Source organism: Pinus tabuliformis, chromosome X (genome assembly GCF_031772625.1).
Source record: "Pinus tabuliformis cultivar Carrire ecotype Pingquan chromosome X, CPIR1, whole genome shotgun sequence".
Classification (NCBI taxonomy): Eukaryota; Viridiplantae; Streptophyta; class Pinopsida; order Pinales; family Pinaceae; genus Pinus; species Pinus tabuliformis.
In genome coordinates this window covers 817,986,999-818,059,087 of record NC_142308.1, presented here as the reverse complement: position 1 = coordinate 818,059,087, position 72,089 = coordinate 817,986,999, and positions in this window count along the sequence as shown.

Genomic DNA, 72,089 nt, shown 5'->3' with positions numbered 1-72,089 from the left:
ATGCAATAGGTTTCCTCCATGTTATGTTGTGCCATCTCTTTTGACTACTAAAATTCTTCACTTACTTTTTCACTTTACTCATCTCCTTTAGTACTAAAACAAGTAATTATTAGTCAAAATTTTACAAAAAATATTCACAATAGTTTTGGGCCTTTATTAAACAATTTATTGGCCCATAATAATCCAAGGATTAAATTATCATATTTTAGTAAATAATATTAGAATTTCAGCGAAAAAATTAGAAGAATTATATGCCTCAGAACCTACTTGTCATTGTATCAATAAAAATTGAATGATGTCAACATTTTCCAAGCTCTAGGGATAATATGGGAGAAGGTAATATATTATCTTAGAAGTTTGAAATCATTTACAAGTGCCCCCTTCTTACTAACAAAATGTTATTATATAATGATTCTAATTGTATCTTAAGTAAAATTCCCCTTTCTACATGTACATGTCTCAAAAATTTAGCTCTAACTTGGGTACCCTGGTTGGTAGGGATGAACTACTACATAGGTATTTTATAGCATATAATTTTTGTCGATGTCACATAGATTTGCCTTTACAATATCACGTAGTATCATATCATATAAATATAAAACAAATCCACTTCCTATGTAAGATCATTTCTCTTTGGTTGACAAGTAGAGACATAAGTAAGATTATCTAGAACAACATTTATTCACCACCATAAATCTTGTCCTTCGTGTAAGAAGTGGGATAAAAAAAATTGTTTAAACTGTCTTCATTGTTACTCATGCTATACTATTAATGGAATTCCAATAATGAAATTCCAATAAAAGGCATATACATGCCCCGTAACCATTCACATTATCATAGTGCAGTTGAACTTATTTCAAGAATTCAAACTTTGCATTTTTTGTTCCATTAATTTATTTATTTTTGTTTTCGTGATGAAAATCACTTTCACCACAAAACACTCCAAAAGGTTTCAACATCAACCTCTTAAACTTAGATAATTTTTTCATTTAATGAAATATGACTTCACTAATTGGTTGTAATCAATATAGAGATAGCCCTTAATCTCATACATTAAGGAGAGCATACTTATTATCAATATACTTGTCATAAAATCTCTTGAGCCCATATATCTTGAGATAACCATATTCTTACACCAATATATTTAGGTTGTAAGGCATCAAATTTTCAATTCATTAATTAAATGCACAACCTAGATATTATCGAGTTCTTAAATTGGGCATAGTTATCGATAAGGCTTCTCCTCACCTCATCCTTTGCTCTCTTATTCATTGTTTTATATATATATATATATATATATATATATATATGAGAGAGAGAGAGAGAGAGAGAGAGAGAGAGATGGATTATTATAGATATAACAAGAGATGGAGGCAGTGAAACTCCCTTCTAGGCCAACTAAAGGATTTGTTTTCAAATTATTATGTGTCTAGGAATATTTATCTACATTGTGTCTAGGAAAAAATTTGGATTTGTTTTTAGATTATTATGTGTCTAGGAATAGATATATACATTATGTCTAGGAATAAATTTGTTTTTAGATTATTGTGTCTAGGAATAAATTTGGATTTGTTTTCAGATTATTATGTGTCTAGGAATAGATATATACATTGTGTCTACGAATAAATTGGTTTTTAGACTATTGTGTCTAGCAATATATATCTACAGTACTCAATGTAATAAATACATGTACACTATTATATGGTACATATTTTTCTATTCATATTATCACAACTTCCATTGAAATCCCACCAATGTGGTTGTAATATCCTCCTCACATGCTTTGATTTCCATTGTTTCTAGTATTTTTATTAATGATGCAAATTTTATAAGTTGCAACCCCCACTCACGAGGTTGTAATAGCCTCACCTGCTTTGATTTCCATTGTTGTTGGTCCAGTCTTGAATTTCAAGTGTAATGGAAGCAAAAACAAGTGTACACCATGATGACAAGATGATTGAATTGAAGAAATGAGAATTTTGGATACCTACCAAGTGAATAATTTCATAAATAAAATATAAAAAATATTTAGGTCGGGTGGTTTGGAAATAGACACCCTCTTTTTATGAAAACCGTGATTTCTACAGTATTGTTTTCACGAGAAAAACCACACTTACAACTAGAAAGAACCCGCAACTAGAATGAAAACCAACAAAACCACACTTACAATTGGAAAATGCCCATAACCAAAATGAAAACCAGAAATGGATTTGACTAGATTCCTAACATTAGCAGATATAATGAATTATATGTTTTTATCATATACCAGTGGTTTTTGGTTTTATATGGTGTTGTATTATCATATAACGCTAGTTTTGATTTTATATGGTGTTTTCTTCCTTGTTTATGGGGCTTGTGGGTAACCTACACACACAAAAATACCCAACTAAATCTCAAGTGAAATCTGGTCTGCAAATTCAAAATTGTTGTTGTTGTTATGTTATGTTTCCTATCCAAGTGCAAGTCTAAGTCCAAAGAAAGGAAGGGAAAAAAGAAAAATGAATTCTATTTTAAATAGGGCTTCTTGTATGGTGGTTGTGGGAACAATCAAGGATTTATGATCTTCACATATCAGCAGGCCTTCAATTTCAAGAATCTACAAATAATGCTAAAGTTATTTTCTATTTCTCCTAATACTTTTGGGATTGCTTCTGCCACTTGCATTGGTGCTACTACTGTTTCTCTGAGATTTGGTCTTACTTCTTTTGTTTCTGAAGTGAATATGACTCCTCATATTCAAGAAGTAGCAAGAAAATCAAACAAAGAAGAATTAAAGGATGATTCATTGAGATGTGTGATGTTTCTCAACTGTTGGACTTCAAAATGAAATTGAAATATAGTTTGGATCCAAGTTTGAGTATATAAAGGCTTCTCACTTAATTCCTTGGAGTAGCCAAAAGATATAGATACTAGGAAACCATACCCATTTTGAGTATATAAAGACCTCCCACTTAATTCCTTAGAGTGGCCAAAAGATATAGATCCTAGGACACCATACCCATTGTTTCAATAGAATTAAATATAACAAAATTTCAAAAATTTGTAACTTATGTTGTCATATTTTTAAATAAGGAAAAAAAGTTAACGATAAATGTGATTTTAAAAGGCAGTAGATCTTAGATTCAATTTCCTTAAAGAACCCTTGAATTATAACTCTCATGCAATTGAGGCATTGTTTGAAAGCATTGAAAGTTACAAATACTTGTGAATTGTGCTATAAATTAACCAAGAAAACCATACAAATAAAATTAACTATGCTTTGGTAAAGAAATAGATATGGGATTACACTTAAAAAGTCATACAAATAAAATTAAGCGTGCTTTGGTAAATAAATACATCTTGTATTAAACTTAAAAAGCCATACAAATAAAATTAAGTGTCCTTTGGTAAAGAAATACATCTCAGATTACACTTAAAAATCCATACAAATAAAATTAAGTGTGCTTTCATAAAGAAATAGATCTCATATTACACTTTCCACATTGAATTGAATAACAAATTTTTATGCTAACACAATGAATCTCTATGTTAGAAAGAAGCAAAAAGTAAGGAGTATTGTTAAAACTGAATCTCGATCAATGATCTTTAAAGAAAAAATGGGTCTCCGAGGAAAACTTCCATGAGGTGACTTCAAATTAGATTCAAATTCTTTGAGAAAAACTTTAAGTTATAACTCTCATACAATTGAGGCATTGTTTGAAAGCGTCGAAAGTTACAAATACTTGTGAATTGTGCTATAAATTAGCCAAAAAAATGCATACAAATAAAATTGAGTGTTCTTTGGTAAAGAAATAGATCTCAGATTACACTTTCCACGTTAGATTGAATAAAAAATACATATATCAACACAATGAACCTTTAAGTTACAAAGGGGAAAAAAGTAAGACGTGTTGTTAAAACTAAACACTTATATCAATGTATATTTAAAGAAAAAATGGGTCTATGAGGAAAAATTCCATGAATTCACTTCAACTTATAAGCTTTCTAGTTCTAGGACACTCTTAATTACAAATTGTGTTGCAATTCAAATAAAACCGAAAATAAAAGCAAAAATGAAAATGCATTTAAAAAAAAAAAATAGATTTTTAGCTCAATTTTCTATAAAATTACACAAACTACAAATTGTATTATACTTCATGTAAAACTGAAAAAAAACAAATAAAATAAAATAAAAAATCACTTTAAATAGAAAAAAAAATATCCAAAATCACTTTAAACAATAACTCTTAAGCATTCTACACACTTGTTTGGACCATTGAAAAAAGATTACCACCTCTACAAATTGTCATAATTCAAGAAAAATTATCATATAACTAAAATAAAATGTTCTTTTAAAACCATAAACAAGCATCACATTTAATTTTTACTAGACTCACTTCAAATCATAGTCCCAACGGTAATGGGCACACTATGTCAAAATCATTAAAAGAAAACAATACAAAATCTTGTAAAATTCACTATGTAAATAAATAAATAAAATGGTTCTACAAAGGAGGAATATGTAGCAAGTTGAAGAGGTTTGATTTGATTAGTTGAGTATCTGAGAAGTGCTAGTTGAAAACCTATATTAGGTGAAAGAGCAATAACAAAGGATAACTTCGGGAAGAACCCGGTAACTAGAGTAACAACTTCAATAAGTAGGTTGGCTAGTCGTTATCTCTAGTTTTATTGTTTCATGTCTCTTCTTGCCTCCTTCCGTTAACGTCTTTACCCACCCAACAACTACCCAACCAGTAGCAATAGATGTGTAGGTAGCTTTAAAATAGAAAGCAAGGCCAAGGATTAGAGATTCAGGACTCAGACTACCCCACCAACACAATATTGTACGGAGAAGTTAGTTGCAGAGACATGGACTCCACTGTTGAGATTGCAACAAGACGATGGAGCTTAGTGAAAAGAGTTGCCTTCACTAAGTGGGCCCGCAGGCAAATTATGGCGCAAGTTCTATTTTTTATCACAGTGTGAGTGATAACAGTGTGATTGATCACAATGTGGGTGACCAAAGTGTGGGTGACCACAGTGTGGGTGATCAAAGTCTATTTTTAGACTGGCTATCAAAAATAGAAAAGTCAGATATTATTGTCTCATAATAATATTTGGACTATAAACTTGATCTTATTCTCTTGGAGAACTTCAGTTTGAGCTACAGATGTGGCCCATGCAGCTGTCAGAAGGAAGTACGCTTTTCTTATGAGTCAGTTGAGTTGCTGCATGCATGACTTCAGTTAGAACTCAATCAGTTGAGTTTGGTGGAGTTGATTGTGGAGTTGATGGAGTTGTGTTTAGTTTGACTTGGTTAAACTAGTTGTAGTTAGTCTAACTGCAAATAGACTAATGATGAGTTGTTAAACTAATTATTAACTCATAATACAACTATAGAATACATCAGTTAACTCAGTTGCATGTCAGTGCACGTTCAGTTCAACAGGGACAGGTGTTATAGAATCAGATTGCTATCAGTTGTGACTATAGTTGTGCATCAGATTTTGCACAATCAAGGGATTGAGTATGCCAATGAGTTTTCTCATGTATTTGCCCAGTTTGTAGCTTCTGCTCACGTCTTACACATTGTGAGTGATTCTTTGGAGGTGAAATACGAGTTTGGTAGACCATTCTCATTCATTCTTGAGCAGGTATTGAGCAGTGGAGGCAGACAAGCAGTGGAATAGATTTGGAGATCAGATCTTAGCTGTATTGTGTGTAACAGGTGGATCTGGTACTGGATTGCTTGTGATAAGCATTGTACTTTGTAATGTTACATGGTCTCAATCATTAATATACAGATAGTGTGGGGTTTTTAGCGAGACGCTTTCCCTGGGTTACATACTGTGTTAATGTGTGAATGTTGTTGATGTTTTATTGTTATTGATGCTGCTATATTGATGATCAACGTAGAGGAGCTTATGTATTGTGTATGTATTCCGCAATAGTACATGATCAGGATAATCTCTGTTGAATGTGTGTTAAATTATTCAAAATTTCTACATGGTATCATAGCTGCTTGATTTGTAGAAGAGATTTTTACAAGATATCAAGCGAGGATTGATCATCAGATCTACTATTCAGGAAGTGTTTACATTCTATTTCTTTAGGCAGAGTCTGTAATCGGGCCAGGTAGCCTCTGGATTCATCCTTCCTTTGGAAGGTGAGATATCTGGTGAATGCCCATACAGTCAATCTCTGTACGAGAAATATTGTGTTCTCACGAATCTTAGATCGGAAGAAGTTGAGTTTGAGCTGGTGGAAATCGAATTTGCAGCAGTGTTGTTGAAATTTCTTTCAACGGATTGCAAATGTTATTCCAAAGCAAGAGTGACCTGGCGCTCAAGGATAAACTCAGAAACAATAAAGGTGAGAATGGATCTTCATCAAAGGTATCTGATGAAGAGAATTGCGGTTTGGCTACCAAAGCAAAGAATGGGAAGAACAAGAAAGCTTCTCATTCCGGTGCGAAAGGCAAGAAGCAGGACATGTCCAAGGTGAAGTGTTTTCACTGTCACCAGCACGGAAACTATGCCACTAATTGTCCGCAGAAGAAGAAGAACAACCAGGCTGCTGGATCTTCAACAGGAGAGGCTCTAGCCTCACAGTTTGAGCTTGATTTTTCATTGATCGCATGCTTGGTTTCAAGTGTGATGGGATCAGTGTGGTTCTTGGACAGTGGTGCGTCTTTTCACATGACGGGAGATAGAGATTTGTTCTCTGATCTGGAGGACAAAGATCTTGGAGTGCACATCGAGATGGGCGATGATGGTAGATACAGTGCGACTGGTATCGGTACCATTTCCTTTGAGAGGGAGTCTGGTAAACCCTTTGTATTGAAGGAAGTCATGCATGTTCCAGGATTGACGAAGAATCTCATCTCAGTGGCGATGTTAGAAGACAAGGGGTATGATGTTGTTTTCAGCGAGGGAAAGGTTTTCCTGTGCATCAAGACAACTGGTGAGACCCGGAAGATAGGGGTTCGAGTGAGGAACCTTTATCAGTTGCATGTAGATGGATGCGCAACAATGGCAGGCAAGGCAGAAGGATTGGTGAGCCGGGATGATGGCGAGTTGTGGCACAGGAGATTGGGTCACCTTCACCATGGAGCCTTGAAGATACTGCAGCAGATCACTACAGGGCTTCCTAAAGGCACACTTGCGCAGTCAGATCAGCGCAAGGGGTGTACTTTGGGGAAGTTTGTGAAAGCCATTTTTCACAAGAAGGATAGTCGTGCCACGACGATCCTTGAGAGAATTCACATAGATGTGTGTGGACCTTTCTCAGTTGCTTCGATAGCAAAACATAGGTATTATGTGATTTTTGTTGATGATTTCTCTCGTAAGTGTTGGATCTTCTTCATGCAGAAGAAGAGCGAGACATATTCAAAGTTCTGTGAATCCAAAGCACTAGTCGAGAAGGAGTCGGGGAAGAAGGTGAAGGCTCCTAGGAGCGATAATGGTGGTGAATACATCTCGGGCAAGTTCAAGGATTTCTGCAAGGCAGAAGGGATTCGTAAAGAGCTCATAGCTCCCCATAACCCACAGCAGAACGGGGTAGCTGAGCGGAAGAATAGAACGATTGTGGGTGCTGCACGGGCAATGTTGCATGATCAGGGCCTACCCCTTCACTTGTGGGCGGAAGCATGCAATACAACAGTTTATGTGCAGAACCATTGTCCTCATAGGATACTTGGCATGAGTACACCTGAGGAGACTTATTCTGGTAAGAAGCCTGATCTTTCTCATTTGAGGTTTTTTGGTGCTAAAGTTTACATGCATGTGATGAAGGATGCCAGGAAGAAGTTGGAGCCGACCGCAGAGGTTGGGATATTTGTGAGGTACACTGATACGCCCCACAACTATCGTGTGTATTTGCTAGAAAGTGGTAAAACTGTTGTGCGACGAGATATAAAATTTAAGGAGGAGAAAGCCATGAAGTGTTCGCTTGAGAGGGAGCTACACTTGCATGCAAATGAGGAGCTATTAGTTCCTAAGGATGAGCTTCAAGACGTGTATCAGCCACAGGACGAGGTTCATGGAGTGGAAGAGACCACTCATGCAGTGCCAACCATCAGAGGGCGAAAGCGCTTGACAGAAGCTGAGCGACTGGCTCAAGATGCAGAGAAAGTTGTAGGACCACCTACAGCCCAACACAGGCAGAGACAGTCACCTGATCGGTACACTAGATACATGGCTTTGATGAGCAAGTGTGTTGTGACTGAGCCATCCTCTTTCGAGGAAGCTGTGGAGGATCCCGGATGGGTAGACGCCATGGTGGAAGAGTATGATTCTATTGTCAGAAACAGTGAATGGGAGATTGTTCCTAGACCGAAAGGGAAATCAATGGTGGGTTTGAGATGTATCTACAAGGTCAAGCAGGCAGCTGACGGGAGTGTGGAGAAGTACAAGGCAAGATTTGTTGCCCGAGGCTTTTCACAGATAGAGGGGATCGATTATGAGGAGACCTTTGCACCTGTCGCAAGGTATTCTTCCATACGGACGATTCTTGCTCTCTCAGCGCAGATGGGATGGCACATTCATTAGTTGGATGTGAAGACTGCGTTCCCCAATGGAGTCATTGAGGAGGAGGTGTACATTGAGCAGCCCAAAGGCTTTGAGGTCTTCAGCAGTGAGTCGCATGTGTGCAGGCTCAAGAGAGCGTTGTATGGGTTGAAGCAAGCACCACATGCTTGGTACACATGGATAGACAGCTATTTCACAGGACTTGGATTCTCCAAGAGCGAGGCGGATCCTAACCTATACCAGATTGTGGTGGAGGGTAAGTTGCTTATCATTGTACTGTATGTTGATGATTTGATTCTAACGGGTGATGAGCTGTTGATACTGTCATGCAAGAAGGATCTTGCTACAGAGTTTGAGATGAAGGACTTGGGCCTCCTTCACTATTTCCTAGGATTGGAAATATGGCAGCGCAGTGGTGGACTATTTGTTTCTCAGGGCAAGTATGCTCGGGAGATACTGGAGAAGTTCAACATGCATGGCTGCAAGCCTGTTGATACTCCTCTTCCTGGAGGTTGGAGGAAGGAGGATGCCACTTCGGGAGAAGAAGTGGATGCCACTGTTTATCGACAGTTGGTGGGGTCGCTGATGTATTTGGTCAATACACGACCTGATATATGCTATGCAGTTAACCAGCTTTCACAAGCTATGGTTAAGCCTACCAAGCTCTTCCGCAAGGCGGGCAAGCATGTATTGCGCTACTTGAGAGGCACATCGAGATATGGTTTGTGGTACAGACAGGAGGATGAGGTGAAGCTATGTGGCTTCACAGATGCAGATTGGGCAGGGAGCCCAACAGACAGAAAGAGCACATCAGGAGGGGTCTTCAGTATTGGATCGATAGCAGTTTCTTGGTACAGCAGGAAGCAGAGATCCGTGGCACTCAGTTCAGCGGAGGCCGAGTATATGGCAGCAATTTTGGCTGCATGCGAGGCTATATGGATGAGGAAGATCCTGGTTGGTTTGTTCGGTTCTCATTTGGATCCTACTGTGATTTACAGTGATAACCAGAGTTGCATTAAACTCTCGGCTAATCCTGTATTTCATGATAGATCTAAGCATATTGACATCAGGTACCATCATATCAGAGATTGTGTGCAGCGGAGGATCATGTTGCTTTCATACATTCCAACGGAGGATCAGGATGCTGATATTCTGACGAGGGCTCTCACCAGGAGCAAATTCAAGTACCACCGAGGCAGGATAGGGGTTGCTGATAATCCATATCTTGTCGAGAGGGAGTGTTGAGATTGCAACAAGATGATGGAGCTTAGTGAAAAGAGTCGCCTTCACTAAGTGGGCCCGCAGGCAAATTATGGCGCAAGTTCTATTTTTTATCACAGTGTGAGTGATCACAATGTGAATGATCACAATGTGGGTGACCAAAGTGTGGGTGACCATAGTGTGGGTGATCAAAGTCTATTTTTAGACTGGCTGTCAAAAATAGAAAAGTCAGATATTATTGTCTCATAATAATATTTGGACTATAAACTTGATCTTATTCTCTTGGAGCACTTCAGTTTGAGCTACAGATGTGGCCCATGCAGCTGTCAGAAGGAAGTACGCTTTTCTTATGATTCAGTTGAGTTGTTGCATGCATGACTTCAATTAGAACTCAATCAGTTGAGTTTGGTGGAGTTGATTGTGGAGTTGATGGAGTTGTGTTCAGTTTGACTTGGTTAAACTAGTTGTAGTTAGTCTAACTGCAAGTAGACTAATGATAAGTTGTTAAACTAATTATTAACTCATAATACAACTATAGAATACATCAGTTAACTCAGTTGCATGTCAGTGCATGTTCAGTTCAGCAGGGACAAGTGTTAGAGAATCAGATTGCTATCAGTTGTGACTATAGTTGTGCATCAGATCATGCACAATCAAGGGATTGAGTATGCCAATGAGGTTGCTCATGTATTTTCCTAGTTTGTAGCTTCTGCTCACGTCTTACACATTGTGAGTGATTCTTTGGAGGTGAAATACGAGTTTGGTAGACCATTCTCATTCATTCTTGAGCAGGTATTGAGCAGTGGAGGCGGGAAAGCAGTGGAATAGATTTGGAGATCAGATCTTAGCTGTATTGTGTGTAACAGGTGGAGCTGGTACTGGATTGCTTGTGATAAGCATTGTACTTTGTAATGTTACATGGTCTCAATCATTAATATACAGATAGTGTGGGGTTTTTAGCGAGATGCTTTCCTTGGGTTACATACTGTGTTAATGTCTGAATGCTCTTGATGTTTTATTGTTATTGATGCTGCTATATTGATGATCAACGTAGAGGAGCTTATGTATTGTGTATGTATTCCGCAATAGTACATGATCAGGATAATATTTGTTGAATATGTATTAAATTATTGAAAATTTATACATCCACGGCTGAATGAATGAGGTTGAGGGTAAGGAGCGAAGAGTTTTGTGATGACCCATGGTATGTTCCATAGAATTGAATGATGAGCCACATGTCCCTCATGGTAGGTACCACATGGCGTTATGTGTCTGATGATTGCCTTGTTCTGTCCACAATGGTTACATGCAAATAAAATGATGGCAAGTTACAGTATATAAAATTTGCATGCGTTATGCGAGCCTAGTGCCTCACTAGGGAAGCAAAGGAGATGGAGAAAATTCGATGGCAAGCAATTTTATTCAGCAACTTGAGTGACCTTTGAGCTTCCAACAACTCAAAGAATGAACCATTTGGGTTTTAAGAGGTATATTTCTACCATTTTACCCCTATTTATGTATATCTGTTTGCAAATTTCGTTATGTCATCTCTATGTATGTTCTCATCTTTTTATTGATTTTTTCAAGTTGGTTTGTTGTCAAAATCAAGAGAAGTTTTTACCATTCATTTAGACTTTGTGTAGACCTTTAAGTTCTGAAGTACACCATGGAGATTTTAAAAATTGATTAGCCAAGTCATGGGGTGCTTAAGTTGTGTTTTGAGGGTTTAATGGCAGTTTGCAAGTCATAGTACAGAACGTGAAGTTAGAAACCCCTTTTTTGGTGCATTTTCAGCCATGGAGGAAGAATGTTCAATTTATAATGTTGAGCTTTTAAAGCCTAGGGTTAGTCCTTTGCCATTAACCATCGATTTATATTGTCTCTGAATGTTGAAGGCTTGGTGGGAAATGAAAAAAACGTGTTGGGATTGAGAAGAATGCATTTTGCATTTATGGGAAATAACAGAATGAGAAGAATAACACTCAAATGTTTGGCTATTTCAGCACGATGGCTTAAGTATCAAGGTGAATTCTCTAAAAATTAGAGCAGTGGTGATGGTGTGGCCTTCATTCAATGGAGAGCAATACACTTCAATTGGAGCAAAGTAAATTCAATAGAGAACAATACGCTTCAATTGGAGCAAAGTAACTAGAGTGGCATGATGGCTCTATCAAGGAGACTACGGACCACGCGGGTCAAAAGACATTGCCAAGGAAACTAAGGTCACAGGTCAGAAGGCTTGAGAGATTTCAAATGGAGCCAAGGTTAGTCAACTATACTAATAGTGATAATTGGTTAATTGATTTGTGTTGTTTCAAAGTTTCTGAAAGTCCTTTGACAAGCATCTCCATCCCATCTTGCAGATGGCCATAGAATAGAGGCCCAAATCCTCCTATGCCAATTTGCCTTCCAAAGCCACCAAATATTTCCTTGATATCTTTATAACTAAATTCTCATCGTTGGGTGATGCTAACTCATAACACATTCTCAATTCATTCAAAGGAATTTCCCCTACAATAACAATGGTAGGATGTTATTACAAAAATATCACAATCAATTACAAAATATGTAAACCATTAGAATGATCGTTTCTATTATGTAAAGAAATACCCCAAATCATATATAGACACTAGCAACCCTGCATAGTTTCAACCTTCTACCAATTATTGTTGAAGCTATTTATGATAAAAGAATGAAAACTATCCCTAAACTTCTACCAATTATTGTTGCAGCAATTTACGATAAAAGAATTAAAAATATCCCTCCACCTACTAGAAATTTGATAATAATAATTTTTTTACTGCTACCCACTTCAGATTTAGTGCAATGATTAAGTGTTGACAAAGAAGTTGATTCCCAGAAAGTCTATCAACAACGAACATAATCAGAATATCTAATCTCAAATTCTAGAAAACTCTACATTAAATTTTATGAGTTCTTAGCAAGAATGGGTAAGAACGTCCATGTTGTATAAGAAAATTAACTCGATTCATTAAGTTTTTGTTGTTTCTTAAGACACTTTGCACTATAGCAGTTAGATCATTGTCCTCCAAACTCCTGAATCGTTATCATGAGAGTACACAAGTTTATATTTTCATGTTCTACTATAAATTTAATATTATTCTAAAATGTATAGTTTTATGTAGAAGTATAACATCTATTTAAGACAAAATCTACCCACAGTTCTCTCAAGTTCACGAAATTATTCGTAAATTCTAGTATTTGTTTTGAGCATTGCTTTTCTGCAAACAACAATTGCAGCGTCTGGCCAGTTTTTTTGTGGCAGCTTTTGGTCAGCCTCTGGTCAACACATTTCCAGGTTTGCAACTTTCAACCTCTGGCCAGCGCATTTTCCAAGTTTGCCCTATCAGTCTCTGGCCAACTTTTCTGTGGCGGCTTTTGATCAACACGTTTTCCAGGTTTGCACCTCTCATTCCTGAGCTCAAATACTAATCTTTGTCTCTATCCATTTTTTTCAATTTTTCCATGTGAATGATTTTGCAGGAAGATGAAGAGGCGAGAGGAGAATGAATGAATTATTTCTGCAGAAATTGAAAGAGAGCAGTGTGATATAGGGAAAGGTAGTGTGAAAGTAAGATGCATGGATGATATCTAGCATCAACAAATTATGGGAAGTGTCTCTATCTAGATTTTTCAATTTCTCCATGTGAATGATTTTGCAGGAAGATGAAGAGGCGAGAGGAGAATGAATGAATTATTTCTGCAGAAAGAGAAAGAGAGCAGTTTGATATAGGGAAAGGTAGTGTGAAAGTAAGATGCATGGATGATATCTAGCATCAACAAATTATGGGAAGTGCATCAAGTGCCAGTCATACATGAAATATATTAAGATATTAAACTTTGGATATAAGGTAACAAACACTTACCCCAATCTTTAAACCTTTAAAAAAAATTGGATAAAAAACATGTCCCAAACTTCATCTGAAAAAACTTTGGATAAAATAACTGTTGGAAATTTTTGGTAATTTCAAACACAAATTAACTGAACACAAAGACAATGCTCTGTTCCACGGCCACGGGATCTTTAACACAGGGAAACAAATAAAATTTCTGAGCAAAGCAAGTTTCTCAACCAAAATAAACTTGTATTAATTCATAAACTGCCTGATACAAATTTCTTCCTCTCTCTCAGAGGGATTCACCAAGAAATTTCACAAAAAAAATTACTCTGCCTCGTTTACAAATAATTTTACACTGTTGTGTAAAATTTTCATTCATTGCTACGTGAAAAACTTTTACATTTACTATTGTAAACTGAGAAATTCTTACATTGGTTTACTGCCAAAAAAATCTTTCACATTCACACCTGTGTGAAATTTCTCATTACATTCAAGCTGCAGGGTTTTCACATTGCATATTCAATAATAATAAAAAATTACATTACTCATTTTCACGGTTGTGTATTTTTACATTACTGAGTAAAAATCCTCCATTCGTTTTGTGCTGCTACATATTACATTTCCCTTTTCAAAATTATCCCCTGTTTTTCTTCTTCGTTGTCGCGAGCCCTTTCTCTTTTCATCCCGTGTGCCATACAAAAAGTCACCACCCAACAAAATATAACGCATACATTTCATATGTGTTAACAAAAATATATAATATTACATGCCGTAAAAAACTTAAAAGTCTTTACCTACGACTATGACAGATTCATTAAATGCATTAATGTTAAAACCGACGGTCAAACCAAAAAGTTCAGGCAGGTTGAAAATGATCCTGGTCCGTTGATTTAATCGAACGTATATCGCTTGCTTAAGTCGCACGAACCAAACGAAGTTTACCAGCTGGGAGATGAGCAGTTTTGAAATTGTACAGTGGACGCGTGTCATTTGGTCGGGGTGTTCGGAGGCCCTCTGACAAATACAGCTTTTGCGTGAAGGCGGTGCGGGATGAGACAGACGATTTTGCTGGAACAACACTGCAATAAATGCACGCAAGTGAAATTACAGTTTCAACACTCCCCTTTAATTTCAAATGCTGGTTTATCAGTCATACCCAAACATTTCCTCAAAAATTCAAAACTTTTCTGATCCAATGGCTTGGTCAGAATGTCTGCAACCTGTTCCTGAGTCCTGCAATGTTGTAAGACAATTTCTCCATTGCTTACCAATTCTCTGATGTAGTGAAACCTTGTGTCAATGTGTTTCATTCTCTTATGAAACACCGAATCCTTGGATAATGAAATAGCTGAGCTATTGTCACAAAAGATCACTGTTGCTTTTGCCTGCTCTTGGCCTAAGCTCTTTAACATTCTTCTCATCCAAACTGCTTGACATGTTGCTACTGTAGCTGTCACATATTCAGCCTCTGCTATAGACAATGCTACAATAGGCTGTTTCTTAGAAGCCCATGAAATGGCTCCTGAACCCATGTGAAAAACATAACTGGATGTGATTTTCCGATCATCTACACTTCCAGCCCAATCACTATTAGTGTATCCAATTAAATCTGAACATTCTGAAGTAGTATATAAAATGCCAAACCTTTTAGTACCTTTAACGTAGCTCAGAATCCTTTTTACTGCCTGCCAATGTGCTTCCTTTGGCCTCTCCATGAATTTGGAAATTAAACTAACAGCAAACATTATATCCGGCCTAGTTGCAGTTAAATACATGAGGCTGCCAACTATGCTCTTGTACAAGCTAGGATCAAAATCCTTGTTGTTGTCCTCTTTGCTGAGTTTTAATCCCATTACTGTGGGAGTGATTGCTGCCTTGCACTCTTGCATGTTAAATCTGCCCAACACTTCATTTACATATTTTGCTTGTGAGATAAAAATTCCATTTTCATTTTGATCTACTTCTATTCCTAAGAAGTATCTCAGCAAACCCATGTCAGTCATTTCAAATTCCTCTTTCATGACTGCTTTGAAATTTTCAATAAGATAAACATCATTGCCTGTGAAAATAACATCATCAACATACAACACAACAATTAGAATTTTACCATCCTTTTCTTTGATGTAGACGGTGGGTTCTCCCTCACACTTTTCAAATCCATTCTCCAATAGATAGGAATCTATCCTACTGTACCATGCTCTTGGTGTTTGCTTCAGCCCATAAAGTGCTTTCTTCAATCTGCACACTTTGTGCTGTTGCCCTTTCTTTTCATAGCCTAGAGGTTGTTCTACATAAACCTCTTCCATTAACACTCCATTTAGGAATGTTGATTTCACGTCCATCTGGTAAACTTTCGACTTGTTTTGAGCTGCTATGGATAGCACTGCTCTCACGGTTTCCATTCTTGCAACCAATGCAAAAGTTTCCTCATAGTCTCTCCCATACTGCTGCTTGTATCCCTTGACAACCAGCCTTGCCTTGTGTCTTTCTATTTTGCCTTCAGCATTACTCTTGGTTTTGTAGACCCATTTAACTCCAATGACTTCTTTACCTTTTGGTAGATCGACCAAATCCCATGTTTTGTTTCTCTCTATGGCATTGATTTCCTCATCCATAGCTTCTATCCATTTCTTATCTTTAATTGCATCTTCGAAATGAATAGGGTCATCAACATGACAATACAAAGCAAACAAGGAATTCATTCCTTCATCATAAATATCACTTAAATTTCTGAATATTTTACCTCTTTCATTTGGTGTGCAAGTGCTTGAAGAAGCACTTGAATTTCCTCCTTGTGGTGTGCTTGGAGAAGCACTCTCATTTCTCCTCAAGGGTGTCTCTTGCTATCCTTGTGTTGGCACTACTGTTTGGGGATGTATTTCAGCCATCTCCTCATCATCTTCATCATGAGACAAACAATTTTTAACATTCACTGTTTTCTCTGTGCGTCTATGCCAAGCTTCCTCCTCAATGAATTGAACATCTTTGCTCACAAAAAACTTCTTGGTAAATGGGATATACAACCTGTAAGATTTGGATTCCTCACTGTATCCAATGAAAATACATTCCTCCCCTTTGTTGTCCAACTTCTTCCTTAGTTGATCTGGAATGTGTGCATAGGCCACACATTCAAAAACTTTCATGTGGGTGACTCCTTGCTTTCTCCCACTCCATGCTTCTTCTAACACTTTGTTCATCAGTGCTTTTGTTGGACACCTATTCAAAATGTATACTGCACAGTGTACAGCTTCAGCCTAATAATCATTTGGCAAATGCTTTGCCTTCAACATGCTCCTCGCCATATCCATGATGGTCCTGTTCTTCCTTTCAGCAACTCCATTTTGCTACGGGGTGTACCTAGCTGTGAATTGCTTATGTATTCCATTTTCTTTACAAAACCGTAGGAATTCCTTGGAGATATACTCACCTCCTCTATCAGTTCTTAGAACTTTGATATGCAGCCCGCTTTGGTTTTCCACAAGTGCTTTGAAATTTTGAAATTTTTCAAACACTTCACTTTTGTTCTTTAGAAAATAAACCCAAGTCTTTCTAGTAAAATCATCAATGAATGTTAGAAAATATTGGTTGTCTGCTAGTGATGGAGTTTGCATCGGTCCACATAAATCTGAGTGGACAATGTCTAAGAGTGCTTTTGCCCTTATGCCTTTCCCTGATGGAAAACTTTCTCTGTGTTGTTTCCCCAAGATACAAACTTCACAAACGCTATCCGGTTTCTCTATCAATGGTAATCCTCTTACCATTCCTTTTCTACTCAACAAGTTAAGACCTCCAAAGTTGAGATGTCCAAATCTCAAGTGCCACAACCAATTTTCATCCTTTGGTACGCCTTGTAAAGCCTCTTAGGTAACTACTGCAATTACTTCTTTGTTTTTCAAATCTGCCCTTATTCTGAGAGGGAACATCATGTTCCTTGTCATCTTCACTTCAGCAATACATCGTTTGTTGGGTGCTCTATCCATGATGGTGTATACATCATTCTCAAAGAAAACATTGTACCCCTTTTGAACAAGTTGTCCAATACTCAAGAGGTTTTTTTTTTCTCGGTAAAAAGGCTAATCTATTAAATATGTACAAAGTTCAAAATTACATCAAGTGAAACCAGTAAGCTCTTGCCCTCAAAGGGCACCAGACAGAGACAAAAATTAAGACTGACAGAAACCAAGACATAGTCCCCCATAGCAAGCCCTCGCAGGGGTAGTAAACTGAAACTCCAAGACTGCCCATAGACGGTGGCCCGCGCAGGGGCCTTAGACAAAAAGGAGCTAACCAAGTCTTCCCGCGCAGGGGATACAGTAACTGCTCTCGTCATTAACACAAAAAAAAACTCAACAGCTATAACATCCTAAAAAACATTGACTGAACAGACAACAAACCAGAAAACGGTGGTTGGACCTGGAGCGACCTGGTGAAGCATGAGCGCTGGCGCGGTTATTCATTCGGCTCATCCGGTTGCTCTTCCACAATTGGGCACCACCCATAGTAATCCGTCTCAGCTTCAATAGGAGAGGTCGTTTCCTCTTCCCCAATAACCGCGTTTGGAGCATTCTGGGAATGCTTGGATTTTTCCTCGACGGTAACCCGGCCCTTTTCTTCCTGCTCCAACTCAGCGGTCGGAGCCTGCTCTGCTTCCCCAGGGTAGTCCTGCATCCCTTGCTCCCGAGCTTCAGTGGGGTCATCCGCCTCAGGAGGATTCTCAATGAACAGAATGGAAACATGCGCACTGATTCTTGGGTTTATCGTTGAGCTGGTGAAATTGAAGATGGTGGAGCCAAAAGCTAGCAAGGTGGCCGAGCTAGAAGCCCCGACATCCATGTGTTGGCCTGAGTGTAGGGGAATGGCTCCAATGGAGCTTACTAGATTGCAGTGGCAGCAATGCCCAACATCATCCCTTACAGGTCTGCGCGAACCCCCTCCTCTGGATGAGCCTCGACGGCTCAGCATCCTCTGTCGGGGTCTCACCATAGTGGAATGAGACTTCTAGCAAACTGCCAAGTGAGCCAGACTATCAATTGCAAGAACCAGCCTCGTAATGGACCCGTCCGTCTGAGAAGGGACCGCTTCGACGACAGAGAGGCCAGCCGAATGCAACACGACCCACATTCCCTGCTCCAGTCCAGTTTTATTCTCCTCATCCTCACCTACCCTGCTCGGGATCCCATCCGCCATTACTGCTGCGTTGCTCTGGATCGAGTGCACTCTCCGGGCATTAACTGTCCCAGGTCCCTTCGTCTTAAACCTGGTATGTCCTATCCATCTGCGCGCATGGGGTGCCACGTGATGCCTGAGGGACGGCATGTGGCCAGCTCCCAACTCCCGTCCCATCGCCTTAATCACCCGCATCCGGGGGAGTTTCCTCCTTTTGGACCAGTCGAGAGCATTCTTGGGCTTCCTCATGCGGTAATATAGTATTCAGCTGTCCTGTGATTAGAGAGTGATTACCTCCCACTCCAACATTGGCCATGAAGTCCGCTATCTTATTACCCTCCCTCTTTGTATGAGTAAAGGTGATAGCTATGTTGCTGTGAAGCTTTTGTTCTATTGCCTCCAGACGAGCCTCTAACCTCCAGCTGGTTGCTATTTTTTTGGCTTGCGATCCATTTAGGATTTTTTTGGCCATATTGATGAGGATTTGGGAGTCTCCTTCAACCTCCAGAGGGTAGAGGTTGAGCTCCCCAGCAAGCTGGAGACCCTGCCATAACCCTTCCAATTCAGCTGAGTTGTTGGTGTCCCAACCAATGCTTCCATAGTAGAGTGTCATGGGAGTCCCTTCATGATTCCTGATTATTCTCCCAAAGCCTGCTAACCCAGGATTCCCCTTTGAGGCTCCATCAAAGTTGAGTTTGAAAGTGTGCTTTGGCGGAGGCTTCCATTCGACTTGTTTATCATTGTTGGCTGCAGGGGGGTTCTGCTGGTGCGTGTTGTTGGTGCATATGATCTGCCAATTGTCCATGATAGCTTTCTCATTGGCTAGGGAAGGCCAATCCTCCTCCTTCCAGGGTCTTAGCATCATAGTTTCTTGGATGTTTTTGCAAATCATGTGCCAGATATTGTCCATCGAAGAGCGTTGGTTTTTGAAAATGCGTTTGTTTCGCTCCTTCCATATACTCCATAGGATTAGCCCAGGAATCAATCCCCAAAGATGATTGAGGATGTTGCTCTTATACGGGTCCTTTTGCCACTGTCGTATGGAATTCGTAATTTCATCTTCGAGTCTGCATCTCTTTTGGCATTGAAAGCTTGCTTTCTCCCATAGCTGGTTGGCGAGAGGACAAGAGTCCAACAAATGTTGGAGCGTTTCCTCATGGGCACAGCAGTTGAAGCAGATGGAGGGTCCATGGAAATTTCTTCTTCGGAGCTTGTCCCAAGTAAGGATTCTCTGATGCCCTACCAACCAGAGAAAGTGGCAGATCTTGGGCCAAGAGCCTGAGTTCCATATTTGGCCCCAGATCGGGTCCTGAGGTGCCGAGTCATTGCAAATTATTTTATATGCTTCAGACGTGGTGAACGCTCCTTTTGGTAGATAGCCCCATCTTAGGATATCTTCCCTTTCGTCACACCTGATTTTTCTTTTGCTGAGCTCCGTTTCCAAAGCTGTGGATGTCTGGCGGTTATCATTTCTGAGGATTTGGTTGCCTGGTTTCCAGGTTCGGTATCCTTTCTCCACTTCCTGGGTCCAAAATTGCCTGATTTTGACCTGTTGTGTTTCCTCCTCCATATTATGTAGAGGCTGGTTCAGAGCATTGCTGAGGGTGGGCATTTGATTCCATGCGTCTGTCCAGAATCTAGCATTATTGCCATTTCTTACCTCCCAGAAACTGTGCTGCTGGATCATCTTATAATGTTCCTTGGCAGCATTCCATATTAACGAACCTTTGTCACTGGGTTCCAATCTAATAAGCTCTTCCTGGGGTCGCTGGTTAGCATATTTTGCTGTCCATAAAGTGACCCACGACTTGCCTGCATTGGTGAGCCATTGCCACCAGATCTTGGCTCCCATGATGGCATTGCTGTGCTCCGGATCCCTTAGTCCAATTCCTCCCTTTCCCTTTGGCTTTCATATTGTGCTCCATTTTACCAGAGCCCACTTGCGATTGGTTGCATTGCTCCCCCAAAGGAAATCTCTCTGAATTTTCCTTAGTCTTTTTAGGACCCATTTTGGCACTTCCAGGATGGAGAAAAGGTACAACGGCATAGCTTGAAGAATGGCTTTAATAAGAACCGCCCGGCTGACAAGGTTCAAGGTTCTGTGAGTCCATTGATTGAGACGAGATTCAAGTTTTTCAATTTAATTGCGCCAATAGGAGTGAGTGATGGCTGAGGTAGTGAGGGGAGCTCCAAGATACTTAGAGGGGAGGGTGGCCATGGGGAATCCCAGGATGCGGGCTATGGTCGACTTGACTACCGGGGGAGTGTTGAAGAAGAAAATCTGCGATTTGGAGCAGTTGATGCTGGTCCCTGAGGCTTCTGAAAAATCAGTGAGCACTGCTTTGAAAACAGAGGCTTCTTGAATAGATGGGTACCCAAACAGCATCGTGTCATCAACAAATTGCTGATGGGAGGTAGCTGGCAGGTGGTGAATGGAGATACCCTTAAGCTGGTGCATGTGGAGGGCATTCTTAATGTGACGTCCCAGGCCCTCAGCCATCAGAACAAAGAGGAAGGGGGAGAGTGGGTCACCTTGCCTGATACCTCGGGAGGGGGAGAAAGGGCGAGAGGGGATCCCATTTACTAGGATGGAGAAGCTAGTAGAGGAGATAAGGCTCATAACCCAGCGAACCCAAGTGGGGCTGAATCCAAAAGCAGATAACATTTGCTGGATATAATTCCAACTAAGTTTGTCGAAAGCCTTGGAAAGATCCAGTTTAAGGAGCATACCTGCCTGCTTTGAATGCTTGAGAGTGTGGGTAATTTCATGCGTGTGGATGATTCCGTCTAAAATCTGTCTTCCTTCCACATAACCTGATTGTTCCGGCGAGATGAGCATGGGCAGGAGGGGCTTTAGCCTGTTTGCGATGACTTTAGAGATGACCTTGTATATAACATTGCATAGTGCTATTGGCCGGAATTTGTCCGGTTTGAGCGCATCCTCTTCTTTTGGAATCAGGGCTATGAAGGTGGTGTTGAGCGAGGGAAGCAGCCAATGCGCAACTCTCGACTCCTCCACCACCTCCTAGACTTCCAGCTTTATCAAGTCCCAGAACCTGTGAAAGAAAGTAGTGGTAAAACCATCTGGGCCGGGAGCTTTTCCATCTTTAAGCTGAGTCATTGCATTGTCCACTTCCTGCATTTGAATTGGGCTAAGGAGGAGTTCATTATGCTCCTCTGTGATTAATTTTGGTATATTGCAGGTAATTCTTTCAATTGCCGGATGTCTGTTGATGTCAGGTTCTTGGTGGACCTGCTTAAAGTGTTCGAGGAGTGCCTTCTCAATTTCCTCATGTTGCTCCACCTTTTCTCCTCCTGGTTTTTGAATGTAAGGGATATTGTTGCCCATTCTGCGTTGCACTGTTGTTCTGTGGAAAAATTTGGTATTTCTTTCTCCCTCTTTGAGCCATCTGATTCTTGATTTCTATTTCCAGTATATCTCCTCCTACTTTCTTCTTTCTTCAAGCTGATTGTGGATGCTCTGTTCCTGTTCGAGGGTTCTCTCGGTATGCCCGCATGTACTTATTTCTCTTTGCAGATCCTCCAGGGCTTTTTTAAGATCATTTTGCGCCTTGAATATGTTTCCAAAGGTCTCTCTGTTCCATCTCTTGAGACAGAGATTTAGATGTTTGAGTTTCTATTTAAACTGAAACATTTTGGATCCTTCTTGAGGGCGGAAGGAGGTCCATGTGGAGTTGACGAAGTCTTGGAGAGAGCGATGAGTGAACCAAAACTCCTCAAAGCGGAAGGGTCTTCGCGTTTTGTTGCCTGGACGTTGCCATTGAAGGGCAACCGGCCAATGATCAGAGCCAGAGTGAGGTAGAATGGCCGCCGAGAAATCCCCCCCTAAGTGGATCGAGTTATCTGATATGAGGAAGCGATCCAGCTTGGAGGCTATTTGATGAGGGCCTGCTCTGCGATTACTCCACGTAAAAGTACCATTGCAAAACTGTAAGTCTATCAAGGATGCATTCTGAATAAAGTTTTTGAAGTAGGTGTTTTCCTGCTCCAGCTTGTTTCTGCCGCCAATCTTCTCCTCTAATTTTGTGATCATGTTAAAGTCCCCTCCCGCAATCCACAGAGGGTGCCTTCGATTGGCGTTAAGGACTTCTAAGGTGTGGAGGAGAGCAATCTTTTCCTTTGCTTCCTGAGGGAAGTAAACATTCGAGAGATTCCCATGAATATTTGTGCCGACTATGTGGAAGGTAGCCTATATGAGATTGTGTGAAGCATGGAAGTCCGACAGAGTGAGTGCTTGAGAGTTCCATGCAATGGCTAATCCCCCTGAAGCACTCGATGCATCTACAGCAACTGATTAACATCCTGGCCATGCTTTGGAGAAGATTCTTTCTAAAGTTGTGCTATTACATTTTGTTTCTTGGAAAAAACAAATTTGTGGCTTTTCCATTTTTATCATATCTTTAAGCATTTTGAGTTTTCCTGGGCCGTTGAGCCCCCTGAGGTTCCATGAAATGAGCTTCATGATTCACTATTGGGGGAGGGCTTGTAGTACTTTGTAAGCTTAGCATACTTACCGGAGTCTACCAGAATCTTCCTGAGCGCTATTGTTCTTTGGAGGTCTGTTCTTCTTCCCCTTTTTTTGGAATCTTTTGGGGTTTGGCTAAGATCCCAATGACTTCCTGGCTGGATGCCAAGCTGATTTTGATAATAGGCCCTAGAAATGACCATTTCCAGTTTGTCCAGTTGTAGTTCTGGGATGCTTTCATATGCTTTTCTCTTGCATGTTGCTTCTAGTTCGAGAATGTCTAAACCATATAGATCTATAATTTTCGGCTCTTCCTCTATTTGTTGCACCTGATTGTCTTCTTCCGTGGGAATATCTGGATCCTGGGCAGGGCCAGAGGATCCATCAACCTCCATTTCGTTATCTTTGTCCTGTTGCTTCTCTTTTCTCTCCAAGTTGAGGGTTGGGGGATCTTTAGAGGGAGGGGTTTTGGATGGATGGGCCTCGGGAGGTGGCTGTGAAGAGGAAGAGGGGTGGTCAGAACTTGGAGGAGGGGAGGTAATATGCTCGTCCGAGATATTAGCCAGGATTCCAAAGCTATTCCTGACTGCATGATCCGGGGCTGTATTCGATTTGGGTTTCTTCCCTGTGGGTGGTTTTTTATGCGCTCTCTTGCGAGTTGGGGCTTTGGTGAAGCCATCATTGGGCTGCGAATCAGAGGGTGAGGGGGCTTTATCTTGAACATTCAAGGGGCAATCTCTAAATAGATGCCCTATGGCATGGCATTTACGGCAGCGAAATAGAACATGTTCATAGTCTAAAGGCTGGATCCACTCATAATCATGGTGAAAGAGACTTACCGATTCCGGCAGGGCTTTGTCTAGGCGCATGAAGACGCATAAGCGGGCGTAGGATGTGAATCTTCGGAGTTTTGTTTCTTCAGCAGTCCTTATATATTCCCCTAAGCCATTTCCTATGTTTTTCAGAATTTTCTCATCCCAGTATTCATCTGGTAATCCATAAAGTCTTATCCAGACTGGTGCCCATGTAAGATCCTCCTGATCTGGGTTGAATCTGGGACCCCAATCCCTCAGGTATAGGCCTGCTGAGTTGAAGAAATAAGGACCCTCAACCAGGATTCTGTATTTGTCTTCCATGCAGAAAAAGATTGCTGTGAAGAATCCTTTTGGGCCTAATTGCAGAGTCACATCTCCCTTAGGTTTCCACTTCGCTGCAATCCAACTGTAGAGGGCCTTCTTCGTCGGCCAAAACCCTATGAACTTCCTAATGAGTGCATGGTCCGTCATGTATTGGATTCGTGCTTCTATTATTTCCCCTGGTAGTTCGATTCTGGGTCGATCTGTAGCTATTGGTTTGCATGTGGTTGAAGAGACCCTCTGAGTACCCTTTGTTGGGGTTGGCTTCACATTCTCTCCATTTACCTTATCTTTCAGATGCTCTTTTCCTTTGCGCTCATTCTGGCGCAAGATTTCTGGATTGATGTCCTTCTCATGGATTGATCCAAACTAGATTGATCTCTCATTGTGGTGTTGTACTTCATGTACGCTGGGGGAGGTTGCAGAAGCCCCCCCCTGGGGGTCGCCCATGTGTCCCGCGCCCTTTTCCTCCTTTGTTTTGAAAAGCCTGCACAGGAAATTAGGTCCTTGTTGGTTGTCTGCACTGAGCAGTCTGTGCCGTCTGAGCACAGAGCAGAACCCTAACCGTAATCTCCAGAGCTCCTGCCGTCCTAATGAATCAACCCACAATCCAGTGTTACACTCCAATACTCAAGAGGTTACACTTCATTCCAGAAACATAATAGACATCTGCTATGGTTTTCTTTTCACCTTTCTTTGTAAATATTTTAATTTCTCCTTTTCCCATAACAGAAATTTTACTATCAGTCCCAAGTGTGACTTGTGATTTCACATTTTGATCTAAAGCAGAAAACAGGGCTATGTTTTCTGTCATATGGTTGCTGCAACCGAAGTCTAGAAACCATATATCATCTCTGTTTGTTTCAGCCATATTACAAGCTAATAGCACATTATCTTGGCTGATATTTTCTCTAGTAATATTTGCACTGGATCTATTACTCATATCATGCTGCTTCTTCCTACATTCATTGGCATAATGCCCATATTTTTTACAGTAATAACATTGGACATTGGATTTTTCATACCTTTGTCCTTGAGTATGATGTTGTCCACTTTGTTGGCTACTGCCTTGGCCTTGGTTCTGATTTGGATTGCTGCCTCTTCCTTGAGCGTTTGCTGGACTCTTCCTTCCACCTCTGTTTTGGCTTCTGCCTCTTCCTCTCTTGTTTCCTCTGCCTTGACCTCTTCCTCTTCCAAAGGACATCTGGGTTTTGAAGGCTTGCTCTAGAGATGAATTTAGATTTCTACTCAACCTCTGCTCATGTGTTATCAGTGATGCATGAAGTTCATCAACTGAGAAGTTTGAGAGATCCTTTTTCACTTCTATGGTGGTGACATCACATCAAACTTTGAGGGTAGTACCCTCAATATTTTCTCCATAATCCTCCTTTCTTCAAGAGTCTCTCCATGAGTCCTTATCTGTGTGACCAGACCAATCACATGTGTGAAGAATGAGTCAATATTGTCTGACTCCTTCATGCATAGATTCTCAAAATCTTTCCTCAGCAACTGTAGTTTTGATGTCTTCACTTTCTCCATGCTTTGATAGGCTGTCTTGAGGGTTTGCCATGCTTCTTTGGATGTCTTAGCTGCTGCTATCCTTGGAAACACACTCTGCTCCACTGCTTGATACAAAAACACAAGGGCTTTTGAATCCTTCTTCCTATTGCTCTTCAACAGATCCTTCTCTGCCTGAATTAATCTATTAAACTCATTTTCATCTGCTGGTTCTTCAAAACCATCCTCAACTAATTCCCCTAAATCTTGTGAGGCAAACAGGGCTCTCATGGTTATTGCCCAATAGTCATAGTTTTTCCCATTAAACTGTGGGAGCTGAGTATTAAACATACCCATGCTAGTGCTTGTGCTGGCCATTCCTTGCATTCTCAATTATGCTTCAAATATTTGACTGTGTATTTAAAAACACTGACTGTTTCTTAGCAGTAACACAAAAAACTAATCTGAGAAATACCTGGATCTTTTTGCCTGAGACTTCACTCTGCTGGAGAAGCTGCTGCAACAAAAGACTCTTTCCTTCAGCTTCTTTGACACCTTCAAAGAGCCTAGATCTGCTCTGATACCATGTTGGAAATTTCTGGTAATTTCAAACACAAATTAACTGAACACAGAGACAATGCTCTGTTTTTCTCCACAGGATTTTTAACATAGGGAAGCAAATAAAATTTCTGAGAAAAATAGAGTTTCTCAACCAAAATAAACTTAAATTTCTTCCTCTCTCTCTCAGAGGGATTCACCAAGAACTTTCACAAAAAAAATTACTCTGCCTCTTTTACAAATAATTTTACACTGCTGTATAAAATTTTCATTCATTGCTATGTGAAAAACTTTTACATTTACTGTTGTAAACTGAGAAATTCTTACATTGGTTTACTGCCAAAAAAATCTTTCACATTCACTCCTGTGTGAAATTTTTCATTACATTCAAGCTGCTGGGTTTTCACATTGCATATTCAATAATAAAAAAAAATTACATTACTCTTTTTCACTGCTGTGTATTTTTACATTGCTGAGTAAAAATCCTCCATTCGTTTTGTGCTGTTGCACATTACATTTCCCTTTTCAAAATTATCCCCTGTTTTTCTTCTTCGCTGCCGTGAGCCCTTTCTCTTTTCATCCCGTGTGCAATACAAAATGTCAACACCCAACAAAATATAACGCATACATTTCATATGTGTTAACAAAAAAATATAATATTACATGCCGTAAAAAACTTAAAGTCTTTACCTACGACTATGACAGATTCATTAAATGCATTAATGTTAAAACCGGTGGTTAAACCAAAAAGTTTAGACAAGTTGAAAATGATCCTGGTCCGTTGATTTAATCGGACATATATCGTTTGCTTAAGTCGCACGAACCAAACGAAGTTTACCGGTCAAGAGATGAGCAGTTTTGAAATTGTACAGTGGACGCGTGTCATTTGGTCGAGGTGTTCGGAGGCCCTCTTACAAATACAACTTTTGCGTGAAGGCGGTGCGGGATGAAACAGACGGTTTCGCTGGGATAGCGCTGCAATAAATGCGGGCAGGTGAAATTACGATTTCAACAATAACTTGCCCCAGCTGAAATAACATTAAGGCATGTGAAGTTTGCAATAAGAAAGCAAATCGAAAACTCTGGTTAAAAAATTCGTGAATGGAAATTGCTATCCTTATACTTTGGTTAAAGAGTAAATTTTTTTAATCAAACAATGAATTAATAGCTCTTCCAACGCTCGAGCAATCATTATAGTCACTGTGATGCCGTAGGCAGGGACGAGGAACTAAAAAGATAAGAACATGCGTGTATATCTCTTCATTACTTTTTATGTATGTATAGGTATATCATCTTTATATGAAGTGTAAACACTTAAATGAGAAATTTCATCAAAGTTTTGTCGTTTGGTATCAGTCTTAACATGGAAGTCATATTATCAACCATCGGCCTTATAAATGGTCCCATACCATTATCCATCAGCAAAAGGGAATGGCATCATGCGATTGGATTTTGACAAATAGGGTTCCCACATGCCCTCCACTGTCCATATCGCTGATGCTGATTGCATCATCAGCGCTTTGGACCATACTTTAAGAGTTGTTAGCAAACTGTGGTTGGAGGTACAGCTTACCAATCATTGGGCTAATCCAATGAGATTGCACCATCTGGTGTCAGCCAACTCACCCATGTGCACTGATGTTGATGCAGAGATATGTCGAGGGCATATCTCTGGCCCTAAGGCGTGAACCGACCAACCAAGAAAGAGGAGACATCGAGAATTGGGAAACATGAGTTGACTGGCCAAAAGGAGAGGGAAAACCACGAATGGACGAGGACAATACGTCTTTATCTAGAAACCCATTTAATCTGCGGACACACTTATAATTCGTCAAGGTGTTGCTTTACATATTGATGTGGCACATCACCATCATAGATATGGTGACGTCGACATAATTTAGAGCCTCAAATCTCCCAGTCACTTGCTTTTAAAGGCTAATCCAGCTATGACACCATGAAATCTTCATTGCTTGCAGTTGAGGAGTGCTTTCTTAATTATTAATAGAGTGCATTGAAAGCAGAATTCCACTGCTGTTCAAGAACTAAATTCGATAACCATGCTAATGAGACCAAGTTTATTAGTTGGCTGATCATTTGCTTCAAATAGCTCGATGGCTGAGAATGGTAGGAATGAGAAGGATGCTATCTCGCTTGGGTTCCACCCATTCATCGCTTCATTTCATCTAGTTTCCATTGCATTCCTTTGCTGGTAGCCTGGCAACTGAAAATATTTATTTGTGCAATGAGCACAAGTAAGGATAGTTTGTGTAGAGCCATTATATTATTTCAGTAATGTTCCAATAGCCCCAAGGGTGGCTTGTACTTCACTAACTTACGTATATTATATATAAACAGTGAACTCATAAATATGCATGAATACTATATATAGAGATAACGAGATAGATAGGAATTTAGTTCATTTTTGTGGGAGTGAGAAAATTTTTGAACTGTAAGTATGATTTCCTCAACAATATGAACATCACTAAAAAAATTAGATTTGGGAGAGTGACCTATCAAGGACTAAAGTGAGACTTAAACTTTCGGTTGCCTACCTTTAGCCATTTTTCCAATTTAGGTATTCAAAAGAGACCACTTATTTCATAAGTAAATTTACTTAAGTTTCACCTCAAATGTTTCCTAAAGACTTAAGAACACCACGTATGTAGATTCCAGGGACTTTTACCAATATGAAGTTTGTAGAAATAATGACACTTGACACTCCACTAAGTTCAAGGGGAAGAAAGAGCATACCACTCCATCCCAATAAAAGAATTACAAACTAAATACCACACATATGGCAAAAAATTCCACATGTGCACACTATTGAAATTTCACACTATGTATTAATTTTTCAAATAATTATCATCTTACTTGTTAACGGCGGCATGCCATTCAAAAAATTCCAGATGTGCACACTATTTAAATTTCACTCTAAGTATTAATTTTTCAAATAATTATCATCTTACTTGCTAAGCAAGGCAGGCCATTCAAGTTGCATATACAAAAGTGGTCTCTTCCTTCAAGGGCTGCCAATGTTGACATGAAAAAATTCTTGAATGGCGAAAATATAAATTATAGCAAGAAGCATATGACAGCTCTAACTATAGCATTACCTCGAAAATTTAATATAACAAAGAACATAGATTTCATCCACAATTGCAAGCATTCTTAAAAGTAGGATCAAGAAATAACATTTGTCTAAAGTTGTTCAACATATCAACTAAGAAAGGAATGAGCTTTTTCCACCCAACCTTAGGCTTAGCTACATATCGTATCTGTAGTTGGTCACCCTTATCCAAGTCGTGATAACATAAGGTGAGAAGTGTCAATTCTTTGGTAAATGCACTAGTTGAAGGAAATTCTCCTTCATAAGCATGAGAAAGTCAAAGAACTCTTCTACCAATTAAGCCTAGGGTCTCCACAATCTTCATTTTCCTCTTAGTTGGTTAGAAAAGAAATTATGGGAATAAATTAATTTCTCTATAGTGGCTCGTTGATTCCCTTTTCTCTTGGTTATCATGCTCATCCAAGACACATCAAATGTTATCCCCTCTGCCTTGCTAGGCTCTATAGCTCTTCTATAATTGTTTTGAAATCAAAATTCATTTTTAGTGAACCTAAAACACATGAGCAAGGATTGAATCCACAATTAGCACTTCTATGGGTGTTTTTGGGCACCAAAATAAAGCATATTTTCTCAAATGCCCCATCCAACATTTCACTTGGCAATGGAAACATTTTAATCATGATTCTACTACTTTGGAAACTCACGTGCCTTTGCCCTCTGTATGTCTCTAAATGAATCCATGTGCAACTAACCCACATTATTTTTTCCCACATTATTTTTTTTTATTTCCCCACAGCACTTGTGGGGCAACTCTTCAAATTCGAGATGGATAATTTCCCATGCTATCCATTGAAGTCTAAAAGCACTCCACAACCACCACACAAGCCCCATAATTGTGGCAGTTGGTTGTTTCAATAACCCAAGGTTTCATTCAATGAGCTATCAGATGGTAGAAAAAGTAAAATAATAATTTCAAATTCAAAATTTGACATAAAACTTTAAGTCATATTTTTCTAGAAACAATAGGCAAGGCTAGTTCTTATAACTCCCTCATTGAATCCCACTCATGGTATCATAGTCTATCTTGGTGCTCACTTTCCCAATGAGTTGTCTAACACATTTATATTAATGAGAAATTACTTCATACACATTTTCTTTAATTGTCCAATTTGGTTGATCTTAGGGACCAAAAGTGGGTTTTACAAAAAAGATAATTTTATATGTTTGAATCAATATTATTCAACACCTAAAGATGATGCATTATTTTCAATGGGTATAAATTGGACATATAAATCTTTATTACTCTATAATAGATAGTTACAAAATCAAGAAGGCTTCAAATAAAAAGGTTCCATGTGAAAACATGAAAAAAAAGATTAGGAGAATATAACAAATATTTCATTATGGCAGTAATTTTTAGATCTATTTTATAAATAAATAACATTTAACAAAAAAACATTATTTACTTCGCCCAATCTTGGCATAGAAGCTAAAGAAGTGGGACCTACTAGCTCTTGTGTCATTTACTAATCTATTTTGCCAAATAAGTGAAAGGTTAAACATTATGACTTATTCATAATTTCTTCAAAATATACTTAAAAAAGAAAAATGTCATAGGACACAAACCCTTTCTTTATGTAAATTAATGTAAAATAAGTGGTTGAAAATAGAATTGGAAGATTTTTGTATTCGTTAAAAAGCCTCCTCGAGGGAAATATAGGAATTGAATTTGTTGAATAAGACAATCAACTTAAACACAAAGGAAAATTACATGAAACCCGACCATTTGTGTGGAAAATTACATCAAACCCAACCATTTGTGTTTGAATTCTTGGAATTTGGTGAATTAAAAGTGAAATTTATGTGAGGAATTTATTTAAAATATCCGTTAGTGCAAAAGAAAACTTGATAAGAAAATTAGGTTTATGTGGTCTATTCATAAATGTACAACCTGTAAACAATGTTCAATGACTTTAAGGATGAATTTCTTGAATTAAACACGACAATGGTTATTTTGGCAAGGATATTGAAGGAAACCATCTAAAAATTACATTATGAAAAAGCCCCATGATCTTTCATGGAAAATTAAAATAATATGATAGTGGGATTCTAACCAGATTTCATTAAAATACATTTAAAATTTCATATCAGCCGTACCTTTTATTGGGAAATTGTGACAATTATAACATAAGTTAATATACGCTAAAGATATAATTTTGTAGACATTTCAAACTTTTAGTTATTAATATTATTGAATTTCTTAATATGTTTGAAAAAAACAAATATATATACCTTATTTATATATTTTATTGTATATTCATTATAAATCAAGTTTTCCGTAGGTTATTGCTTCATTTTATTGATACTGTGTATTTAATATTTCCAATAATTATATATTTATTATAAATAACTTTCTTAATATATTTTATTATAAATAAATTTGTAATTATAGTTTGTATCTAATCAAAATTTTAGTTTAAAAAAATTATTAATATTAAAGTTAGAGAATTTTGTTTGTGGTTTCAAGATTTTCTCTCTCACATAAAAAAATCTATTCCATATGTCAACTTGATTTTCTCCATAATTATTACTATTATTACATGAAAATATTTTGTCTTAAATAAAATATCTTTGACAGCATCTTTCGGTGAAGATAAAGATTTTATAGTTATTTTAATTCATCAACCATATATATATACTCTGTACCATTTAACATTGTATACATATATTAATTAATTGATACTATATATTTACCCAAATGAAAAAAAATTGGAAGATGCATTTATATATTATGGACAAAAACATCAGAAATTAAATATATTATTTATAAATGAACTTCAATTTTGTTATGAGGTCATTGATAACAACAATTGTTTCAAATTTCTTCAAGTAAGATGATTCATTAAAAAAAAAAGAAATATAAATATAATTTTTTTTTATTTTTTTTTATTTTTTAATTATGTGTTCTCTTCTCTAAAGTCAAGTTGTTGGTTGCAAGAGGGTATGAGAGAAGTTTTCAAAATGAAAAAAATACTAGTCGACTCCATCTTAAACAATACAAAATTAAATAAAATAAATAACTATGTACATATATATATGTATGTTTATGACAATATTTAAAAATTCTAAATCATCCTAAATCCATATTGAATATAAATTTTTCAAGTATTTAGTGGGATCAAATTTATTAATCTGTTGTTTTAATATAAAAGAATTAATGTATAACATAAAAAATTACACATTAACAACTTTGATTTGATATTTGATAGTCTTAAGCTTACAATGGATTTAGGTTACTTATAAACTTTCAAAACTATTTTTAATCAAAAATAACAAGTGTAATTTAATTATTAATTTAATATTTTTAATAAAAAAACCAGTGTAATTTAATTATTAATTTAATATTTTTCCTTTCATCTAATAATATATTTAAAATGTCAATATTACTATAATGACCTAACAATATTTTTTTAATATAAAAATGATAATGATATTCAGTGTTTGTTTTTGAGCTTGGTTATTGAAAAACTAAAATGTAAATGAGGTTGTTGTTTTTGGAAATTTGTATATCATAGTTAACTTATATTTACTTAAATATATTTATTTAAAAATATTGTGAGGTATAGACAATAATTTTAATTAATGTGTTGCAATTTTTTTTTCCTAGTTACAACATATTTAGGAAACAAATAATTGCACTAAGGCATTTTCTCCAACCATATATAAGAGAGATGTGTAATCTTTTCTTACTCAACATGAAATTCACACATGACATTTAAAAAAATATATTAATAACAAAATTTAGTTTAAATAAAATAATATAAATATGATTTTATAAAATGGACATATTAATAAAAAAATATTATAATATGAATTATAATAAAATATGTGAATATTTATGTTAAGTAAAATATTTCAATAGCACACACAATCGTGAATTTGTAATTTCATTTTATGGTCAACATGGAGTTGACACATGGCATTAAAAAAATATTAATAATATAAAATATTTCACCCGAAACGTCAAGCATCTCAATGAGAATAACGCAAAGTTTACCAAAAAACTTTCATCATCATCAAGTAATCAAATGTAAAAGGAAATAAAAAATAAAAAACTTATTATAATAATAGGTGCTTTTTTACTTCCTAAAATAAGAGAGACATGTAATTCATTCAATTCTATATATGGAGTTGACATGTTGCATTTTAAATCAGCTTGGATCCATCTTAGCTTCAAATCTACCAAGTGTTGAGAGGGATCAAATCTCTTTTTACTCATCTCTTTTCACTCTAAAAGAGTTTTACACCTCAAGGGATTTGATCCCTCTAAGTGTTTGGGAGATCTAGAGTTAATATGGATCTAGGTTAGTTTAATTATTAATTATAATTATTATTTTTAATTTATTTTATTTTTTATGCAATTTGACCAAGTCAAAACGTTCTATTAATAATTACAACTATTATTTATTTTTTTATGTAATTTTACTAAGTCAAAATGTTTAACACGACAAGACAGGATAGGAAATGAAATTACAACATCTCTTCTATACTAAGCTGGAGAGCATCACTCAATGCAAAATTATTAATAACAAAACTCTTTGTGTGTGTGTGTGTGTGTGTGTGTGTGTGTGTGTGTGTGCACACGCGCAAGAGCGCTAATAGTAAAACAATTCAGGGCCACACGTGCCAGGGGGTTTATTTTGGGACTTATGTTTTATGGACAAATCTCATCCTGCAAATAGAACAGATCTCCCTAAGCTCAGAAATCAAGCCTAGAAACAAATAGACAAAGACTTGAAAACATTCCCTAATTTATGATTGAAACAAAAATGTAAAAAGGATTTAAAACGTGTATCTTATTCTGAAATGTTTGATGACGATTCTCATAGCTCTTTTTAACTTTCAACCTTTCTCCTTTGATGCTCCAAGAGGAGACCTACATAGATAAATCCAAGCAAGAGATCAAAGCATAAAATATATCAATGATTCAATCATAAATCATGTAAGAGATCAAGGATCCTTATAATAAACATTTAAAAATATGCATATGGGAAAGAAACAAGTATTTTTATTGATGATAAAGAGCAGGAAGATTACAAATAAGTGACTTGATGTCATAATCCTCCACTCCAAAGATCTCTAATCCTCCTTTCCATAACAAGCCTTCAATCTCAATTAGATAACATAAGGGTACTTCAAAATCCAAATCCTCCTCCTTTGATCTGCATTGTACTTATAGGAGAGGAGAAGAGGTTGGAGATCCATTTTTAATGGGATGAGATCCACAAAAATTGGGAATAGGTTCCATAATGAGTGGGACTGAATCCGTTAATCTTTGGATGAGGACTAGATAGGTAGGGGCTCGATTCAATGTTGTTGAGATGAGATTCCTCAATAATTCTTCTATAATTTACTTTTGTTTTTACCTTGTTGGAAAGGTTGTCACACTTTGTAGTGGAGAAAAATGTGACACTTTATGCAGGTGACATTGGTTGAACCTATGATGTCCTAGTTTTCTCATAGGGAAAGTGTGACACTACTTAAAATGAGGGTCTTTTAGCAATGTAATTCATGATTCGTGTGCTTGTCAGAATGTTTTTTGCTTCAGATTTGTAGGTGATTACGAATAATGAGAAATTTAGTTTTGTGGTTATTCTCCTAAGTGTGAGAAAATGATGTGTAACATATTTCCCCCTAAAGTGAAAAGTCAAAAATTGTGAATGAGGACTGAAGTTCTTTATCATGAGAAAGTTCATATCAAAGATCAAGGGGTTGGAGACTTGAAAGTAAACAATCAAGTGTTACAGTATAATATAATCATGAAATCTTATTTGAGGTAGGCATTTCCATACTCAATATTATATACTAACAACTCTATACCTGAGTATGGAAATGTGAAAAAATCCATCTAAACAAGTCATTGTCATGGCCACCAGACATACATCATGGATCCATGCTCAAATAGACTCAATATGAACATAGCCATCATCATACAGTGTGGATTTGTACATTAGTCATGAAAACTCCACACAACCTGGATGGATGAAACTAGATCCAGGGTCTTCATCACCACTACTCCATAGTGTAAGTCTAACCACGTGAATGAATGTGTCCAAGTCAAACATGGAAAACACCATCTTATTATTGTTCAATGATGAGGATTATGAACAGATGCAAGAGGAACCACCAATAATGGCAATGGACCTCAAGATACTTTAGTACAATCTATAAGGTGTGAATACATGTCTTGAAGTTGAACACCCACAAAGTCAGTTGATTGAAGACCAATGATGAGAACCTATCATCAAAAGTGAGAAACCTGCCATTGAGGCATGCAAGCTTCAAGGTACTAAAAGAGGTTTCTAGATCAACTTCCTAGATAATGAATTGAAATCAATAGGAAGTGAATTGTCATAGGAGGGACTACAACACGAAACACATGTCAATTTTTTAGAAACATATTTGGAGTGACTAATGAATGAAACAAGGATGGTCGATGCAATTGAAGGCTTTGAGGATTTCAAAGTAACTTTCTCTTGAACATATTGGTGAAACTATATGAAGTTGGCAATAATGACTCAATATGGAATCAAAAACCAATATGAATACTTTCAAGGAGGTGTGATCGAAAAATAGGTAAGTGGATTTCCCAGCCTAATTAGACACAAAAGTGAAGGGGTGTGATGTTTAAGAGTGACTTACTAGAAGATATTGACCTTATACATTATTTTCCCAATTCCCCCCCACCATTTATGGAAAGTACCTCTTGATTTTTATGCAAGCTTGAGGAGGATAATATATGCTTGTAGTATAAGCTCATCCTTTGCATAAGTCCTTCAAAGTATTTTTAACAAACCTTGGGAAGGAGTGGCTTGGCCTCATTATGCTTAACAAGTCCTACACTGTTTAGGTTTTACGAGTCTAGTCAAAGGGTAAATTGACTTCTTTTTTACATTTTGAGAGTTTGAAAAAGAAAGGAAAGGGAAACTCCATAAGGTTCTTTTTCATAAATTTATCCCTCGAGCCCGAAAAAAGTGTAAAATAATACAAGGGAGAACTCTTTTGACCATGATTGATCAAAGTATACCTTTTTCGTAAATAGTCTACGTAGTCTGTAAAAGGTGTAAACTTATACCAGGTAGACATTTTATTCATATACTTTTATGAGCACGAAAGAAATAAGTTTACTCGACATGTTATTCATATTTTGAGTGTTGAAAAAGATATTAAAGAGGACTCCAAGGGGTTCTTTTTTCTTTCAGTTTTAATAAGCCCGAAAAAGTGATAAAAGTATACTTGGTAACTTATTCTCATGTATTTACGAGCACGAGAAGGAAGAAAGACTAAGCTCAAGATAAGTTTCATTTTACATAAGCTTAAAACAAAGAAAAAATTGTGCTTGAGATAGGTTTCATTTTTACACAAGCTTGAAACAAAGTAAAAATGTGCTTGAGATAAGTTTCATGCCACTAGCATAACATAAGAGTCTAGTGGCTTAATTCTAACATTGAGATTAGCGCACATGCCCCCCAAGATTCATTTCATCGGCCCAAGTAGACTACCAGTTATGAATATGTGAATGAAATGAAGATTCATTTATGATATTAGTTGAAAGACTCGATTCAACATTTACAAGATCTAGTCAAATATTTGAATCAATTAGATGGGGATCTGTTTTATTTTTTAACGATCTTGACATGAGAAAAGAACTATGCTCATAGAACCTTGTTTCATTTTTTAATGATCTTGACACAAAAATAGTAACTATGCTCATAAAACCTTGTTTCATGTTTTAACGAGCAAGACACAAGAAAAGAAACTATGCTAATGATGACTTGACTCATTTTTTAATGAGATTGACATAAGAAAAGGAACTATGCTCATAGAACCTTGTTTCATTTTTTAATGAGCTTGACACAAGAAAAGGGAATATGTTCATGAAAATTTATCATGGATTCTAAAAGGACAATTCCTTGGAAGGAATACATGCCAAGGTAAACACCTCGATCATGGATTCAAAGAGGTCTTCATCACATGGAAGAACAATTCTTTGGGAGGAATACATGTCAAGGGACTCAATAGGGGTAAGAATATTAGGATTCAATGTCCCCATTGAAGGTTTAACCATGTCAAATACAATATCTAAGTCAAAATAAATCGAGCATACAATAAGAAGCTCATTTTTATCAGTAAGTGAAGGCATGAGATATTTTTCCACATACTTGACTATGGTGGGGGGTTATCACTTCCATAAAAGTAACATTCAAGGACGTTGGGTGGTTGGTAGTTAGATCGGGACCACCAAATGAAAATTGGTAAATAGTCACAATGTTACCATTATGAGGGGAAGACATCACACAAAAGCATGTGGACATGAAAGCTTTCATTGCATAGACATAGTCTCGCTCGAGGAGAAAATTGAAATTCAAGGGGCCTTGGACTACCATAATAGCAATACAAACAAATTTTACTTCCAAGGTAATGGAAGCTAAGGAAGGGTTATTAAAGGTTCATTGGCTCATATGTTGAAAGCCAATAGATTCTCAGTAACAAACACAAGGTTTTTGGGTGTGTGTGATATTCTTTCCACAACTAGCCCCAGTAGTGAAGCCAGGGGGCTAGAGGGGGAGCAGTAAACCCCCCCTTCATTGCACCGAGCACAACTGGGTGTCGCAAGGGGGTTGGAAACCCCCCCTATCAAGGGGTTTGAAGGGGGCCATAGCTCCCATCTGCGAGGTTTGGGGCAGCGCCCCGAGGAAAAATCTTTTGGACCCTACATTAGGTGGACGGACCTACCTATGGTTTTGTGCATGGGTTTCACATGGTTTTGGGCATGATGGTTTTCTGCCCATGGTATTTTGTAAATCCGTTCAAGGGAACTATAATTATGTTATAATCCAGAGTTAATGGATTGGGGTTTATGGATGCTTCGGCATGTATATATATGTATTGTAACATTGAAAGGAATATAATGAAAAATAAATCTAGTAGTCCCGGTTTTAGAATCCAGGGGAAAATCTCTGTGTATATATGTTTTATGTTTTATGCTCTTGCCATTGTTTATTTTCTATTTTTAAAATTTGTATGTAGGTAATTTATGTACAAGGTTAAAACCTACATTTGGTATCGAAGTTGTTTCTGCTTTAAGGGGACACCTTTTCTACTGAGGGGTTTCGCTTGGGCTTGTGGTAGACCCTATTCAGTGGGAGATCTGTGGGATCGATTCTTGCAATGAAAGAAGATGGAAAGCAATGGGAAGATAAAGATCGAGAAATTTAATGGTGAGAGTTTTGAGTCGTGGAAACTCAAGATGGAGGATCTACTAGTGGATAAAGATCAATGGATTGCAATATATCTAGGTACTAAACCGACGACAATGTTAACTTAAGATTGAGCGAAGTTGGATCAGTAGGCAAAGAGCACAATATAGTTGAGTATCTCAGATTCAATATTTCTGAATGTATCAGTGAAAGCTTCGGCGAAGCCTTTGTGGGATAAGTTAGTGATCGAAATCTAGATTAACGGAAAAAATTTGCTCAAAAATAAAAGTGTTCAAAATCTATCAAAACCTAAATGACCACGTCTATCTCGATGATACGATCCCAACACAACTTGTTTCACTCAAAACAGAGTTTGTATGAGGAATTTAGAGCCCGTTGACTGTTTCGCCAAGCAGCAAAAAACAATTGAAGGTACTACCCAATGAGCATTCAGTATCGTTGACGTGGAAGATGATAGGGCAGGTGACTATATAGGTCAATGGGGTCAATGCCCAATCTGAGCTCACCGAGTGTCACTGTTTGATTGGTTTGCAACTCGGTGATGTGGCACCTTTTGATTGGTATGTGGAGAACCAATGGGAAGGTTACACGTGGCAAGCTCAGAGGCTGCCATGTGTCCCTCCCACAGGTCGAATGGTCAACTTAGCATTTGGTCAAAATTTGTATGAGGTGCTGGGGTTCGACCCTACAACCTCCTCTACACAAGCTCCATGACTTACCACTACACTGTCACATTGATTCTTAATATATCATGGGCGCAAATTGTATTTGATGTGTTAAACTTAACCACCAACATTAACTTAACCGCTAGGCAACCATTAACTGCTAGCATTAACCATTAGAGTTAATTGCGCATGTGAGCACCACTCCTTAACCACTAGCATTAAACCTTAACCGCGCGGATTAGTTTGAGTTTAGTCTTAATTAAACTGTGATTAAATCCTAATTAAGTGGGATTAAGTTGGTGGATTTATGGTGGACCCTCCAAATTCGGTGGAAACTCTAGTTTTGGCAGAGTTAACTGGATTTCCTCCAATTTTAGTGGAGAATTCCTAGGAGAAATTGTTTTGGCCATAAATTTTGCAATTTTCGACCAAATTGTGATCAGAAAAAGGTGTTCTTAGATGATTTCGACATTATGAACACAATGGAATAGGTTTTAGAGGTAACGAATCACTTCTTTACGTTATTTTCCCACGTTGAAATTTAAGCAAGCCTAGGGCCACCAAGATAGGAGGTCAAGCCCAGAACAGTTGTAGTCCATTTGCAAAGTTTGGAGAGTCATATTTGGGGTTTTTGGATGCTATGAGTCCATTGAAGTAGGTTTCGGGAGCTATAGAGCATTGTAAACTATAATTTGTTCCATTTTGAGCAAATAAAAAGGTCCAAGCCATGGAATCTGAACCAAGGAGATGTAGCCCAGGAAGGGTGAACTCCTTTATCAAAACATTGTGTTAAGTGTTTTTCGTGATGGTTTTTTGTTCATTTACTTGTTGATGTTCAGCTCTTGTATTTCATGCTATTATGCTCATGATTCTAACATAAAACCCGACATGAATTTACCTGTTTTGATTCTGTTAGGGCCTAAATCTACCTGAGGCTGTGAAAGGCAAGATCTAGGGTAACATCAAACCATTCTTAACCTGGTAGCTAGCCCTACCAGGTCAGGAGAGGGATCTCTCCTTGTCAATCTCAAAAACGATGGTCAATAAGGCTTGAGATGACTAATATTAAGACTGATTTTAGGCTAGGTATGTGTTCATAAGAGTTTGAATGAATTTAATTTTGTTTTGCTAGCTCAAATGTGAAAGGCAGATTTGGGTCCGGGGGGTGGACACAGTCTTGCAGAGATATCCATGGGGCGAGGTAGGAAAATGGTTTATTACTTCAAATTGAGTGTGATGGAGAGCTTTTAGACTTGCCAGGAGTTGGAGAGGGCATGAAAGTCTCAAGGATCCTCTTCAAACAACTGAAAACATAAATTACTAAACAAACCCTAGGTAGAGCATTGCAACTTCAATGAATTCTACCTCTATCCTTATTTCATCTAGTTAAGATGAACAAAGAGAGATGATGGCATAGATAAAACACATGTAAACTTGCAATTACAGAAAGAAACACAATACCAAATCAAGTTTCCACAAGAATCCCATAAAGTGCTGCAAACCCTAGTCTATTCCTTTGCCAAACTGCTGAAATGAGTGTACAATAATGCTCAAACCATTCACAAGAGTCCAACCTTTACCAATGACTGAAAAACTACTAGATATAGGCAACCAACAACTCATGGTAGGATTTAGGGGTCGAATTCATGAGTTTAGGAGTTGTTCAACAAGATCTAAACTAATAACTGAAAAGTAGGCAGTCAAACAGCTTGCCTCTAAAACCTAGGAAACTGATTCATTCAGTTGCAAACTACCTTTTCATGATGAATCTACCTCCATGAGTGAAAATTTAGCATAATTACATCAAAATACATCAAGTTACATCAAATTACATCATGAGTTTGACTATTAGAAAGAGAAAAGTCAAACTGATAAGAAACTAGGCGAAAACAGAGTTTTTTGGCCAAAATGAGAAAATTTCATCTTGTGTGCTGCGCTCCTATCCCTGTGCACCATCGTACTTTGAAGCTTCTTTTGGAGGCCTTAGCTTGCACCACATTTGCTCCAAGTAGGCTTGTTGGAAAGGTCTACCTATTTGCTTTCCAGAACAAGTCAAATTTCTGAATTTGGTCTCAATTTTCCCATCCAAAAATGAGTTCTCCCAACACTGCTTCTTTTGTGGCCAAAAAGGGGCAAAAAGGTCATTTCTGAGGTGTTTTTGACATTTTTGGCAGCTCAAAACTAGTCAAAATTTCTTGGCCATGTGAGGGCATTAACATTTTTCCATGAGGAATCCAAAGATTCTGATTTTTCCTCAAAAGGAGGTCTCTAGCAAAATCACATGCTAGGTGGCGCGGCGCACCAGGCAGAAAAACTTGTTTTTTAGGCCAAAAATTCAAAATTTGCAAAAAGTTTCCCAAATTTCTTGAAATTTGGGATGAGTGTCCTCCATTAAGTGTTGTGTTGGGATAAGGAAGCCTCAGCCAAGATCTGAAGTCTATCTTGCTCTTTTCTCTTCCTCAATGCTTTCCTCAACTTGGCCTTTAAAGCCCCGATTCTTGCTTTGCAACTTTTGTTTCTCGCCAAGTAGTGATAGGCCATGTGCCTCAACATGTTTTTCTCTATTTTGGCCTTCTCCATCATCTTTTCCAAGTGTATGTTTATCCTCTCAAGCCAACATTCATGATTAGGTTCAATTTCTTGTTCAAGTGGTGTCAACTTGGCTTTCCTCCTCTTGGCAGCTTGTCGGTTTGCCCTTATGTTTTAGAGCTCCATAATGGTTTGCTAATACTCTAACTGTTTGTTTCTCTGCTCCAAATAGTTGATTATCCACTTGGATCTTTCCAGGTTGAGAGAAAAATGATGAATGTCATCTTGCTACTCCCGAATGATCTCTTTGAGCTTTGAACTCAAATCAGTGTCATCATCCTAAATAAGAATGAAATCTACCTCTTGACCTCCTGAAGGCCCCTCATCATGTAATGGTTTCTTACCCTTGTCCTGTACCTACTTTGCTGATGGAGGAAACGAGACCGCTTCCACCCTGGGTGGAGATAGTACTCGTTTTGCTACTACAAACAACCTCCTAGTGCCCGTTTGGTATGTGACAAACACTGGCACACTAGTGGTTTGTGTCTCATGCACCTCTTGCTAATGTGAAGGCTCTCCTGCCTCATGAAAAACTATTGGGGGTACTTGAGGACCTGTAAAGACCTCATGTGTAATGAAATCCTCCCATGAGATATTCAGTAAACCAAGCTGATGCAAAACCACAATTTTGATTAGTGCAAAGTGATAGATGTTGTTATACTACTGATGAGGAGGCTTCCTTCGCACTAATGTGGTCATATTCTCAATATTCCGACAAATGAAATAGGGGAGGTTCATCATCCTCACCCTAGTAAAGTGCATTGACAATCTGATATGATAGGTGTACAGACGAGAAAATCTGCCCTTATAGCTGAAATATTTAATTATGAGTTTCATCAAGGGAGCATATGTGTCTTGTAGGTACTTGAATGGGAAGAATCTACTGACATGTATCTGAAAACCAGCCTTGATATGAGGCTCATAATGATCTCTGTCGACCAACTGCCCCTTATTCCACTACTCACCTACATTTGGAATACCGGTTGCTTGAGCTATAGTCTCAGGTGTCAAGGTGAATGTCACACCTGTCAAATTGACTTGGCCATTATGAAAATGGAGCACAAACAGTCTGGAAAGCTCATGGTGGTATTTGAGTCTTTCCACCAGCTCACAAAATTGATAACAAGATTGATATTGGAAGCATGTGATAGCAAGAGGACAAGCCAACAGCTCGGCAAGTGAAGTAGGCTCCTCCCGGATATGTTTTCCACTCTTATGAGGTCTCCTTGGTGCATGAATTTCTCTAGAAGAGTCACTAACTGTTTCCTCATTCCTGTCATAGGAAGAATCTGACTCCATGTTTTCCAATGCTTAAGTTTTCTTAGATGAGTATGAAGAGATCTTTAGAGTGATAATAGGAAATTGTTGCTAAAAGATAAGAATTAATGAGGGACTTTAAGGGGACTATGTATGAGGGGTTGGAGATGTTGTTTGTAGGTTTTTTGGGGAATGAAAGGGTTTAGGGAATAATATTTAGGGTTTGGGATAAGTAAAAGTAGGGATTAGGGTTAGTAATTTAGGGATATGGGGAATAGGGAATGGGTAAATATGAATGAAAAGGGAGGGAGAAAATGAAGTGAGGGAGTGAGGGAGTTAGGCAGTGAAAATGATAGGAGTGGGATTTAGCAGCAAAAATGCAATTTGTAAACCCTAGGCATGTTGCACTAAAAATTGTCAGACATTCTGCAATCCATGTGAGTCCATTACCACTCATACTTTCCTCCTTTGCAAGTCTAAAGCCTCAGTTCTTCATATCAAGCCTTGAAAGTAATAGAAAAGCCCTAAAAGCCTTTAAAAATCTAGTTCCGCACTTTCTCTTAGCATTACCTGTGGTCCCGCACCTAAAGGTCATGTCCACCACGCACTTGACCACTCTGTCTCTGTGTTATGGGTGTGGACCCCTGTAAAAGTCAAAAAGGCGCAAGTATATTCTTAAAAACTCACTTTGAGTAATTTCTAGAAGCTTTTGGAAGGAATCTTGAGGTGGCAAGTTCGCTCCCTTAAGGTTCATGCATCCCATACCTTAAGGAGCTAACCCCTTGATGTGAGGATCTTGTCCCTTTGAAGGAGGACTCTATCCCTTCATATGTGGACCTGTAACCCCCTTCCTCTGCACTATAAAATGAAGCATTGGGCTGGCTACTAGAGAGGTTGAAAGCTGAATTTTTTTAAAGTGAAATGCTGTTGGAACTTAGTCTTCCTAATTGAGCTTTTACGAGGAGAGATTACATACCTCTTTGATCTCATTTGGAAGAGTGTAAGGCTTGTCAAAGTAAGGGAGATTCCTGTTTTGGACCCTGGGAAGAGCTTGTTCAACATCAAGGCTGAAAAGGTTGTAAGTTTCTTCTACTTCAAAGTTAATACAAAGAAGTTTGTTTTTCTCAATAAGCTATGTTTTATGGTTTATTTTATGGATTCCTTGATCACCATAATGAACATGATTTATGATATTAGCTATGCAGGCATTATTTGATGTTTGCATGTGTGTGTTTGCAGGTTCTCCAAAGGAAACTCTTTTAGACAGTTGAAGGATCGCTACTACAAACTAGAGTTGGACTTAAGGTAGGGTCTAAACACCTCTATAGTTTTTATTAATGAATCGCAATATGTTTAGAGAACGATATATTTGTTTGTCTGATTTTTTCTAGATATCTTGTGATACTAGGGAGATCGGCCTTGTCTGCAAGATCGATTTATCTAGCCAACAAATTGGCGACTCCGTTGGGGACTTGAATTTGGTTTTTGGTTTTCCTTTGTCTTTGACTTGAGAAGCTTGTTTGCGTTTCTGGTTTTTTATTGAAGTATGTTGACTTGGGTAGTTTTTATGATCTGGATTATTTTTTGTTTTTCAGAAGTTTTCAAGGACCACACATTCTATTTACAGACAGTGCGGGCATTTTCACACTTTTCCTTTAGTACACAGAGCGGTACAACATCTGTTCTTTTGGAAGCCTACGGACCCTGTCAAATTTTTTGAAAAACCTAAAATGGTTTCTTCCAGTTAAGTTTAGGTTTTATTTATGGTTTTTAGTGTCTACCCAAATTTGCATTCTTTCTGTCAAAAATCTCTTGTGAGTGAGTTCCATTGGCATTTTTGTTTTAGATGATTTTCTAGAAGTTTTGCATGCATGGAGTGGTTTTCACATGGTCTCTATAGTGACTCAAAGATCAGAAGCTTGAGAAACCTTAGATTACCCTGGTATCTTTTTGTCTTCTTTATGAGTCTGACTGAATTGTGAAATCTGTCCTTTATGAGAAATAGATTTACTTTTCTCCTTGCAAATCTTTGAACGAACTTGGTTATAAGTTTTGAATTTCTTTTTTATAAAAGAAAACATATTTGGATTTTTTTGATTGATTTGTTATTCTGAACAAATGAATCCTTAGTTTGCTAAACAACTAAGTAAAACGTCCTCAAAAAGAATTGAAGCTTTTATTCAATTAGATTTTTAAAATATTTTAGATCTCAAGATTAGTTTTTATAGGTTTGAGCATTTTCTAGAAATTGTAGAATCTCTTTTGAAAGAAATTGTTTTTTGTAGTTTTGAGTGTTAAAAAAGAAAATGATTTTATTGTGAGCATAATTAGTAGTCTCGTTTTGAGTTCTTATTGAAAAAGACAGTAAGATTTTCTGTTCATTTAAATGTTGAAAGAAAGATTTGTTTCTCAAAGAATTGCATTCTTGAACTCTTTCTTTTAGCTAGAAATTCATTAAAGAAAAAACGAATTGTTTATCATTTCAGGTGCATTTTTTAGTGTTTTTGGAGTCGAGTCTTCACACCATCAAAGTTTCATTTCCATACCTACTGACTTAAAGAAAAACCTATAAAAGCAACTCTTAATTAAAATTGATCTAGCAATCTTTTTTATTTTTTCTAAGGCTCTTATCACCAATATAGCTTAGGCTAGTATCTTGGAGTAGCCTGGAGTAATTAACTCTCCAAGATAGTTAAAACAAACAAGTAGCTATATCTTGCGGTAGGAAATAAATCCAATTGTAATTGATATAATCTGGGAAGCTTCTCTTAAAGGAGTCAATCACAAGATCATGTCCGAACCTTTGAGACAATCAAGTCTATTTCATTGGGAAAGATAGAAGATTTGTGCATATTAAAAACGGTAAACCTCAGATTAACCATTGTCGAGGAGCCTGGGGTCACTTGTTGGTAAACCTCGGATTGATCATGTCGAGGAGCCTTCAAGGGGATTGAGCTTTGTTACTCTGCCCTTGAGCGTAGATCAGATCATAGACTATTCCCCCAGTTGTATTTGTTGTTGTTGGTAACCTTAGTGTCCATAAACTTAAGATTATTTCCTAAGGTGACGGTGAAGGACAAGTCTCACTGTACCTGCAGCAGACGTCGACTAGACTCACTTGGACTCTCTAGGGGGTTCTCTTCACGCGAGATGGTTTTGTGAAGAAACTTGTGCCAGTCTGTTTCATTAAGCAAGTTGTCGGGGTAACTGTTCCAACCGCTCTTTCTGTATTAAAATTCTACGACATTGGATTTCATCACCAAATAGTGTTTTTAGTACGGGAAGTTACTGTTTGTGTGTGGTTTGAACTGTTAGATTTCTTAGGCGTGTGATTCAATTGTTTGTTTCTTTAGAGACTTTAGGTGCTATTATTGAACCTTTCTTTGTTTGCGTGTGATTATTTTCATCCTACACCCAGAGATTATTATCCTTGATCAATCATGTCAATACAGTCATCTATGTTTTCCCAATCACCAGAAACATTTTTATATGGTGGTCCTACTGTTCCTTTGGCGTACCAGTCACTTTCTGGTACTTTTTCAGGAGCAACTCCTTGATCGACTGAACATCAGTTATCACCTAGTAATAATGGAACTAAAACATTGAACGTAGAACAGATTTTTATGATGTCTGGTAGTATTCCAAACCCTCAACCTCAAGGTAGTTAGTTACCGCCTAGGGGGCAAGGTAGTCAGTTACCGCCTGGGGGGCAAGGTAGTCAGATACCGCCTGGGGGCCAACCTCAAGGTAGTTAGTTATCCCCTGGGGGGCAATCCCAAGGTAGTCAGTTTCCACTTGGAGGGCTACTTCAAGGTTTTCAACCTTCAAGACAGTACATACCCCAAGGTCAACCCCATATTCCTCAGGATGCTTATCAACCCCAGATTTAGTATGTGCCTCAGGGTTATCAACCTCAAGGTCAGTACCCAACTCAAGGTTTCCAACCGCCTTCTAGTCAATCATTTTTACAAGGAACTGGAAATGTACCTCCTAATTATCAACCTTACATTCAACTAGGTTATGGTCCTCCTTATGTACAACCTTTTATGGGTCCCGGAATGAATATGGTGTGGGATCCATCTCAACCTCAACATAATTTGCAACCTAATGTGCAGTTATCAAGTCAAACTAGACATCCTTTGGTTTCTGGTCCAACCCAACAACCTGTCCAACCTACGGTTCAAACCTTTACACCTAGTTTAGTTCAACAGCCTGGGCCTAGCTCACCTCAGACTCCGCCTCAAACTGTTGTTGAAATTGCTACAACTTTTTTTCAACCTACCACACCTGTTTCTGGAGTATCTATAGCTTCGGTTTCTACTATCCTTGCATCAGTGCAAACTCCTCAAGTCTTTGTGCCCCAATCAGGACCTACGGTTCATACTTCAGTCCAGATTCCTGCAAGACAAGATAGTCCAAGTACAATTGCCATGAGTCAACCATACCAGGGATAGTATCAATCCAGTCCTATTGTACAAAATCCAGTTTATCAGTATCAACCGTATCCTGGTTATACTTATCAACAGCCTCAACAACCCCAGTTTAGTCTGGTTAATCCTAGTTTTCTAGGAGGTTATAACATTCCTAATGCAAATCTAATTCCAGTCTATCCTGGATATCCTCCTCTTGGAGTTGGTCTCATTACTCAAGGTTTTCGCGAACCTAAACGTCAGTTACCATTTATTGCAACTTTGGATTTACCTGATTTGTCACACCTTACGAACGATCCAATTTATTATCTTCCGTACTGGCCGCCAATGCCTAATAATTTGCCCAGTGATATCTCGAAATTCGAGGGTAAGTCGGGTGAGGATCCGTCAAATTATGTTATGAATTATCACCTCTGGTGTGCATCTAATTCGATCGTTGATGATTCAGTTTCATTGCATCTTTTTCAAAGAAATCTTATTGGTCTTGCTACCAAATGGTACCTTGAGTTACCACGAGACTCTTTTTATAATTTCAGTCAGTTAGCCACTTCTTTCTTAACTCATTTTCAGTTGCCTGTCAGATACGACAATGGCACGGAACTGTTAACTTCACTAAAACAATCCATGTCCACATATATTTATAATCATATTTATGAATGGCGACGTAGAAGGCGTTTAGTGAAAGTTTTCATTCCGGATCAAATTTTAGTGGAATGGTTCGTTAAATCATTGTTACCTAAAATCACTAAAGATGTATCTAAGGCAGGAGTTGTCATTGAAGAGCAATTCATTGCTCAAGCTCAGTACCTTGACCTCGTTTATATGCAGTCAGGTACTTTACTCGAAAAAATCCCTGATCTTCCAAAAACTACAACTCCTTCAGGGTCTCATGCCGCTGATGGTATGGTGGTTCAGTTAGTATTAAAAGCAAGAAGAAATCTTCAAAGAATTCTTCTCCTACAATAACTTTACTTGTTTCCCCGAAAGGAGATTCTTCCACTGAAGTTTCTACTGACGTCCATGTTGTAGATTCATCTACGACCAAATCCAGTAGTAAAGAGAAGGGGAAGAACAAAAACAATCAAAATTAAAAAGATAAAACAAATAAAAATGAATCTATTGACGAAAAAAGGAAACCTCGCTATCCTTGTTTCATTTGCAATGAGGATCATTTTACCAAAGACTACCCATATTGAGCAAAGTTTTCGAAATTTGTTAAAGATTCTCAAACGCCTATTGTCTTGAAGGATCTTTCTCCTACTCAAGATAGTAAAGTGGTTGCTTCTTCCTCGAATACCTCATAATAACCCATTATGACAATGTCTCATGTCAGGATTGCGACACAATCGCAAGATTACGGTGGTAAAAATCCTGTTGATGGTAAAGAAGTAGAATCTTCTAATTCAAACACATCAACTTCACCTCCTCTTGGTTCCGGTCTACTACAAATCGAGAAACCCAACCCAAACTTAGTAACGAAACTGCATGCTAAAGGTATATTTTGGAAATCAGCTGCGAGAGCTGCTCAGAATTATAACATTGTTGAAGACCTGGCCATTGCCCCTTCAGCAATGTCAGCTTTGGAAGTGTTGCAATCATGCCCAACACAGCGTAAATTACTATTGTCTGCTATAGGAGCTGTCAATATTCAAGATTCGAACCTAATAATCTTCGATTTAGAGGATAGTACATGTCGCCTTCCTCATCAAATGGCTTTTTAGATTCTAGTGTTAGTCAAAAACAGACCTTGCTTTCGGATTGTGATTGATGAAGGGGCTTCTACATGTATTATGTCGATCCAGTGTTGGAAATCGCTTGGTTCTCCCATACTCAATCAGTCTCCGACAATTCTAAAGGCTTTTGATGGCCAAGGGTTCCATCCTTTTGGTATTTTGGAAGATTTACCTATAGGGGTCAAAGCCAAAATCATAAATCTATATGTGGAAGTGGTTGATGCCCCTCTAGATTACAACCTTCTCTTGGGTCACAGTTGGTCTTATGTTATGACTGCTATTGTTTCAGTGGTCTTTCGGCTTATTAAGTTTCCTCATAATGGAAAGATCATTACGATAGACCAACGGACTTATTTCTCATCCTACCCAGCCTCTTCAGATAGTATTCAGCATGTTGGTAAAACAACTATCCCTTACAAGGATGTTGGGGTAGGTTTGATTAAAGATTCTAGTTTACTAGGAACTTTTTCCTTCCCTCCTCCTAACATATTTCCTTCTATTGCAAATATTCATATGATTTCATCGAATACTGTTACTTTTGATGATCCTCGGATCGTACCTTCCGATTCTGAGGTGGATTCATTTGATGGCGCGATGCCTTTGAGTCCCTGTGAAATTGCATATCAAGCTGTACAGTCGTTTTCTGATTCCTGACAAATTGCAAGGATAGTTTCTTCCTGTATCAACCTCGTTAAAAAATGAAATTTGATGAAATTTGATTGCCATTTTTATCTGCTAAATTCTGTTAGATGATCCTTGCTTGTTTTCATTCCATCACCACCATCTCTTTGGCTGATCATATGCTTTCACTTGCTTGTTTATCCTTTCCTGAGGGACCACAGCTATGAGTGGTTTTGTTAGCCAGCCTCTTAACCATTACATGCTTTGAGCAGTTCCACCATTGTCGGAACTAGTTGCTACCCTTTATACCACTCATTCCTCTAGGATGAGTCTTCTTTAAGCTCTTTTCTAACTCGTAAAATATGAAAAGATTGCCGAATTTTTCCCTTTTTAACTCGTTAAACAGAATTAAAAAGGTGGTCCACTTACAGCTCTTTTCTGACCATATAAACATGAAAAGATCGCCGGAATTTCGTCATTTCAAGTTTGATATTGGTTATAAAACGACGTGTCTTCGATCACTTTTTAACTTTTTCAGATCAGGGCCACTAATTATGAAAAGTAATCCTTGATCGTAATGGTCAAGCGGTTCTCTCAAGTATTATTTTATATTTTTTCGGGCTTGGGGGACACAAATTTACGAAAGATGACACCCATGGAGTTTTCTTAAGATGACACCAATGGACTTGTATGCTTGCTGGGACATTGGTTGGAGATGACACATGGAGCTCATGATGACATGAGGTTGTGACTTTGGGAGATGGAGTTACAACGATGATGATGCCTTGGTGGCAACACTTGGGCATGGGTTGAGCCAAGACTTAACCACATTGACACATGGGAGCTGATTGATCTATGATCATGGGAAGCACATGGGAGATGAGACAGGTGTATACTTGTTTCTATGACAACTTGAGGGATGGTACATTACAGATATGATGGAGGTTACTTCATGGACCTGGATGTGGCACATTGAGAGTTGGAGTTTGATGAGATGATCTCTTCACTTTGAGGAGGTGGATGTTTTATAGATGGATGATGATGTTGTATAGAAAACATCATGGATAGCATGTTGGAAATGAGATGGAGACTACTTCATGGACTTGGGCATGGCTTAGTTATATGGAGATTGATTCTCGATCAAGTTGATGATGTGAAAGGATGTTCTAAGAAACGACTGATGGTGGCATGAGGATGTGCATTCTCATGGTTTGAGCATGATAGTTGGACTGATCATCTGACTAGTTCAAACATGGGGACCAGTAGTGCATAGAGATGTGTTGGCATTATGTTGGAGTATCATGGTAGTAGTTCACACAAGGACGACACATGATGAGGTCAACACGATATGTTGCAAGAAGCATGTAGCTTGTGATGGAGGGGCCAGCCTTCCACGATGGGGAGAAACATTTGGAGATTGTGACAGGGTGATTAATGGTCATGGATTGAGATGATCTTACGATATATGACATACCGATGGAGTATATGCCTTGGTATCAATATCTTGGTGACAAGTGGTTACCGGGATGAGATATTGTCGAGGACGACAATGATTTCAAGTGGGGGAGGATGTAAGGACCTACAGTCTGTGTGACGGGCAGGGTGACTCCACCGTGCAAAGGAGACATGAACTAACACATATAAAGTGTCTTGGAGACAAGTTTATACAATGTTGGGTGAGTTGAGAGGGCGGTCCCACGAGTTGGGTGGGCCGACCCTCCACTCGAGCGAAGGCAACATGTTGAACGAGTCGGCTTTGGGCATTGAGCATGGGTCAGCCGGGTGACATAACCCACCACCCACCTGTATATATTGGAGGGTGTTTGGTGGCAAACGACCATAATTCGATTAACACAAGTTCGATCAAGGAGTTTCGCGCTTGCGGATGAACCCACATGACGGGTAGAACTCGGGTGAGAAATTCGTGTAGAAAAGTCAGGTGAAAAACTCAGGTGAGAAACTCGGGCGAAAAACTCGTGCAGAAAACTCAGGCGAAAAACTCATGTAGGAAACTCGTGCAGAAAACTCGGGCGAGGTCGTTGGGCAGAACTCGGGCGAGGTCGCTCAGGCGAAACTCGGGCAAGGTCGCTCAGGCAGAACTTGGGCGAGGTCGTCGGGCAGGAAACTCGGGTGAGGTCATTCGGACGAACTGGGTGATGTCGTTCGGGCAAGCCGGGTGAGGTCGATGGGCGACCCCAGTGAAGTTGTTCTAGCGACCCGAGTGAGGTCATTGGGCGACCTGGGGGAAGTCGTTGGGGCGAGCCGAGTGAAGTCGTGTGACGACCCGGGTGAGGTTGTTCGGGCGAACCGGGTGAAGTTGTGTGGCGACCTGGGTGAAGTCGTGTGGCAACTCGGATGAAGTTGTTCGGGTGAACGATTTTGGGTAAACGGGTGGACGTGCGGATGGGTGGCCAGGTGAGGGCGCGCCATGCACAATGAAATGAAGAATTGTGCAAACGAGCGACTTGGGTAGGGTGCACTACGCATGACGAAATGAAGAATTGTGTGAATGGGTGACTTGGGTAGGGTGCGTCGTGCATGACGAAACGGTGGAAACGGTGAAGTGTTGAGGTTGTGAGCGAAGGTGTGACTCGTGCAGAGGCACCCGTGTGTGGCGACTTGGTTACGACGAAGCACGCCCAAGTTGAGCAAACAACATGATCGTGCAATGAGGTGAACGAAGGGTTGGTGAATCGTGCGGCGACCATGTGGAGGTGCCGAAAAGCTGGGCAACCGAGTTTTCCGAAGTTGGAAATTTGGCTAAGTGTAAATTTGGGGTTTCCCAAGATTTAACTTGTACTTATAAAAGAAGATTATATATATTGATTCGGGCAGACTCATATTGCAGGGAGTTGCCCCTCCCTTTATACTGTTGTGCATTTCTGTTGTATAATGTTGTTTATGTGAATGTTATGGGCTTTCACTGTATAAAGGACAAAGATAATACTTGGTAATAAAAAAATAAATTGAGTATGGATTGTTAGGCGTAGTCTACAATCGTAAGTATTGGTGAAAAGAAAACGGTTGGTAGTTCTGCACCTCGCTATAGTGTGGTTGTAAGAGTACCACCAATGTAGGGGCGGTTCCTTAAGAAATAAATCCTTCTTTTAACATGGAAATGGAAAGAAAATATTTTTGTCTTTTTTAATAAGAACTTAAAACGAGACTACTACTTATGCTCACAATAAATCCCTTTCGTCTTTCAAAACTCAAAACTACAAAAAGCAATTTCTTTCAAAAGAGATACTACAATTTCTAGAAAACACTCAAAACTATAAAAACTAATCTTGAGATCTAAAAACTTTTAAAAATCTAATTGAATAAAAGCTTCAATTCTTTTTGAGGATGTTTTACTTAGTTGTTCAACAAACTAAGGATTCATTCGTTCAGAATAACAAATCAATCAAAAAACATCCATATATGTTTTCTTTTATAAAAATGAAATTCAAAACTTATAACCAAGTTTGTTCAAAGATTTGCAAGGAGAAAAGTAAATCTATTTCTCATAAAGGACAGATTTCACAATTCAGTCAAACTCATCAAGAAGACAAAAAGACACCAGGGTAATCTAAGGTTTCCCAAGCTTCTGATCTTTGAGTCACTATAGAGACCATGTGAAAACCACTCCAGGCATGCAAAACTTCTAGAAAATCATCTAAAACAAAAATACCGATGGAACTCGCTCATCTAAAAATGAACCCATACCCGATTTACATCTTGTGATTTTCGTTTTTATCCACTAAATTCTGTTAGATGAGCCTTGGTTGTTTTCATTCCATCGCCACCATCTCTTTGGCCGATCATATGCTTTCACTTGCTTATCTCTACTTTTCTGAGAGACCGCAACTATGAGTGGTTTTGTTAGCTAGCCTCTTAACCATTACATGCTTTGAGCAGTTCCACCATTGCTGAAACCAGTTGCTACCCTTTATACCACTCGTTCCTCTAGGATGAGTCTTCTTTAAGCTCTTTTCTGACTCGTAAAATATGAAAAGATTTTTGAGTTTTTCCCTTTCTAACTCGTTAAACAGAATTAAAAAGGCAGTCCACTTACAACTCTTTTCTGACCGTATAAACATGAAAAGATCGCGGGAATTTTGTCGTTTCAAGTTCAATATTGGTTATAAAATGGCGTATCTTCGATCGCTTTTTTACGTTTTCAGATCGGGGCCACTAATTATGAAAAGTACTCCTTGATCGTAATGGTCAAGCGATTCTCTCAAGTATTATTTTATACTTTTTCGGGCTTGGGGGACACAAATTTATGAAAAGGGACACCCATGGAGTTTTCTTAAGTTTTTCTTCCGACTCCCTAAAATTGAAGAACACCAAGTTTTTCCTATACTAGACTCGTTAAAATTTAACAGTAAAGGACCTGTTCAATTTTAAACAGGAACAAACCACTCCTTCTTAGGGTTTGAATCTTAAACTAAGTTGGACTCATCCGAAGGATGAGCTTATAAACAATCAAATGTTATCCTCCTCAAGATTGTAAAAAATAAAGAGGTACTTGCCAGAAATGGTGGGGGAAGAGAGAGAAAAATGAACCTGTTTGTCACACTTTATGTTTTAGAAAATTAGTTAACCACTCTTGAACACGACACTTTTTATTCACCTGGGTTGGGAAATCCTTTGCCTAACAGTTAATCAAACCCAACTGTGTGCCCTTCATTGGTAGAATCCAAGCAGAGTTCTCTATGGTTCAAGCTTGTATAAAAATGAACCCATACCCGATTTACATCTCATGATTGTCGTTTTTATCCGCTAAATTCTGTTAGATGAGCCTTGGTTGTTTTCATTCCATCGCCACCATCTCTTTGGACTATCATATGCTTTCACTTGCTTGTTTCTTCTTTCCTGAGGGACCGTAGCTATGAGTGGTTTTGTTAGCCAGCCTCTTAACCATTACATGCTTTGAGTAGTTCCACCATTGCCGAAACTAGTTGCTACCCTTTATACCACTTGTTCCTCTAGGACGAGTCTTCTTTGAGCTCTTTTCTGACTCGTAAAATATGAAAAGATTGCTGAGTTTTTCCCTTTTTAATTCGTTAAACAGAATTAAAAGGCGGTCCACTTATAGCTCTTTTCTGACCGTATAAACATGAAAAGATCGCCGGACTTTTTTCGTTTCAAGTTCGATATTGGTTATAAAATGACGTGTCTTCGATCGCTTTTTTACTTTTTCAAATTGGGGCCACTAACTATGAAAGGTACTCCTTGATCGTAATGGTCAAGCGGTTATCTCAAGTATTATTTTATACTTTTTCATGCTTGGGGGACACAAATTTATGAAAAAGGACACCCATGTATTTTTCTTAAGTTTTTCTTTTGACTCCCTAAAATTGAAAAACACCAAGTTTTTCCTATACTGGACTCGTTAAAATTTAACAGTAAAGGACCTGTTCAATTTTAAACAGGAATTAACCACTCCTTCTTAGGGTTTGAATCTTAAACTAAGTTGGACTCATCCGAAGGATGAGCTTATAAAGAAGAAAATGTTATCCACCTCAAGCTTGTCAAAAATAAAGAGGTACTTGCCAGAAATGGTGGGGGAAAAGAGAGAAAAATGAACCTGTTTGTCACACTTTGTGTTTTAGAAAAGCCGTTAACCACTCTTGAACATGACACTTTTTATTCACCTGGGTTGAGAAATCCTTTTCCTAACAGTTAATCAAACCATATTGTAAGTCTTCAGCCGATTTCTGGATATTAGCTTTGGGTCAATTATCACCAAACCATCTGTAGTGTCATTATGTTTTCAAGAGGTCACTTCAAACAAACCATTCATCTCAAAAATATTTTTCATCCATTTTGACCATCCCTGAGTTAGTCCTTGTCAAATATATTTCTTCAAAACTTGATCTATGATTTCATGTTGTGGGCTTGCCTACAACAGATCGCTTTCTATCAACTTCACCTCATTATCTAGAAATATGATCTAGAAATTGCCAGTACCTTGTAATTTGCATGCCCTAATGGCAGGTTTCTCACCTTTGATGATAGGTTGCATCATTCACCTTCGATCAAAGGATTTTGTGACATGTTCGACATCAGCTCATTTATTCACATTTCATGGATTATGTTGAGTACTTTGAGATCCATTGACATTACTGGTGGTTTCTCTCACACTTGTTAACAGTTCACATCATTGACTGGTAATCAAGTGGTTTCTACCATGTTCGACTTTGACACATTCATTCATATGGATAGAATTGTACTAGTTCGGGAAGCAGAAATCAAGACCCTGGATCTAGTTTCTACCATCCAAGCTGCGAGGAATTTTGCTATTCATTATACAGTGGACTATTCATAAACAGATGGTTGCGTCCATACTGTGTCTACATATGTCTATACTCGTGATGTGTTACAAAATCATTCCTGTATCAGAATAGTTTAGTCAGTTTTCTAGTGAGTTTTGATCTGAGTATGGGAATGCCTACCTCAGTGATGATATGTTCAGATATATATATATATATTGCATTGAATGTTTTTACAGGTTCCGACTGGGGTGTCCACAGGATGATCCTTGAAATGATAAAGTACTTCACTCTTCATACATGAAAGACTTCATCTTCATCTATTACAGACTTCGCACTTTAGGGGGCAATCTGTTGCACTAAAAATTGTCACCTTGACATTCTGCAATCCGTGTGAGTCCATTACCACTCATACTTTCCACCTTTGCAAGTCTAAAGCCTAAGTTCTTCATATTAAGCCTTGAGAGTAAGAGAAAAGCCCTAAAAGTCTTTAAAACTCTGGTTCCGCACTTTCTCTTAGCATTACCTACGGTCCCGCACCTAAAGGTCATGTCTCCTGTGCACCTGATCGCTTTGTCTCTATGTTATGGGTGCGGACCCCTGTAAAAGTCAAAAAGGCGCAAGTATATTCTTAAAAACTCACTTTGAGTCATTTCTAGAAGCTTCTAGAAGGAATCTTGAGGTGGCAAGTTCACTCCCTTAAGGTTCATGCATCCCATACCTTATGGAGCTAACCCATTGATGTGAGGAGCTTATCCCTTTGAAGGAGGACTCTATCCCTTCATAGGTGGACCTGTAACCTCCTTCCTCTGCACTATAAAATGAAGCATTGGGCTGGTTACTGGAGAGGTTGAAAGCTGAATTTTTTTGAGGTGAAATGCTGCTGGAACTTAGTCTTCCTAATTGAGCTTTTATGGGGAGAGATTACATACCTCTTTTATCTCATTTGGAAGAGTGTAAGGCTTGTCAAAGTAAAGGAGATTCCAGTTTCGGACCCTGGGAAGAGCTTGTTCAACATCAAGGCTGAAAAGGTTTTAAGTTTCTTCGACTTCAAAGTTAATACAAATAAGTTTGTTTTTCTCAACAAGCTGTGTTTTATGGTTTATTTTATAGATTCCTTGATCACCATAATGAACATGATTTATGATATTAGCTATGCAGGTGTTATTTGATGTTTTCTTGTTTGTGTTTGCAGGTTCTCAAAAGGAAACTCTTTCGGACGGTTGAAGGATGGCTACTACAAACTAGTGTTGGACTTAAGGGAGGGTCTAAACACCTCTATGGTTTTTATTAATGAATCACAATATGTTTAGAGAAAGATAGATTTGTTTGTATGCTTGTTGGTAGATATCTTTTGATACTAGGGAGATCAACCTTATCCGCAAGATCAATTTATCCGGCCAACAAGGCAATATTTTTTAACAAGCAATGCAAGGAGCTAGGGTTTCAATATTCCCTATTGAATCACCATAAAACTAAGAAAAATCATTCATTGGCCATGAGGGAGTGTCAACATACTTGTAAGATGGGGAGTTTACAATTTGAGAGCCTTTGGAGGAGGATGTGAACAATTTCGAGCTTTGTAGACCTGTGCGCCGCGCCACCTCACAGGTGCACTGCACTTCCTTGGTGCGTCGCACCCCTTATAAAAATAAACTGGAAACTACTGCCCAGTGCACTGCGCTAGATGGGTGCGCCGCGCCCACGCTCAGGTGCACCGCGCTAGGGAGAATGTCAAATTTGTTGTGATTTTGCCTCCTTTGCCTCAAAACAATTTTTTGATTGCTCACTCTTTCTTCCTTGGGCACAAATGAACTTTTTAAACATGAAAAATAGTTTATATACATATGGTTTTTATTTTTCATTTACAAAAACCCACTCTTCTAATGTTTGCTCATTTCACTTTCTTTTAAAACTTTGTTTTGGCATTTTTCTTGGTTTTTTGCCTTTGATGGACTAAATACTTTGGCATTTTGTTTCTTTTGCAGGAACTGCAGTAGCAGAGGCTTGGCAAGGTGACCAGGGCTACCTCTAAAATTATTACATATAGGAAAAAATGAAATTACATGAAATCTTGTACATAAAACATAAAAAACTATGTTTTTCCTCAAAAAAGGGTTTTGAAGAAAAATCAATCAATGACCATGTGATTATGGAAAGTATCGTTGATGAGACTTTATTTGACCTCCTAATGTGCCCGATGACCATTATTGAGCGTTTTTAAGACCTTATTGATGAAACCCTAGACCTGATGAGACCTAAAACCGTAAAAATGAATTTTTTAGATTTAAAGACAACAAATGATTGCAGATGATCTAGATGTATGAAAATGGGCCAGCAGGTAAAGAGCATGAGGGAAATGTAAAAAATGCCACTACTATCAAATGATCCATGACCCTAATGGAATGTAGTTGATCGAGTGAGACACCTAACATGCAATGCAATAAGATAATTTGATCATTTATGGAGGGATGAAGATACCAACTCTAACATTGGTTCCAATGGGGATTGTAGCTCCTTGGAGGTGCGAAGAACTACAGACCTCTGGAAAGCAAACAGTGCCTTCTTCCATTGGGCTATGGAGTCAGTAACTCCGACTAACCAAAACCAATATCTTGACTCAATTTCAGGACTGAAATCTAACTCAAAACTGACTCAATTTCAAGACTGAAATTGACTGAAAACTTGACTCAAACAATCCAAACCAAAACTGAATTCAAACCTTCAGTTTAATAGCCTTCACTTCGGGCCCCAAACTGAATGAATGGTTATAGTACACACTTGCAATGAAGGAAATAAAATGGTATATACAATGATACATATGACAGCAGAAAACATTTCAAAGACGGTAACGTTTCAGCAATCGACCATTGACCGGCCCACCTGGACAATCTTCTCCATCCATTTCTTTCAACAAGAAAGCATTCTGACCTCGGTATGCAACAATTCTAAAAGGTCCTTTCCATAGGTTCTCAAACCTGCCATGTTTCCCTTTGTCTTCGTTTCGGGCATCCCATTTCAGCACTATGTCTTCAATTTGAAACTTGTCCGCCTTTGCCTTTCGATCATATATCTTTTTGATTCTCTCCTGTAGCTTGAAAGTATTCTGAAAAACCTCCTCTCTAGTCTGCTGTAAATGGATCATTTGATTAATTCTCTGCTGCAAATGATCTTCTTCACTGCCAGCTTCCTAGAGAAGTTTAACAACCGAAACTGCGAGAGATGTAGGGATAACCATATCCACACCATACACGATCTCAAAAGGGGACATGCCTATTGACTTTTTCTGACTCACTCTATCCACCCACAGTGCATTGACCAATTTTTTGCGCCATCTCTTCTTGTTTGTTTCCAGCAGCCTTTTGATAATGTTGACTAATTATCTATTTGAGGATTTCGCTAACCATTACCTTATGGATAGTATGGAGTTGAGTGGCCCAAGGTAATTTGATATTTATTACAAAAAGAAATCATATTTTCAGATTTAAAAGTTGCTGCATTATTTGTAATCAGCTTATTAGGACAGCCAAAATGTTACAAAATATTGTTCTCAAGAAATTGAATTATTACCGAATCAGTGGCGTACTGAGTAGGAATCACCTCAATCTGTTTAGTGAAGTAGTATGTCACTGTAAGGATCCTTTTATGTTGTGCTGAAGAAGTAGGATGGATCTCACCAATAAAATTTAAACCCCACTACTGAAATGGAGCGCTTACTTCAACTAGTTTGAGTGGCAAAGGCTATAATTTTCTCTTACCTTGAAAAATCTGACATTCGTGGCAGCTAGTAACAGTTTTGTACACATCAGAAAAGAGAGTTGGCCAATAATATCCCACTCTCAAAACATTATTGGCTTTGTTCTTCCAAAATAAATGACCTCCACAATCTCCTTTGTGAAAATCATCTGTGACCTGTTTTGCTTCTTCTTCAACCAAACAATTCAACAAAACACCACCGGGATCTTTCCAATAGAATGCATTATTCATTATACAAAACTTGGAAGCCTTTAATTTCAAGGTCCTACTTTTGTTTTTAGCCATTATGGGTGGCAGTGAAAGATATTGGAGCGCATAAACAATATCCAAATACTAAGGAGAAAGAAGAAAAATTTCAGCTACCTGAACAAGAGAACTTTCCTCTTCTTCTTCGGACATAGCAGCAATGAGATTTATGTCCAAGGCATGCAAATTAGATTCCGCCTTTAGTTTGGCCAGCCCCTGTCCTTTAAAGAGCTTTGTTGGTTTGATCTCCACATCATATTCTAACAAAGCGGCAATCCATTTGCCTCATCTCCCTTCCGGATCTATTTGCACTACGACATCTTTAACAGCAGCGTTAGGCACATAAGTAAGGATATGAGAATGTAGAATATAAACTCAAAAAATCTTTCAATTCCTTTACCAAAGCAAGAGCTTGCTTTTCAATAAAATTGTACTTTAACACTGCATCCCTTATCGTTCTGCTGAAAAAAGCAATTAGTTTCTCAAGCTGGTCTCTTTTTTGCATTAAGACCGCTACCATAGTATGATCCAAAGCAAATAAAAACAAAATAAAATCTTGGGAATAATCCAAGCTTATTAAAATTGGAGCTGAAGAAAAGACTAACTTTACCAAATTGAAAGACTTGATGGCTTCCTTGGTCCACTTCACTACACTATCTTTTTTTAACATGTTTGTGATTTCCCTCAAATGTTCTGCAAGGTTTGGCACAAAGCGATATAAGAAATTGATCTTACCATTGAATGACTGGATTTTCTTTTTACTTCGTGGAAAATAAATTTTCTAAATGGCTTCCACTCGAGCTGGATCAATGCAGATGCCCTCCTTGGATATGATATGATCGAGAAGCTTGCCTTCATCCATGGCAAACAAGCTCTTCTTTGGATTGAGAGATATGGAATACTTTCTACACCGCTGAAATACAATCTTCAAATGATAAAGGTGCTCTTCATCTGAATTAGAAAAAACTGTCAAATCATTAAGATAAACAACTAAAAATACATCTTTCTCATTTGTAAATGCGATATCCATATCCCGCTGAAAGGTTGCACCAGCATTCTTCAATCCGAATGGCATCTTGGCATAATGGAAAGTTCCCCATGGAGTGGTGAACGTTTTTTTGTCTCTGTCATCCTCATGGACCAGAATTTGGTTATAACTGGAATACCCATCGAGTAGTGACATGCGGGGTGCTCCAACTCCTCGTTGAAGTATGTGATCCATCTTGGGCAATGGATAGTGATCTTTCAAAGACACTTTATTCAGATTTCTGAAATCAATACATAATCGAATCTCACCTATTTTCTTCCGCACGGGTACCAAATTAGAAATCCAATCTGGAAACCTTATGGGAACGATTATACCAGCTTTTTATAATCGATTCACTTCCTTCTCTATTGAGGGTAGCAGCTTTGGATTTATCCTTCTTAGCTTCTGTCGAAAAGGCTTTTGATTTGGCTTGATCGGATGATGTGTTGAATTATACACTTATCATATGCCTTCAAATCTGAATAGTCCCAAGCAAATACATCAGTAAATGAAGATAATAAACTAATGCATTTTTCCTTTACCTGTGGAGGCAAGGCCTTTGATAACTTGACCATTTTAGGATTTTCTGCTGATCTAATGTTTACATCTTCAACTCCTTTCTCAGTGGGTACCAAAATCGGTTTCCGAGCTACATCATCTTGATCAAACAATTCCTCTAAAGGTATTAGACCTTTAGGAATGACATTGTCCTTGAGCTGCAAAACTTCCATCTGATTTACTTCCATATCTGCTTCGCCATCATCATGTTCTCCATCGATAGAAGTGTCTTTGTACTTGCCTTCGTTTTGAAAAAATTCTTCGATCTCTTTATCATCTTGAAACACCTGCCAATATCTTTGATTATCTAGGACAGTGGGGCGATGTTTCACATGAATTTCAAACTTATTGTTTAAATTCATCGAAATTTTCAAATTACTTGCAGCTGTTACAAGTGAATATGCAATAACATTCTAAACACGAGGGACACATGTCAAAGTGTAGTCTGGAAACAATCTCAAAATATCTAACACCACATTCTGGTAAGCTTGCATGCGAGGATGCTTAGCTTGGTATTAACCTTTCACTTGCTTGATAACTAACTCAGAGTTGCCATATACTGAAATTCTTTTAGCATTTAACTTCTTAAGGATTTTCGGACCAGCAATTAAAGCTTCATACTCAGCCTCATTATTTGAACAATCAAAAGCCAATTTATATGAACAAACCCTTACATTACTTGGCACTTTGTTTGGAAGAAATGCAAGGCTGCATATCCAAATGCCAATTCCAGCACCTTCCCTACCTACCATGCCATCAAAATCCATGCTCCACAAATTGGCTTCATCCTCCAAATGCTGAAATTCTGTTTGCTCTTCTTCTTTTGCTTGTTGTCCATCATCTTTTTGTTGTTGTCATAAGGCTGATTGCTCAGCGGTACTATCAAGCTTTCATCTTTCTTGATCTAGTATAGCTCTGAAATTTTCAGTGATCTCTGGAATATCTTCTACTTCAACTACTTGGCTATTTACATCATTAAAACTATCAGAATATAAAACAAAAGATTCCAAATCAGTATGTGCATAGTTGATTGGATGATTTAAAGGTTTCTCCTTGCTAGTGAGCATGTACTTCATCTTCTTCTCCCAATATAATTTCCTCAACTGATCGAACACGGGAATAGTAGCATAGGAGAAATCAAGCTGCAATGTCCCTTTGAGTTTTGCTCCCCAAGATCTAGAAAGAAGCATGCCAAATCTAGGAGGAATATCTACCACAACCACATCCATCAAAACATTCTTCGCTGGCATCTGATCTAAGGTGAAAACCAAATCTTTAATAAGACCAATGCACATGACCCTACTAGAATCAAAGGAATATAGATCATGGTACTTGCGAGTGATATCTAAACCCAATTTTCCATGATTGCTTTAAGCATGAGATTATGAGAGGCTCCTGAATCAAACATGGCATTTTGCAATACATAATCATGCAACCTAATGCTGATGTAAAAAGGAGCTACATTACTATCCTCAGACTGACCTTCTAATGTTGGCCTAAAGATAAGTTTGGGCTGATCATCCTCCACATTTACCATATCAGATAATGGATCCAAATTAAAAATCTTAGGTACCTGACCTTTATAGTTGTTGTTCTTGATTAATTCAGTCAAAGGAATTGATACTTTTAACTTAGCAATTTCATTTTCTAAGCTAAAGGCTGATGTTTTCTATACCTCTTTGACTGGAGCATCCTTCTTTTCAGTCTTCTCATTTGATACAATTGGCTTATTTGATCTTTCATTTGCTGATTGTGTTTTGCTGGTGGTAGGATCAGCTGTCTCCTTTCCCTTTCTTTGTGCTATTGGAGAATCGTTCTTTGGTGGTGACACTTCCTTCCTCTTCTGAATTGGATTGATGAGAACTTCTCTACTCCTGAGTGAATATTGTCATTGTTGGGCTGTCAAAGCATTTAGGTATCCCCTCTGATACTTATCAGACTCTTCTTCAAGAATTGTTTCATTAGCCAAGATGAAATCTTCATCTTTTTGTACAGCTGGGCTTTCTGAATACTCTTCATCTTTGGTGATATAAATGGGTATATCATCAGGTGTAAATAAATGATTCTCCTCAACAATTATGTTCTCATCATCATCTGATTCTAGACCATGTACAAAATTCTATTGTAGGGGTGTCTTTACTTGCGGTTGTGCCACTTGGTCTTGTGCTCTTTGTTCTCGTTGCTTGATTCTGAATTATGGTTGCTACTGACCACGGAAGTTTGGATTTCTGACTTGTGCTTCAGGCTTATCAGCAATTGTGAGCCTATCAAACATCTTCTCGATCTTGCGAAGCAAATGATCAGAGGAAGAAGCTTCCTCTTTTATGGTCACCTTCTTTTTGGCCTTTGCTCAAGCTCTCTTGGCAAGCAGATTTGCCTCAACACTAACTGCAATTTTCTGCATGTCCTCCAATGTAGCCGGATCCCTTTCCCTCAATTGATATGCCATGTCGGGATCGAAGCCATTAGGAAATTTAATCAAAGCTAGCCCCATAGGTGGCTTTATACCAGCAGGAATTGCATTGTAAATAGTATTGAATCTGACACAATAATCTTGGACACTCTCACCAACATTCCTATTGATGTTCTCATATTCGGAAAGAATTTGAAGAGGGTTTTTCTTTACCTCCTAGTGATCCAAGAATTGTCTCTGAAGATTAGCCAATGTAGTGATACTTGCATCCGACAAAGCTCTGAACCACTTCCGCACTTCACCTCCAAAAGTTTGCACAAATAATCTCGTAGTCACATTTTCGGCAACAATCTCATGAAGGTCAAAGAAATCTATCATCCTATCCACATGTTGCTGAGTTGTGATACTTTGAGGAGTGCCATCAAACAATTGGATTTTTCTTTAGTAGTCAGCGGGCATGGCCTCCAAGTTTTGGAGCAACACAAGGGGTGCATATCGAGCAACCATTTCTTTAAGTGGATTTAAAACTGGCCTTGGGGATGTAGGAGGAGTAGGAACAATGATAGCAGCAGACGATGTATTTGGTGTATGAGGTGTTGAAAGTGGTGAGGAAATACAAGATGTTTGAGGTGTTGATGGGGTTGATGGGGGAGAAGAGACAGGAGGTCTCTGATCTGATATAGTGGGATGCATGAGAATGGTGGGAATGAAAGGAGGTTCGGTAGGATTTTTAGAACCAGATGCAATTGTGGATGAACCAAGAGTTGCTGATGTGGATTCTAAGAACTCAGGAATATTTGAAACCACAATGGAATTTTGAAGAACTGTCAATTGATCTATTTTCCCTTTCAGTTTCAAGATCTTTAACAAACTCCAGATTTAGGACAGTAGAACCAACAACACTTTCAGATTTAGTATCAAGCAACGACAGATCAAAACGTTCGTCAAATTCAAGATCTTTAAGATATTCAAAAACAATAAGATAGGAATGAGATTTGAACATAGGAATCACAGAACTTTCTTGTCAGAGAATTCTTGGGATGAGATTTGGGTTTTTATACACAGGAGGAGGATCAGGAACAGGATTGGCCTTGGTGTATCATCTGGAAGCATTCATCTACTTTTTCTAATGCAAAGCAAGAGCATTTCGAAGGCTACCTGACTAACTTCAGGCTCTGTCTATAGTCTACAAAGCAAAACAATGATAATAAACTTTCTATCCCCAGTATGGTCACCACTATGTTAGGGCCTAAATCTACCTCAGGCTGCGAAAGGCAAGATCTGGGGTAACATCAAACCACGCTTGACCAGCCTATCAAATTCTAAACTCATCATCCAAAGTCTAGAATTGCTTAATGATACTGGGGTAATCGTTTAGATCAGACGTTCAGTTTATAAACTAGACCGGAGGTTGACTGAGGTAGCATTCGTCTACTTTCGCTAATGCAAAGCAAGAGCGTTTCGAAGGATATCTAACTAACTTTAGGCTCTTTCTGTAGTCTAGAAAGCAAAACAATGATAATAAACTTTCTGTCCCCAGTACGGTCACCACTATGTTAGGGCCTAAATCTACCTCAGGTTGCGAAAGGCAAGATCTAGGGTAACATCAAACCATGCTTGACCTAGTAGCTAGCCCTACCAGGTCAGGAGAGGGCTCTCTCCTTATCAATCTCAGGAAATATGGTCAATAAAGCTTGATATGAATGATATTAAGACTGATTTTAGGCTAGGTATGTGTTCAGAAGAGTTTGAATGAATTTAATTTTGTTCTGCTGGCTCAGATGTGAAAGGCAGATTTGGGTCCAGGGAATGGACACAGTTTTGCAGAGATCTCTATGGGGAAAGGTAGGCAAATGGTTTAGTACTTAAAATTGAGTGTGATGGAGAGCTTTTAGACTTGTGAGGAGTTGGAGAGGGCATGAAAGTCTCAAGGATCCTCTTCAAACAGCTGAAAACATAAATTACTAAACAAACCCTAGGTAGAGCACTGCAACTTCAATGAATTCTACCCTTATCCTTGTTTCATTTAGTTAAGATGAAAAAAGAGAGATGATGGCATACATAAAACACATGTAAACTTGCAATTACATAAAGAAACACAATACCAAATCAAGTTGCCACAAGAATCCCATAAAGTGCTGCAAACTGTGGTCTATTCCTTTGCCAAACTATTGAAATGAGTGTACAATAATGCTCAAAGCATTCACAAGAGTCCAACCTTTACCAATGACTGAAAAACTACTAGATGTAGGCAACCAAAAGCTCATGCTAGGATTTAGGGGTCAAATTATTGAATTTGGGAGCTATTTCAACAAGATCTAAACTAAGAACTGAAAAGTGGGTAGTGGAATAGCTTGCCTCTGAAACCTAGGAAACTGATTCATTCAGTTGCAAACTACCTTTCCATTATGAAGCTACCTCCATGAGTGAAAATTTAGCATAATAACATCAAAATAAATCAATTTACATCAAATTACATCATGATTTTGACTATTATAAAGAGAAAAGTCAAACTGAGAAGAAACTAGGCAAAAAACAGAGTTTTTTGGCCAAAACGAGAAAATTTCATCCTGTGTGCCATGATACTTTGGAGCTGATTTTCGACGCCTTCTCGTGCACCAAAGTTTCTCTAAGTGGGCTTATTGGAAAGGTATACCCATCTACTTTCTATAACAAGTGGAAATTCTGAATTTGGTCTCCATTTTCCCCTCCAAAAATGAGTTCTCCCAACACTACTTCCTTTGTGGCCAAAAAAGGGCAGAAAGGTCATTTTTGAGGTGATTTTACCTTTTTGGCAGCTCAAAACTTGTCAAAATTTCTTTTCCATGTGAGGGAATTCATATTTTTTGATGAGAAATCCACAAATACAGGGTTTTCCTCAAAAGGAAGTCTCTAGCAACACCTTGCGCTAGGTGGCACGACACATGAAGCAGAAAACCCTATTTTTTAGGCTAAAAATTCAAAATTTGCAAAAAGTTTCCCAAATTTCTTGAAATTTGCGCTGAGTTTCCTTCATCAAGTGCTATGTTGGGCTAAGGAAGCCTCAGCCAAGATCTAAATTCTATCTTGCTCTTTTCTCTTCCTCAATGCTTTCCTCAACTTGGCCTTTAAAGTCCTGATTCTTGCTTTGCAACTTTTGTTTCTCGCCAAGTAGTGATAGGCCATGTGCCTCAACATGTTTTTCTCTCTTTTGGGCTTCTCCAACATCTTCTCCAAGTGTATGTTTATCCTCTCAAGACAAGATTCACGATCAGCTTCAATTTCTTGTTCAAGTGGTGTCAACTTGGTTTTCCTCCTCTTGGCAGCTTGTCGGTTTGCCCTTATGTTTTGGAGCTCCATAATGGTTTGTTGATTCTCTAGCTATTTTTTTCTCTGCTCCAAATAGTTTATTATCCACTTGGCTCTTTCCAGTTTGAGAGACAAATGATGAATGTCATCTTGCTGCTCTTGAATGATCTCTTTGAGCTTTGAGCTCAAATCAGTGTCATCATCCTGAATAGGAATGAAATCTACCTCTTGACCTCCTAAAGGCCCCTCATAATGTAATGGTTGCTTACCCTTGTCCTATACCTGCTTTGCTGATGGAGAAACGATACCCCTTCCACCCTGGGTGGAGATAGTACTCGTTTTGCTGCTGCAAACAACCTCCTAGTGCCCTTTTGGTATGTGACAAACACTGGCACACTAGTGGTTTGTGTCTCATGCACCTCTTGCTGATGTGAAGGCTCTCCTACCTCATGAAAAACTATTGTGGGTACTTGAGGACCTATAAAGACCTCATGTGTATTGAAATCCTCCCATGAGATATTCAGTAAACCAAGTTGATGTAAAACCACAATTTTAATTAGTGCAAAGTGATAGATGTCATTATACTACTGATGAGGAGGCTTCCTTTGCACTAATGTGTTCATCTTATCAATATTCCGACAAATGAAATAGGGGAGGTTCATCATCCTCACCCTAGTAAAGTGCATCAACAATCTGATATGATAGGTGTACAGATGATAAAATCTACCCTCAGAGTTGAAATATTTAATTATGAGTTTCATCAAGGGAGCATATGTGTCCTGTAGGTACTTGAATGGGAAGACTCTACTTACATGTCTCTGAAAACCAGCCTTGATATAAGGCTCATAATGATCTCTGTTAACCAGCTGCCCCGTATTCCACTACTCACCTACATTTGGAATACTGGTTGCTTGAGCTATAGTCTCAGGTGTCAAGGTGAATTTCACACCTGCCAAATTGACTTGGCCATTGTGAAGATGGAGCACAAACATTCTGGCAAGCTCATGGTGGTATTTGACTCTTTCCACCATCTCACAAAATTGATAACAAGATTGATATTGGAAGCATGTGACAACAAGAGGACAGGCCAACAGCTCGGCAAGTGAAGTAGGCTCCTCCCGGTTATGTTTTCCACTCTTATGAGGTCTCCTTGGTGCATGAATTTCTCTAGAAGAGTCATTGACTATTTCCTCATTTCTGTCATAGGAAGAATTTGACTCCATGTTTGCCAATGCTTGAGTTTTCTTAGATGAGTATGAAGAGATTTTAGAGTGACAATAGGAAATTGCTGCTAAAAGATAAGAATTGATGAGGGACTGTGAGGGGACTGTGTATGAGGGGTTGGAGATGTTGTTTGTAGGTTTTTTGGGGAATGAAAGGGTTTAGGGAATAATATTTAGGGTTTGGGATTATTTGATTAGGGTTTGGGATAAGTAAAGGTAGGGATTAGGGTTAGTAATTTAGGGATATGGGGAATAGGGAATGGGTAAATATGAATGAAAAGGAAGGGAGAAAATGAAGTGAGGGAGTGAGGGAGTGAGGCAGTGAAAATGATAGGAGTGGGATTTAGCAGCAAAAATGCAATTTGTAAACCCTAGGCAGTGTTTTTTAACAAGCAATGCAAGGAGCTAGGGTTTCAATATTTCCCTATTGAATCACCATAAACACTAAGCAAACTCATTCATTGGCCATGAGGGAGTGTCAACTTACTTGTAAGATGAGGATTTTATAATCTGAAAGCCTTTGGAGGAGGATGTGAATGATTTTGAGATTTGTAGACCTGTGCATTGTGCTGGATGGGTGCGCCGCGCCCACGCTCAGGTGCGCCGCGCAAGGGAGAATGTCAAATTTGCTGTGATTTTGCCTCCTTTGCCTCAAAACGATTTTTTGATTGCTCACTCTTTATTCCTTGGGCACAAATGAAATTTTTAAGCATGAAAAATAGTTTATATACATATGGTTTTGATTGTTCATTTACAAAAACCCACTCTTCTAATGTTTGCTCATTTCACTTTCTTTTAAAACTTTGTTTTGGCATTTTGCTTGGTTTTTTACCTTTGATGGACTAAATACTTTGGCATTTTTCTTCTTTTGCAGGAACTGGAGTAGCAGAGGCTTGGCAAGGTGACCAGGGCTGCCTCTGAAATTATTACATATAGGAAAAAATTAAATTGCATGAAATCTTGTACATAAAACATAAAAACTCTATTTTTCCTCAAAACAGGGTTTTGAAGAAAAATCAATCACTGAGCATGTGATTATGGAAATTATTGTTGCTGAGACTTTAATTGACCTCCTCATGCGTCTACTGACCATTATTGAGCGTTTTCAAGACCTTATTGATGAAACCCTAGACCTAATGAGACCTAAAACCCTAAAAATGACTTTTTCAGATTTAAAGACAAAAAATGATTGTAGATGATCTAGATGTATAAAAATCGGCCAACAGGTAAAGAGCATGAGGGAAAATGTAAAAAATGCCACTACCATCAAATGATCCATGACGTTAATGGAATGCAGTTGATCGAGTGAGACACCTAACATGCAATGCAACAAGAGAATTTGATCATTGATGGAGGGATGAAGATACCGACACTAACAGATTCACAAACACCTAAGAAAACCTATGCAAATGAAGCAATGGACAAGCATTTGTTTTTAAATCTAAAGTTGAAATTAGCACATAAAAATTAACATTTAGCTACATATCAAGTTGGTATCAAAGCAAAGGTTTATTTTCTTGATTTCTTGAGATTTGTGCAAGGAGAATTAATAGTGTGCAAGTTTATGTGATGGCAGCTTCAACAAGTGATGTCTCTAATCTCTCTTCCTTAGCAAGATTCTTTGTTGAAGAGATGTTGCAAGAGTTTTTCATCATGAGAGATATGGTGCAAGAGATGATTGAAGATATGAAGGAGAACATAATACTTCAAGAGGAGTTGGTGGCCATGAAGGAGGAGAAGTAAGAACTTCTTGAAAAGACGCATGAGATGGAGATTTTACTCTATGATGCCAAGGAAACCCTAGCCAAGTATGTGCATGAACATGAGGTATGAAATTCAAGTTTATCTTCAATTTCCTCTCAAAATGAATGTTTTGGTGTTTTTGAAAGACACACTAGAGAAATAGGGTCAAAATTATTGATGAAAATGGGTTATGAAGGTAAAGGGTTAGGCAAACATGCACAAGGCATAGTTGAGCCTATTGTTGTTGAGGAAAGGCATAGGCATTTTGGGTCTTGGTTATGGAAAACATGATGAAGAATTCTCTAAAGAAAAGGAGGCACATGAAGGTATTCCAAGAGGGAATTTCATTACATGTTCGTATCCTCAAGCTTTTGAAGTTAGTGTTCATAAGGAATGAAAATGTTTTATACCCACTTTGGAAGAAGATGACCATAAGAATGCAACTAGTGGAAAGGGCAAACAAAAGGATGTTGAAAGCTATAAGGACATTGAAACCATTATTGGTATTCCAAAGAGAGCCACTACATCATCAAATTCACCTCCTCAGGAAGGAAAAAAAGGTGAATGTGAAATGTATAAATATGCCTTTAATCAAGTTTCTTTTGATTATGATAAACATGGTAAATCTTCATATAAGAATTGGAGAGAATTTACATGTTCTTTTTGTGGTTTGAATAACCACAATGTTTCAAGACGTTGGAAGAAAATGGCCACATACAGGAAACTTTCAAAACAAAAGAGACAGAAAACTAGAGGTCCATTGGATAATGGAAATCATGTTGCAAAGAAAATGCAATTATTTTGCACTCATTGCCATAAGCAAGGTCAACTCATAGACAAATTTTGGACTTTGTATCCAACAACTCATACACGACATTTGAAGAAGGTGGAGAGAGACTTTGGAAAGAATGAAAAAGAGGATACCATAATTCATGTGGGTCAAGATGATTCACAAGATGGTGCAGATGAAAGAAGCGACATGGAAATGGTTTGTTAAGAGGTGGTTTGATTTCTTATCCAAATAAGGCTTGCATTTCTTTTGTTGATAGATGCAATTATTTGCCTTAAAAATGCATTTCTTTGCCTTATGAATGCATTACTTTTCTGTTGAAAGTATGTTGCAACTTGTATGATGCAAGATGTTGAAAGTGGAGTTTTGTTTGACTCACTTAAATGCAGCAAAGAAGGAAATTTGTGGTTACAAATTTGTATGTGAATGCATTTCTTTTGAATGCATTCTTGATGTTGCATATTTTCGCTAGGAAGGTGTGTGAAAGTGGGGTGTTACTCACTTCATTTGCAAAAAAATTGTCAATTCAGCTCTTTATGTACCCATACACATTTTTGGGCTTATTTTATTTGTGTTTGTACTTGAGGGAGAGTTGAATAATTGTACACATACATGAGAGTTTGTGTGTGTGTGAACAGTGGAATTGTTGCTAGTTTCATTGTGTTTGGATACATGCATGAGTGTCGACTTGTGTCGATTGTTGTCACATGTATG